This window comes from Muntiacus reevesi, chromosome X, assembly GCF_963930625.1.
Source record: "Muntiacus reevesi chromosome X, mMunRee1.1, whole genome shotgun sequence".
Lineage (NCBI taxonomy): Eukaryota > Metazoa > Chordata > Mammalia > Artiodactyla > Cervidae > Muntiacus > Muntiacus reevesi.
In genome coordinates, this window is record NC_089271.1 from 24,305,847 (window position 1) to 24,377,935 (window position 72,089).

Here is a 72,089-nt window from a genome sequence, read left to right on the forward strand (position 1 = left end):
CTGGACGTGGACAAGAAGGAGATGGCAAGAGTGACCATCGACATTTTAGAAATCAGAGAACTAACATGGATGGGAAAGGGCGAGTTTGACTGAGATGACCATTACTTCTATGGGCAAAAATTCCTTAGAAGAAACGGACTAGCCTCATAGTCAATAAAAGACTGTGAAATGCAGTACTATGGTGCAGTGTCCACAAGGACAGAATGATCTTGGTTCGATTCTAAGGCAAAACATTCAGCATCACAGTAATAAAAGTCTTATGCTCCAATCCCTGATGCCAGAGAAGGTAAAGTCAAATAATTCTATGAAATCCTACAACACCTTCTAAAGGTAACAGCCCCAAAAAGTGTTCTTTCCATCGTAGGGGATTGGAATGCAAAAGCAGGTACTCAAGGGATAATTTGTTGCAGAAGATGGATAAGCTCTACACAGTCAGCAAAAACAAGACCTGGAGCTGAATCTGGCTCAGATCATAAGCTCCTTATTGCAAAATTCAGGCTAAAATTCACAAAATAAGGATAAAACACTAGGCCATTCAGATATGACCCAAACCAAGTCTCATGATTATACAGTGGAGGTGTGGAATAGTTTCAAGGGGTTAGATCTGGAAGACAGAGTGCCTGAAGAACTAAAGATGGAGGATCAGAACGAGGTACAGGTGGTGGTGACCAAAACCTACCCCAAGGAAAACAAATGCAACAAGGCAAAATGGTTGCTTGAGAAGGCTATACAAAAACATGAGAAAAGAAGAGTAGTGAAAGGCAAAGAAGAAAAGGAAAGATATACGAATCTGAATGCAGATTTCCAAAGAACAGCAAGGAGAAATATGAAAGTGTTCTTAAGTGAACAATGCAAAGAAATAGAGGGGAAAAAAAAGAATGGGAAAGACTCAAGTTCTCTTCAAAAATTAAAGACAACAAGGGATTGCTTCATGCCAAAATGGGTACAATAAAGGACAGAAACACTAGGGATTGAACAGAAGCAAAAGATATTAAGAGGAGGTGGCAAGGATACACAGAATTGTACCAACATGGTCTTAAAGACCCAGATAACAAAGACGGTGTGATCACTGACCAAGTGCCAGGCGTCCTGTAGTGTGAAGTCAAGCGGGGCTTAGGAAGCATCTTTATGAACAAAGTTAGGGGAGGTGATGTTATTCCAGCTGAGGCATTTCAAACCCTAAAAGATGATGCTGTGAAACTGCTGCACTCAATATGCCCTCACATTTGGAAAACTCAGCAGTGGGCACAGGATTGGAAATGGTCAGCTTTCATTCCAACCTCAAAGAAGTGCAATGCCAAGGAATGTTCAAACTATCATATAATTTCACTCATTTCACAAGGGAAATGCTAGGAAGGGAATGCCCAAAATCCTTCATGCTATGCTTCAACAGAATCTGAACCAAACACTTCAATCTGTACAAGCTGGATTAAGAAAAGGCAGAGGACCAGATTACATTGCCAACGCCCGTTGGAAAAAACAAGGGAATTCTAGAAAAACGTCTAATGGTTTCACTATGCTAAAGTCTTTACCTGCGTGGATCAGAGCAAAGTGTGGAAAATTCTTAAAGACAAGGGAATACCAGACCAACTTACCTGCCTTATGAGAGGACTGCATACAGGGTAAGAAGCAACAGTTAGAAGTGGACAAAGAGCAACAGACTAGTTCCAAATTGGGAAAGGAGTAAGTCAAGGTGGTATATGGTCACCCCGCTTATTAAAGCTATCTGTAGAGTACAGCATGCACATTTATGGGCTGGATGAAACACAAGCTGAAATCAAATTGCTGGGAGAAATCTCAACACCCTCAGATATGCATAAGATACCACCCCTATGGCAGAAAGTCAAGTGGAACTAAAGAGACTCTTGATGAGGGTGAAAGGGGAGAGTGAAAAAGCTGGCTTAAAACTCAACATTCAAGAAACTAAGATCATGGCATCTGGTCCCAACACGTCATGGCAAACAGATGGGGAAAAAGTAGAAACAATGTAAGATTTAATTGTCTTCTCTGATATCACTGTGGAGGGTGAATGCAGCCATGACGGTGGTGGTGGTGGTTTAGTCACTAAGTCTTGTCTGACTCTTGCGACCCCATGGGCTGTAGCCTGCCAGGCTCCTCTGTCCACGGGATTGTCTAGGCATGAATACCGAAGTGGGTTGCCATTTCCTTCAGGGGATCTTCCTGACCCAGGAATTGACCCCGGATCTCCTGCACTGCAGGCAGATTCTTTACCAACTGAGCTACGAGGGAAGCCCCAAATTAAAAGACACCATGAAGTTAAAAGACGCTTATTCCTTGCAAGAGAAGCTATGACAAACCTAGATCAAGTAATAAAAAGCAGAGAGATCACATTGCAAAAGAGATGTGTCTAGTCAAAGCTATGTTTTTCCCAGTGGTCATGTGTGGATGTGAGCACTAGCCCGTAAAGAAGGCTGAGCGAGGAAAAATTGATGCTTTTGAATTGTGGTGCTGGAGAAGATTCTTGAGAGTGCCCTGGACAGAAAAGAGATCAAACCAGTTACTGCTAAAGGAAATCAACCCTGAATATTCATGGGAATATCTGATGCTGAAGTTGAACTCCAATATTTTGGCAAACTGATGGGAAGAGCCAACTCATTGGTAAAGACACTGATGTTGGGAAAGCTTGAAGGGAAAAGGAAATGGAGGCAGCAGAGGATGAGATGGCTGGATGGCATCACTGACTGGATGTACATGAATTTGAGCCAAGTCCAGGACATGGTGAAAGATAGGGAGCTTGGCGTGCTATGATGGGGTCACAGTCAGAGATGACAGATTAATGGGACAAAAACAACACAGAACTACAAAACAAGAAAAGTAAAATAAATTGTAAAAAATGGACAACAGTAAACAACACCATATTGATATTAGTTGCTCAGTTTTAACAAATGAACTTGTATCAGTTGAACCAATCCAAGATGTTAATAACAGAAAATGCTAAGAGGAGGAAGAGACTGGCTCTATAGGAACTCTGTACACTATCTGCTTAAATTTCTGTAGTACTAAATCTGTTCTTTAAAAATAATACAGAGGCTCACAACAAGATGCTCACCACTCGTTATGAAAGAAATGCAAAGCAAAGCTACAATGATGTATCACGTCATACTTGCCAGAAAGGCAATCTAGAAGCTGTAAGTGATGAAGTGGCGTGGAGAAAAGAGAACCCTTTTGAACTTTGAGGGGGAATGGAAATTGATACAGCCACTGTGCAGAACAGTATGGAGATTCCTTTAACAACTAGAAAAAAAAACTACTTTATGATTCAGCAATCCCAATACTGGGCATACATACTGAGAAAGCAATACTTGAAAAGATTCATGGACCACACTGTTTCTTCCAGCACTGTTTACAACAGCTAGGATGTGGAAGCAACCACCTCAACTTCCACTGACCAATGAATAGTTACAGAAGTTGTGCTCGATATATACTATGGAATATTACTCAATCATAAAAAGTAAGAGATTTAAGTCAGTTGTAGTGAGGTGGATGCATATAGAGACTGCTATAAAGAGTGAAGTAAGTCAGAAAGAGAACAATAAATATTAGATATTAACACATTTATATGGAATCTACAAAATGGTACTTAGGAATGTATTTGAAGGGTAGGAATAGAGAAACATGTAGAGAAAAGACATGGACACAGCAAAGAAGGAGAGAGAGGGACAAATTGAGAGCGACAATGATATATATGCACGACCACGTGTACGAGAGATAGCTAGTGGCGAGATGCTGTATAAGAGAGGGAGCTCAGACTGCTGTTCTGTGACAACCTAGAGGACTGAGGTGGGGGTGGCATGAGGATACTCATGGTGGGGAGATATATGTATACTTATATCTGCTTCCTACTCTTGTACAAGGGAAAATAACACATTATAAAGCAATTATCCTCCAATTAAAACTTTTCATAAATGCACTACTGATTTAAAATGTAAAAAAATCTGGTCAAGAACAGACAGCCAGTACAGACTTATATACAACAATGTCAAATGAATATGAGACAGGAACAATGAAAGGCAAAAGATAACATAAGAATTTATCCTCGAATTAAAAATCTTAGGAAACAAGCACACAAAATATTCAAATAATTAAATAACTTCAGCTATTCGGTATAAAATAGATCACCATAGCAAAATCAACATTCTGGCCTGGAAGAATCAACAGTTTCTAAGATCACGTAATAGAAAATACACCATAAACAAAAGAAACCATACAAACAATGTGCCTACAATGAAATCTCAAAACAATGTATACATTGCACATGGAGGCAACAAGAATTTCCTGACAGCCTTAGAAGAAAGAAGTTACAAACGGAATAGTATGTTATGTGCATTCATGAGGAGCAGATATTGTAAGACTGTTGATATTCCTAGGCTCCTTTCCAGATCTACTATGGACAGACCAGCTGAGACCACAATCAAACAATGGCTGCTGTTTCCTGTACCCAGAATAAACCATGGAAAACTTATACAAGGGATAAAGACAACCAGTAACAGAAGCAAAAACAAAAAACTAAATAATCCCTGATGGAAAATAAGTCTCCAGTGAACTTAACCCTCTGGTGCCAAAGTGATGGAGTACTCGGAGACTGACAAGGGGTGTGCAGCCTACAAGGGAAGCAGACAACAGGAGCAGCTGCAAAAGGCTTTAAAGTTCAGCCCTTGATTCTTCCACTGTGCCCTGGGGTCATGAACCTCTACAGCCTCTACAGGTAGCACCTCAGAGCTCCCATGCCAAGACCATGGGGCACAAAAGTTTGGGTTGGATGTGGCAGTATGGCCCAGAGGTCACGAAATAACCAGCACAAACTTTCTTAGTGGATGACATCCCTTTTAAGTGATCAGCTTAATAGACTATCACATGGGGACTAAAAGAGAAAACTTCGTACCACAGAAATTGTACCAAAGGACAGAAATTCAACTCAGAACTTTCGAGTAATGCCCCTGCAGTCGACTAAGAGCCCACAGTGAGAACTGTCGGGCTTAGGAGCCCCTTCACGTACTCTGCTGGGATTGTGTGGGGCATGGTTGGGGACAGGGTTGGATTCACACCAGAAAGGGAAGGATTTCCAGACCCTGCTAGCAGTCAGTATGAACATCCTGAGTGAGATGTGAGGGGTTCCACACCACAGAAGGCAGTCTCCCATACTTCCCTCTCAGCTCATCTTACCTGCAGCAGCCATTTCCTGGAAGCCTCAGGCAGAAGTGTCCAGAGGAGATGTGGGTTCACTTCTCACCAGGAGTCTTGGGGCTTGACGTCTCCGATGTGAGGCCTTGTCCTCAGGTCAGCAGATGGGACATAGCCCACCACTTACACGGGCCAAGGGAAGACACGGAGAGTGGATGGAGCATCACTCAGCACAGAAGACAGGGCCTGAAAGTGCCCTTCCGTTCATTCTCAGGAGTTCCAGGAAGCTTTTTCGGCCAGGCCACAAACAATTCCTGCCTGGATGCTTATGGAAGCTAGAACCTGAGACGGAGACTTGTAGACTCAGCTCAGTAGAGGGAAAGGATCCCCTAAGATTCAAGGAACGGGACACATGCCCATTCTGCAGGAAGTTCCACCGGAACCCCGCCCACCTTGCTCCCGCCTCTGCTGTCCGCCTGGAACACAGAAGCACATGGCCGGAAGTGACGACATGCGCACTTACGCTGGGGCTGCGAAGCCATCTTTGACAGCTGCTGCCATCTTTGGCAGCTGCTGCCATCTTTGACAACTGCCGTGTAGGGGGCGCAGACGGAGGACTCCCAGGTCTCATCAGGTGCCCAAGTGTGAGGTGACGTGAGTTACAAATGTGGGGACACACATACGGCACGGTCAAGCCTTTCCCTCTGAAAAGATGGGGCCGGACAACTCCCGGCCACCCTACCCTTGCTCTCACCCAGAAGATTCGGGCTTGCATCTTAGGCCCCAAGTTCATCCGCTTCACCCAGGTGGTCTCTGAGAGGAAGGCTTCGGTCCGGGGCTTGTGGACCCCAATTCTGCACAGTAGAGGGAAAGCCCTGAGCCCTGTAGCTAAAGGAGGGACCCTCGGGAGGCACTGTGAGGGTCTCCACACCCCAGAACGGCGGCCACGCGAGGCCCCCCACCCCCTGCGACTTGGCCTCGGAGCATCCGGGCAGGATCCGGGCAGCTCTAATGTTTGCGGGGAACCCTCACTGCGATCTCGGATGCGGGACACTGAGGGAGGAGGGGACCTCGGTCGGAGGGGTTGGTAGCTGGTCAGAACAGGGAGGATGTCAGAGCTCAGAAGTCGCCAGGGTGAGGACTTTCCTCCCCGACACATGCGCGAATCAGCACCCACCCCTGTGGTCAGCGCATCCTCCCGGCACAAGGGGAAGGGAGGCTTTGCTCTGAGTGGGGAGGTTAGAGATTTTTGCAGAAGGGCGAGTCCTGGAACCCTTCGGTGGGAGGCTGAGTGCTCCCTCCTCTCCTTCTCCAGAGTCACAGGGAAGGTGGCAGCATCACCTGCAGAGCAGAAGAGGGAACCGGGCGGAGGCTAGAGGGTCTTTCCCCATTTCTCATCCTAACTCTGAATGTGAACTGAAGGGACAGGCCTCCCCTGCCAGCCCCCACAGGCCCCCCTCTAATGCCCAGGCAGGGCTGTCTGGCTGCGCCCCAGGGCTCACTCTCACTTCCTCCTCAGGGGTCTCTGGGCACAGGCTCCCCAGGGAACATTAGATTTGTGGGTCTTAGAACAGTGGACTCAAGGCCCCCTAAGAAGCAGACTTGGTTTAAGCCGGGAATGAGTCTCCCTGATGAAGGCGCTCACAGCATTTCTTTGTCCTTCCTTAAGGTGCCCTCCTTGCCTGCCTTCCTAACTGCACGCCGCCTGAGGTCCCTGACCTGTGTCACCATGCCTCGGAAGCACAAAAACAAGTCTCATGCCCACGGGAAACGCCACCAGGTCCAGGGGGAAGCTCAGGAGCCCCAGGCCAGTGCTGCTGCAGCCCCAGGAGAGGAGCGCCCCTCCTCCCCCTCTTCTGTCCCTCAGGGTTCTCCCCCAAGCTCCCCTGCTTCTGGCGATCCCCAGGAGCTTCAGGGAGCCATGGCCCCTAGCTGTCCTGATGCAGGGCCTTCCTGCGCAGGATCTGATGAAGGTGCCCAGGGCCCAGAGGAGGAAAGTGAAGATGCCGCCCAGTCAGCCCTGGTCGTTCGGAGCTTTCGCAGAGATCCTCTGAACAGGAAGGCCAGCATGCTGGTGGAGTTCCTGCTGGAGAAGTACAACAAGAAGGAGCCCATCACGCAGAACGCCCTGAAGAAGGTCATCAGCAGCAAGTACAAGGAGCACTTCCCTGAGATCCTGAGGAGAGCCTCAGAGCGCGTGGAGCTGGTGTTTGGCCTGGAGCTGAAGGAAGTCGACTGCAGCAGGAACATCTACGCCCTCATCAACAAGTTCAGTCTCGGGGCTGAGGAAGGTTCATGTGGTGAGCGGGGGATGCCCAAGTCTGGTCTCCTCATGGCGCTCCTGGGCATCATCTTTATGAAGGGTAACCGTGCCACCGAGGAGGAGGTCTGGGATTTCCTCAGTGTCTTGGGGATCTATGATGGGAGGAACCACTCCATCTTTGGGGAGCCCAGAAAGCTCATCACCAAAGATCTAGTGGAGAAGGGGTACCTAATCTACCGCCGGGTGTCCAGACGTGATCCTCCGAGCTACGAGTTCCTGTGGGGCCCGAGAGCTTATGCTGAGACCAGTAAGATGAAGGTGTTGGAAGTTCTGGCCAAGATCCAGGATACGGTCCCGAGTTCCTTCCCAGACCTCTTTCACGAGGCTCTGAGAGATCAGGTGCAGAGGGCAGGGCTGAGAGGCGCTGCCATTCCTCCCCCTATGGCTAAGGCCAGTGCCCCTTCCAGGGCCAAGTCCTGCAGCTCCTCCCACATCTAGGGAGGGGGCAGGGCACTTTGTTCCCTTTGTGTCGGAAGAGAACGGTCCACCTCTATATAGCGTAGGGTAGTATGGGTGGAGGGAACAAAACCCATATGTTCTTCACAGTTCTAAGTAGTATGGGCGTTTAGGTGCAGTTTCAACAAAATGTGTATGTTTTCCTTTTATCCATATGAATTATATCTAGTCAAAAACAGATGATCTAGGTAGGTAGGTAGAGGTGTTTTATATTTTTAAATGTTACTACTCTTCATAACTTTTATTGTGCTACAGAATCTAGGTTTATTAATGTCATGGATGTCATGTTTACTGCTGTTAGGTTTATGATTAGGAGTTTGTTATTTGTAAACAAGTTGAAAAGACTTCAGTATCTTCCTAGTGGTCCAGAATGAGGTAACATAGTGTTGGAGTAGAATTTTACTTGGAAATGTGTAAAAATCCTAGAGATAAATATTTGGGATCACAAAACTTTCAGAGTAAATACTGGTTTACTCTTCGTTTGTCTTATCTGTCCTCTTTCCTAGTAAAAGTTAATAACTTGGACTAAGATTTTCTTAGCTTATTCAAACTGTATGACACTTAAATGATAATAAAATAGAGGCTTTGCTCATCATTTCCTTTTTCTTCCAAATTAATTGATCATCTTCTGTTTAGAAGGCTTTCTTATAGTACTGGGTTGGTAAGAAAATGACCAAGTCCCTACCCATGGAATTTTGAGTCTAGCAGCAGGTACCATATAAGGAAGGTGGTGAGATAAGTCTAAAGAATAACCAAATCATAAATTAAAAGGGGGGAGGTGTGGAAGAGGAGGCTCCAGATGAGAGCAAGCAAGTCTAAGTTACCTGATTAAGGCGGCATTGGTTCTTGGGAAACATCTAGTTCTCGGTGGGAGGTAATTTTCAGTCCAGATGCATGGTGGGCTAGATGAAGCTGTGGCAGTGATGCCAGACACTCATATGATGGTTCTCAGAGGTGAGGCTGTAAACCTGGAATCTATCTAAACCATATATTCACCATTCTTTGGGGTTATCAGGAAACCATAGGGAATGGAAGGGGCCCTGTTTGCTTGAGCCAGTGCAAGTGAACACTCAAACTACATGTTTTCATCAAAAGCTGTCCAGAGAGTTTCTGAGAAATAAGACTGATACCCATTGAAGTGAGATGGCAAGATGTCACTGGACTGTCTCTCTTTTTCGGGGATGGGAGCATCAGAGCTTGCTCTGTTCAACGGGAAGTTTAATTAGGTTATCTTGAGTGTAATTTGGCAAACTTTCAGGGAGGGCTCAATTGTTAGTGGCAATAGTTATTAAATTAGGGGTGGTTTGGATAAAAGGGATCTGAGAGGGAAATTGCTGGTCCTTGAGACAAATGAACTTTTATTTGCATCCATGTGGAGAAGATAATTTCATATCCATATTAAAACAGAAGCTCCAATAGGGAAAAACTGCTTAGTTTTACTTGCTTGGGAGCATTAGTGCCAATGTGGATTTGATTATTATTTAAGGTTGCATATTCTCTAATATACACCGGAAATAAAATTATGTGATGGACGTTTGCAATCATTTGGGGTAAAAATCATCTTCATAATTACTGCCATTCATTGAAAGTACCAAAGTTTGTCTCATACTGTGCCAGGTGATTTATATACATCACACGTGTCTGTGGTCCCACACTATAGATTTTTCAAGCACAATTGGCAGATAAAAGGAGCTGGAATAAAGAAGCTCAAATTCAAAGCTCATAAATGACAGGAGCTGGACTGAACCCCAGCACCGTATTCCTCTAGAGCCCATACTGTGCCACTCCTCCAGGATGAGGCCAACTTGGGTCGCTTCCTCTTTCTGAACACTAGTCCAAAAGGTATTTCACACGTTAAATAGCAGAATTTCCCAAGAAGGCTTTCAGAGAAGAGACAGGAGTCAATGTAAAGATACATGAATGAAGGCCGAGGGGACAAAAAACACATCATAACTGAAGTCACAGAGAGACTGGCCTGTGTCTGCTCTCAGAAGGCCAAGTCAGGGCTGCCAGGCTGAGGATTCCCTCCCTTCATTTCAGGGCTTGGAAGGACATGATCTTTGTTCTACATGGGTCACTGTAGTGTTAAAAATAGGAAATTCAGAATCCCCCAGGAGTCAAGGTGAAGAACCTGAGTGAGGGCATTACCCCAACGCTGAACAGAGTGGGCCCCAAGAAGCCTGAATCCTGATGTCATCCCTGAAGGGGCACAGGTAGGAGTAGCATCATTTGCAATTCCCAGACTTTCCCTGTCTGGCACCACAGGACTGAGGACCTTAGTCTGAGGAGAGCTCCCTTACGTAAACAAAGAAAGGAGCCCCAAACCCTGCCAGGAGTCAAGCTTTGGACTTGTGAATGTGAACCCCCCTGACCTCAGAACTCAGGAAACCCCACAGAACCCTGCCCTGCCCTTCCTGGCATCCCTGGGATACCTCCTGATTGTTGACATGACATGCCCATTTCCTTCTGTGATGTCACAAGGGGATTTGGGACATGGCCCAAGGGGTATAGCCTAGGGCCAGCAGTGGGATTAATTCCAGATTTTCCAGAAACCAACTGAATACCCTGAAGTCAAACGGACCCACACACCTCAAAACCATACGATTCTTCTCATCCTCTGCATCTCAGAAGACCAAGGACAGGTATGGAGGGATGAGGAGAATCTTACTTCCTCCTAGGGGTCTCATGGAGATGCTTGCCCTACTATAAGAACGTACAGTAGTATAAGGGGTGGGCCTAAGGGGAAGGGAGATAGAATTTCAGGCCACAAAAGAGGTCAAAGCAAGGACTGAGGGATCATCTACCAATAAAAAGAAGTGATAACGAATACAGCCCTGTTCCTTGTAGCCCTTGAAGAACCAGGGCAGAGTGATCAAGCTGAAGTTCCACCAACATTTATTTATTTCAGGTGTGTAGGAGGTGAAACCCTTAGTATGAAGGTGCAAATACCATTCCAAGAAAGGGGTGGGGACACCAGGCCCTATGGGGAACCAAATGAAGTACTCTTAATGAGTATTGAGGACTCCAGAGGCCAGGACACAGCTTCCCACTGAGCACTCAGTACTGGGTGATAACTTCTGAATGGGGTGATAAGCTGAGGATCCCTTCACTTCTCAGAAATCCCACGGAGGTTTGTGATGCCAACTACAGAACAGCAGAGGGAATGGGTCTGATGACTGGCCACCAGTTCGGTCGTGGTCTTGAATGTGAAATAACAGAGGCCTCTGTGTAGGAGAATACCAGCCCCTTCTGTCAGCCCAGCATTCCCGAGGCAGGGGTAGCAGGAAACAGCCTAGAGATCACTCTAATTTCCTTCAAGAGGTTTCTCAAAGGACAGGCTCATTAGGAGAATAGGAACCCTGGGGGTTTTCAGAACAGTGCCCTCAAGAAAACCACAAATGTAGCCTTCCTTATAACCAAGGTGGTATTTCCCTGCTGCGGCTGCACACTCAATATTCGTCATCCTGCGGGCGCTTGTCACCTGCCCTCCTACTCACACTATCCCCCAGGGCAGTCGTTATACCTTGGGGTCAGAATCATAAGCTCTGCATCCGTGAGAAATGCCACCAAGCCCAAGATGAGGCCCAGAGTCACAAGGGAGTTGAGCCCGCTAGAGTAATGGAACGGCTTCCCTCTACCTCTTTTCTTTTAGAAGATAATTCACAGAGCTCATCAGCTACTGGGTCAAATAGCAGTTCCCAGGGGTCTTCGGAAGCCTCATCTACTACCAGCACTTTTTCAAGTACTTCTGACGTATCTGATGAGGAAGATAACCAGTCAAGATGAGGAAGATTCATGTTCCTCCCATGTCTCAACTTCTACTGAGAAGACCTACAGTGATACTCTGAACACCATGACAAGTTTGTTGGAGCAGTTCCTTCCGTATAAGTAAAAAATTAAGCAGCCCATTATGAAGGAAGACATGCTGAAGATTATCCACCCAAGATACCATGACCGATTTGCCGAGATTCTCGAGAGCTTCTGGACACATTGAGGCTCTCTTTGCAGTTGACTTGAAGGAAGTTGACTCAACCATCCACTCCTATGACCTTGTCAGAAAACTGAACCTGCCCAACAATGGCAGGGTGTGGGATGGTAGGTGCTTACCTAAAACCGGTCTCTTGATGACAGTTCTGGGTGTGATTTTCCTGAAGGGCAACTGTGCCACTGAGGAAGACATCTGGAGATTCTTGAATATAATGCTAGTATATGCTGGGAGAAAACACTTCTTCTTCGGAGAGCCCAGGAAGATCATCACCAAAGACTTAGTGATGATGAAGTACCTGGAGTACCACCAGGTTGCCAGCAGCGATCCTCCACATTACAAGTTCCTGTGGGGCCCAAGAGCCCATGCTGAAACCAGCAAAATGAAAGTCTTGGAATTTTTGGCAAAAGTCAATGATAGAGTTCCCAGTGCCTTCTCAACACAATATGAAGAAGCTTTGCGAGATGAGGAGGAGAGAGCTCGAGCCACAGACAGGTCTGGTATGACTGTCACTTCCAGGCACGTTCCATGGCCATGTCCAGCAGCTTCTCCCACATCTACTTAAAATCAAGACTTTTAAAAAACCATCCAGATAAGAACATTTGATATCAAAACAGGGACTTTTGTTGAAATGGGAAGCAATCTCACAGTAAAACTGCTGGGAGAATGGAATGAAAAAATAAAATGAAAAAATTTCAAAACATGATCAACCTTGATTTTTCTCCATCTTTTTTGTCTTCTCTTTTGTAAAATTAAATAATTAATACCTTGATATGCTTATTAAAAAATGCAGGAGGTATTAAACCTTAACAAGTTAGACCTCTTACTGTATTCATTTATTTTTTGAGCATCTGCTCTTTGAAAGGCTCTATGCTAGTTTTGGTGAGGATAAGATCAAGACCTAGCCTATGCCCATACAACTTTAGAAACGGTCGCTGCAATTACATAAGGAAGATGTTGAGATTGCCTTTATGAATGACAGGAAAGTAAAAAGACTATCCAGGAAGAAATCTCTACCTGGGGTAACGTCCTGATTTGTTAGGCTTTCCACAACAAAATCCCACAGAATGGGTGGCTGAAACAACTGAAATTCTCAGAGTTCTAGAGGCTGCAAGTCCAAGATGAGGGCTGGTTTACCCTAAGGCCTCTCCCCTTGGCGGCCATGTGGCTGCCCTCTTCACTTGGCATTTCTTGTGAGTGCATATATCCCTGGTGCCTCCTTTTGTGTCCCAATCTCTTCTTGTCACACTGGGTTATGGCCCACCCTAATGACTTCATTTTAACTCAATCATCTCTGTAAAGACCTTATCTCTAACTACAGTTGCATTCTGAAGTACTCTGAGTTATGCCTTCAATATGCATTTTTGGAGGGGACACAATTTGGCCCCTAACAGACAGAAATGGAAGGTGTCTCTGCTCTAATCTCAACGCAGGAGATTCCAGTGCACAGACTGGTATTCTACACACATCATTTCCAGGGAGTTTCTGAGATGTAAGGGTGAACTCCCTTCAGGTGTGCAGGGAAGGAGGAAATTCTTCCCTTTACCCCTTTTGAGTTCTTGTGGTTAGACTACTAATAAAGCTGACACAAGACAGTGTAACAGGAGAAAAAGAGACAAATAGCAATTCATGTGCATAGTAGTGTCATAGAAATGGGACCTAAGAAGTCGGCAAAGTCGTATCCATTGAGTAGGTGATGCTGTCCAACAATTTCATGCTGTGTCATCACCTCCTCTTCCTGCCAATCTTTCCCAGCATTGGGATCTTTTCCAAGGAGTCAGTTCTTCACATCAGGTCGCCACAGTATTGGAGTTTCAGCTTCAGCATCATTCCTTCCAATGAATGTTCAGGACTGATATCCTTTAGAATTGACTGGATAGATCTCCTTGCAGTCAAAGGGACTCTCACGCATCTTCCCCAGGAGGAACAAGATGGCAAGAGGAGTTGATGAACGTGGAATACATCTCTCTCCACGGATACATCAGGAATACACCTTCAGACACAGAAGTGCATGCAGAATACCAACTGAGAGTGGACAGGAGTACATGACCAGCAGAAAAGAATATATAGACCCACACAAAACTCAAGATAAAGCCCTGAGCCTTTAGAGTGGGTCACTGGCCCCAAGATCCTAGACTACCGGAGAACTAACCCTAGGGATATCAAATAGTGAGAATTCACACAAAAGAAACCACTGTAATACAAGACCTGCCATCACCAAACCACATAGCACCTTGTGCAGAACGCCTCATCTAAACAGCAAAGAAAACAAAAATACAAATCCCATCATCAGCAGACAGGATGACCACCTTACGCAGCCTTGCCCATCAGAGGAAAAAACAAACAAACAAAAACTCAGCACAAATCTCACCCTATAAGCAGCTTACACAAACCACTGGACCAACCTTAGAGCGCAGAAACAAAAAGCAAGAAATAATTCAACCTCGAAGCCTGGGAAGAGGAGACCTCAAATATGATTATTAAAATAATAATAATAATGAAAAAGATAGAGAAATACTACACCAATGAAAGAACAAACCAGAAACACAGAAGTCCAAATAAATGAAGAGGAAATAGGCAAACTACCTGATCAAGAATTCATTGCTAAAGGGAATGCAGGGATACAGATACTTTGGAAACTGTCTGGCAATTTCTTTTAAGTTAAATACCGTCTTATCATATGAGCTAGCAAATGAAAGTTAAGGTATTTGCTGAAAAGAGCCAAAGGCTTAAGCCCATCCAAAAACATTCACCCAAATTTTAATAGCAGAATAAGTCATAGCTTCCAAGAAGCGAAATCACCAAAGATGACTTTCAGTAGATGAGTGAGTAAACAAGCTATGGTAAGCTACATGGAACGCTATTCTGTCCTGGAAGAAAACATTTCAAACCATAAAAAGATATAGAGAAAATCCAATGTATATGAATTAGCAGAAGGAGCCAGTATAAAAAGCCTACATACTGTATGATTCCATCAATGTTACATTCAGGAAAATGCAAATCTTTGAAAAAGTAAAACGATCAGTAGTTGTCTGGGGTTCCAAGTGAGGTGTTGAGGGATGAACAGATGGAGCATGGGAGATACATAGGGCATTCAAACTCCTCTGTAGGACACAATGCTGACTGAGTTGATAAGAGCATACATTTGTCAAACACTAAAGAAGAAGAGAGTTCCAGAATAACATCTATTTCTGCTTTATTGTCTATGCCAAAGCCTTCGACTGTGTGGATCACAATAAACTGTGGAAAATTCTGAATGAGATGGGGATACCAGACCACCTGACCTGCCTCTTGAGAAAGCTGTATGCAGGTCAGGAAGCAACAGTTAGAACTGGACATGGAACAACAGACTGGTTTCAAAAAGGTGGGAATGGAAATTGATACAGCCACTATGGAGAACAGTAGGGAGAGTCCTTTAAAAACTAGGATTAAAACTACCATATGACCCAGCAATAGAAATACTGGGCATAAACACTGAGAAAAGAATAATTGCAAAGACATCTGTATCATATCCAATGTTCATTGCAATACTACTTAAAATAGACAGGACATGGAAGCAAAGTAGACTTCAACTGACAGATGACTGGATAAAGAAGTTGTGGTAGCCACATACAACGGAATAGTAGCCATAAAAAGGAACGCATGTAAGTCACCTGCAGTGAGGTGGATGCACCTAGAGCCTGTTATACAGAGCAAAGTAAGTTACAAACAGAAAAATAATGTACATTAACACATATACATGGAAAGTAGAAAATGGTTCTTAAGAACCTATTTGAAAGGCAGGAAGAGTGACCCAGATGTAGAGAATGGACATGTGGACACAACAACAGAAGGAGTGGGTGGGATGAATTGAGAGAGTGGCACTGACAAATATAGAGTACCATGTGTACAAAAGATAACAGGTGGGAAATTGCTACATAATACAGGGAGCTCAGCCTGGTGCAGTGTGACAGCCTAGAGAGGTGAGATGAGGGGGTGGGAGGAAGTCTCATCAGCCAGGAGGAATATGTATACTTAGAACTGATTCATCCTGGTGTATAGCAGAAACAACACAACATTATAAAGCAACTATCTGTCGATTAAAACAACTTTTTAAAAGTTGACTAATGTAAAAACTAGAAAAAAATATGGATAAGAACACATAGCCAGTACAGAGTTATAGGCACCAATGCAAAATGAATAAAAGTCAGCAATAATGAAAAGCAAAATATCATGATAAGGATTTGATCCTCGAATTAAAATTCTTAGGTAACAGGCACAGAAGATGTTGACACATGTAACAAACTTCAGAAATCTGGCATAAAAAAGATCAACAGAGCAAAATCAAGAGACTGGTCTAGAACAATCTACAATACTCAGACCATGTAACAGAAAACACACCATAAACAAAAGCAGCAATATAAATAATGTAGCTACAAAGAAACCTTAGAAAAATGCATGCAGTCTACAAAGGCAACAAGAAGAATTTCCTGAGTGCCATTGGAAAACAAGTCTCAAACAGAATAGTATGCTATGTGTATTCATGAGGACATAGTGTAAGACTGTTGACTTTCCTTAAATTCTTTACAGATTTAGTTCCACATTCAGAGTAGCTGAGACCACAATCAAACGTGGGCAGTTGTTTCCTGTACCCAGAACAAACCATGGAAAGCTTATACAAGGAATAAAGACAACTACTAACAAAAGCAAGAACACAAAACTAAATAATCTCTGAGGAACAATAAGTCTCCATTGAACTGGACCCTATGACTGCCCAGGTCGGGGAGTACTTTGAGGCTGACACAGGTGTGCAGGCCACAAAGGAAACAGACAACAGGATCAGCTGGAAAAGGCTTTGAACTGGAGCAGATGATTCTTCCACCGGGCCGTGGGACCATGAATCTCTACCGCGTCACTGAAGGAACCTGAGGCAGCATCCCAGAGCCCCATGCCAGGATCACGGGGCACCAAAGTTTGGGGTGGACATGGCAGTATGGCCCAGAGGTCATGAAATAACCAGCACAAACTTTGTTAGTGGTTGACAACTGGCACTTTTAAATGATCAGCTTAAGAGACTGCCACACATGGACTAAAAGAAAAAATCTTGTATCGCAGTAAGTGTACAAAAGGACAGAAATTCATCTCAGGACTTTCGAGCAATGCCCCTGCAATCGACGAAGAGCCCACAGCGAAAACTGCCAGGCTAAGGAGCCCCTTCACTTTCTCTGCTGGGATTGTGTGGGGCATGGTTGGGGACAGGCGTGGATTTATACCATAAAGGGAAGGATTGATTGTCAACATGAAGATCCTGAGAGAGATGTGAGCAGTTCTACGCTACAGAAGGCATTCTCCCACCCTTCCCTCTTGCTTATCTTACCTGCAGCAGCCATTTCCAGGTAGTCTTAGGCAGAAGCGTCCAGATGAGATGCCGGTGCACTTCTCACCAGGACTCTGGGGATTTGACATCGTCCAGGTGATGCCTTGTCCTCAGGTCAGCAGCCGGGACGTAACGGAGCATTACGGTCAGGGCAAGACAGAGATAGAGGACAGAGAGCATCACTCAGCACACAGGAAGTGGCCCCAGAGTGCCCTCACTGTCCGTCTCAGCAGCTCCAGGAAGGCTGTCGGGCTCGGGCTCCCAGATTCTTCCTGCTTGGTTTATTGAGAAGTGCGAGGCAAGGAGTGAGGCCAGCTGAAGGAGCTCACCAGGGACAGCGCAGGACCCCCTATGAGGACAAGAAAGGACCACATCCCCATCTTGCCGGAAATTCCCCCGGAAGCCCGCCCACCCAGGCCCCGCCCCTGCTGTCCTCCTGCAGCCCAGATGCGCATGACAGGAAGTGACGGTCTGCTAACCAGGGTGGGGCTCATGACATCTTTGAGAGGGCTGCTATCTTTGAGAGCGGCTGTAGCTGTGACCAGAGGGAGGAGTCCGAGGTCTCATCAGGTGTCCAAGTTGGAGATGACATGAGTTACAAGTGCACTGCATAGTTACAAAGATACGCCCTGGCACTCCCAACACCCTTTCCATCCGAAATGAGGGGACTTCACAGCTCCCCGGAAACTCTGCACCTGCTCTCCGCCTGGAGGCTCGGGCCTGGCTCTTAGGGCAATGTCCATTGGCTTCGTACGCGGGTTCTCAGGACATAACCTGGGTCCAGGGGTGGTGGATCTGGGTGCAGGGTTGGTGGACCCTGGCTCTGTTCAGTAGAAGGAAGTCCAGGATTGTGTGGATTGAAGGAGGGACCTGTGGGGGGACTGAGGGTCTCCACACCCAAGATTGGCGGCCACGCCTAACCCCTTATGCAGCGTGACTTGGTGGGAGAGCAACTGGTCAGCACCTCAGCAGTTCTAAAGGCTGAGGGGATCCCTGACTGCGATCGCTGTCACGGGACACTCAGGGAAGCGGAGACCTCGTTCCGAAGGACCGGCAGCCAGTCAGCAGAGGGAGGATGTCCGGGACCGGGAGGAATCAGGGTAATCACCATCCTCCGCGTCACACGGCCAACTCAGGACCCTCCTCTGTGGTCAGCACTTCCTCCCACTCAAACACGGCGACGGGGGTGGCAGTCTGTCAGGGGAGGTTGGAGCTTGCTTGTGAAGGGGCACCCTTGAGACAGCAGAAGGGCGGGTGCCGGCACTCTTCATTGGGGGCCTGAGCACTCCCTACTCTCCTCCTCTGGGGTGACAGAGAAGGTGGCAGCGTCAACTTCAGAGCGAGAAAGGGAACAGGGTGGGTGGGTTTGTAGGTGGGGGTGGATATGAGGGATTCTTGCCCCAGTTTTCACCATGACTCTGGATGTGAACTGAGAGGAACTGCCCCCGTGCCAGCCCCAACAGGCCTCCCTCTAACGCCCAGGCAGGGCTGTCTGCCTGTGCCCCAGCAGTCACTCTCACTTCCTACTCAGCGGTCTCAAGGGACAGGCTCACCAGGAGAACACGAGACTTGTCGGTCCAAGAGGACTGGCCTCAAGGACCCCTCAGAGGCAGCTTTGCTTAACGCCGGGGAGGACTGTCCTCACTGAAGTTGCTCACAACATCTGCTTGTCCCTCCTTTAGGTGCCCTCCTTGCCTGCCACCCTGCCTGCACACACCTGTGACCCATAACCTGTGTCACCATGCCTCGGAGGCACAAGAACAAGTACCATGCCCGTGTGACATGCCACAGGTCCAGGGAGACGCTCACTTCCCAGGAGGCCCAGACTAGTGCTGCAGCCCCCAAAGAGGCGGCCCCTCCTTGCCCTTGTCTGTCCCTCAGGATTTTCCCTCTAGCTCCCCTGCTACTGGAGATCACCAGGTACTACAGGGAGCCATGGCCCCGAGCTCTCCTGATGCAGGGCCTTTCTGCACAGGATCTGATGAAGGTGCCCAGGGCCCAGAGGAGGAAAGTGTAGGAGCCTCCCAGGCAGCCCCAGCCACTCAGAGCACTCGCAAAGATCCTCTGACTACGAAGGCCAGAATGCTGGAGGGGTTCCTGCTGGACAAGTACCCCAAGCAGCAGCCCATCACGCAGAACACCCTGCTGAAGGTCGTCAGCAGGAAGTACAGGCAGCACTTCCCCAAGATCCTCAGGAGAGCCTCTGAGCGCATGGAGCTGGTGTTTGGCCTGGAGTTGATGGATGTCGACCGTAGCAGGAAGATCTACGCCCTCATCAGCAAGCTCAACCTCAGGGACGATGAAGGTCCGAGTGATGAAGGAGGGCTGCCCAAGTCCGGTCTCCTCATGGTGCTCCTGGGTATTATCTTCGTGAAGGGTAACCGCGCAACTGGGGAGGAGATGTGGGAATTACTCAGTGTGATGGAGGTCTATGCTGGGTGGAGGCACTGGATCTTTGGGGAGACCAGAAGGCTCATCACCAAAGATCTGGTGCAGAGGAAGCACCTGAAGTACCGACCAGCGCCCAATAGCGAACCTCCGCACTACGAGTTCCTGTGGGGCCCGAGAGCTTGTGCTGAGACCAATAAGATGAAGGTGTTGGAGGTGCTGGCCAAGATCCTCCATACGGTCGCTAGTTCCTTCCCAGACTTCTATGACGAGGCTCTGAGAGATCAGGCGGAGAGTGCAGGGCTGAGAGGAACGGCCAGGGCTCCAAGGATGGCTGAAGCCAGTTGCCCCTTCCAGGGCCAAGTCCTACAGCTCCTCCCACATCTAGGGAGGGGGACCCGTTCATTTTCTTCCTTTTTGTGTTGGAACAGAGCTGTCAGGCTCCTAACTAGTAAAGAGTAGTAGGGGTGGAGGGAACAAAACTTGTATGTTCTTTACACTTTCATGTAGTAAGGGAGTTTAGGTACAATTCATTTCAACAAAATATATATCTTGTTTCCTTTATCCATAGGAGAAATAGCTAGTGAAAGTTGATTTAAATTAGATTGGTAAGAAGATGAGGGAGGAGTTTAGTATTTTCAAATGTGAATTACTTTTCATAAGGTTTATTGTGCTTCAGAATACAAAAGTACTAATCATGTAAATCACAGTTTGTTGTTTAAAGTTTTGAAAGCCACAGTTTGGGTATTTGTAAAACACATTGAAAGTATTGAATATGTTGTTCACCATCTAAACAAGGTAAGATGACATTGGAACAGAATTTTCTCAAAGACTAGTCAAGCTTCTATATAGTGCAGGTTAGTAGGGGTCGAGCAAACCACGTCTAGATCTCTATTTTCTTCCTGTTTTAAACTGCATATTATTTTACATATTATTTTTTTCATTTTTTTCATTTTTACTTCTAACAGATTCGTTTTCTTCAGAATATTGATTTGGTAATGATATTCCTGTTTTATGCATTGCTGTTTAAGGTTTTTAAAGTTACAGTTTTGGTAGATGTAAAACAAATTCATGAACCATCTGTATTTTCTTTATGATCTGGAAGTAGGTAAAATGTTGCTGAAAGAGAGATTTTCATGGTAATCTGAAACAGGACCACAGAAAATTTTGAGAAACCAAAAACAATTAAGCAATCATAATGGAAAAAGCCTTTAGTTTGTAGTTTGCCTTATTTCCTGTGACCTTTTTTTTTTTTTTTTTGGTAAAACTGAATTCAGCTCATTTAAGAATATTTATTTCTTTTGTTCCAATGCACTGCATAGTCTCTGCTATCTACTGTCTAAAAATAACCTCAGATGGGAAGGTGGTACTTTGGAGGTTCATAATAATCATAAGTTCCATTAAATTAAAGACCAGTGTTTCTTAATCAGCATGATTCTTCTTTATATGTATTACATGCATTCCAGCATTCATGTAGGATAGGATTTAGCAGACTCCATTTATAGATGGATACCATGCAATTTTCTCAAGTTCACAAGACTGATAGACCTTCATAAGACAAGTCCCCTGATGTGCACTAGTCCAGAGTCCTTCCCTTTCTTTGCAAGGGCAAGAACTGAGGAAATCTCTTTTCACCAGTGACATATTTGGTACCATGACTAGGACTGCTGCCGCACTGAACTCCAGTGGTCTTGCCCAAAATGCTGGCTGGAGACCCCTGAATTTCGCTCTGTCTCTCCCACGAAAACTTGCTTGCTGTCACTCTCTGCTTTGTTCTCCTTCCATGACCCACAGGACAAGATCTGGGTCAGCTCACTGAGTCATGGCTCCCTTCAATTGAGAGCTGCAAGGAGTACCCCCAGGCTGCGCATACCCCCAGAACACTTGGGTGGCAGTTGACACTGTCCTTGGGGCCTGGTAGAAACAGAATTTCCAATAGTGAAGGCATCCACTGAGGCCAAGATTTTGCTCCTCTTAGTCTTTGTCACTTTCTCTATGTCTCTATCCGTTTTGAGCTGAGAAGTTTAACTGGGAAGACTGCATGACATTCAAATTAAGACCATACAAATAATCAGGGACTTGATTGGGTGAGTTTCCCCTTTGTAACTCCTTGAGCCCAATTCCCTCTCTACACGTTCTTAATCCCAGTCTGATTCTGGAACTCCAGAACTGCATCAGGGGCCAAAACTGGGGGACTCTGCATCCTTCTCTAGATTTTTGGCCCGCCTCACTGCACCCCGACCTTACACTGTGGGCGAGCCCCTCACTCCTGGGGACCTCAAGCAGACTTTATCAACCCCAGAGAAGAGGCAGAAAGCGAGCACCTTTCTCAGTAGGCTTAGGACTCTCTGCCTAGGAGACAGTCCACTTACCCCAGGACCCACAACCAGGAACTCCAACCTCCCCCACTTCATAGCTCTACACCTTCCCTCGTATCCTGGATTTTGCTTCTATCCTGCTCTCCAGACTTCTCAGACTGTCTCTTGGTCCTTGGGCCTCCTTGCTGGTTAGGTGTTGCCTCTTTTACTCTATAAAGTTATGTGGTCAGTGGCTAAGTCATGCCCAAACCTTTGTGGCCCCTTGGACTGAAGCCCCCCTGGATCCTCTGTCCACAGGATTTCCCAGGCAACAATACTTGAGTGGATTACCATTTCCTTCTTTAGTGTATCTCCCCAATCCTGTGATTGAACCCACATCTCCTGCACTGCAGGCAGATTCTTAGCAAGGAGCCACTTCAGGAGTCCAAAGAGGAGCCCTCTTCAACATCACAACAACAATAGCCTGAGGGGACATTTTGCCTAGTATTGGTATCACTGCCTTGTGCTGCTCCAGTCCTACCTTTCGGCTCTGTGTCTTTTTCTTTTACTTCAGTGATAACAGTAAACACTTTAGTTGGCTCACAGCCTAGGTCTCGGCCCTCCCTCTCTGAAGACTGTAGGCCCTTGGACGCTGACCGTTTTTCCTTCCACTGGCTTCTGTTCCTTTTCAAGACTAACCCAATGGGCCTCCTCAGGCTCACCAAACAGGTAGATTTCAGGTGCTCACAGGGAACCCACTGTTGACACTGGGGGTGCACCAGAACAAATAACTCCCATTGGTCCCTGTCTTCTGATATCCTAAACCAAAAATGGGCAGGGAGGAGGGAAGTTCCATGGATCCAAATGTTCATGACCGTATTCCAAAATCCATGCCTAAAGAACTCCTTTTAACACCCTCCTGTGAAAGTGCTCACACACCTTTGAAAGTGCCCACACATCTTTGAAAGTGCCTCTTTTTCCAACAAGAGACTGATATTTTATATGATCAGCTTCTTAGTCTACTTTCCCCAGAACCACAACCTAAACTGCTTCCTTCCCAGTTCTGAGGGGGTGGAACAGTTTGCCAGAACATCTTCCTCTAATGTACCATCTAGGCAGCTTTATACCGAAGACCCCCATATATCAACTCATGGATTTTGCCTTTGGCAAATTCAATGATAGAGAAAGGGTTGAGTAGGCAAAAAGGATTCAGGGACAACAGGAAAAAGCATGATTACACAAAGTGACAGCTCAAACCCCTCACCACCTCAGGGCTACTCTCTCTTACCAAAGCCCATGGCGTGGACAGAATCCAGGAAGCCTGGATCAGAGCCACTGTCTCATGCAAAAAGGATGGATCTACGTCCAGCCAGGAGGCTGACTGGAATGATGAATGCTCCCTGTTTGGGAAAACACTAGTACCCGACCCGATAGATACAGAAACTAGAGGGCCACCAGAATCATGACCACAGTCCTTCCAGTCCTATAGGAGACTCGAGGCTGCCAGACCAAACTGACCAAGGGAACCGAACACTCATGGAGCCCCGGAATCTCTGTGGCACCCAAAGGACACCTGGTCATTTCTCCAGAGGAGCCTCAGGTAACCCTTGATGTGGCAGGGAGGACAGTTATTTTATATGTGGGGCAGCTCTCTTGTGCTGATTTCCCTTGGCCCTTGTCATTCTAATCCTCCATGTTAATGGGAATGGAATGAAGGTCCCAAACCAAGTGACCTGCCCCTCCCATCAAGTCCTTGCTAGGAAAGTTTACCTTTGATCATCAGTTTCTGATCATGCAAGACTGTCTCCTCCTCTTGTTGGGAAGAAACTTGCTCACTAAATTCCAGACAATATTCCAAGCTGGAGACCCTCATGGAGAAGACACCCACCAAGAGAAATGACTGCTCTTGGCTGGGGGAGCCTGCTTCCATATGACAGGGATAGAATAGCATAGGATACAGGTAGCTGTCCCAGGTGACTTGGTGAAAAAGCATCCACCTGCAATGTGGGAGACGAAGGTTTAATCCCTGGCTGTGGAACATTACCTGGAGGAGGACATGGCTACCCATTCCAGCATTCCTGCCTGGAGAATCCCACGGACAGAGAGCCTGGAGTGCTACAGTTCATGGGGTTGCAACGAGTCAGACATGAATGAGGGCCTGAGTACAGACAGACAGACAGACGGGTAGCTATAGAAGTCTAGTAGGGGCCTAGAGATAGAGATAACTAGCAACCTTTGGGAGACAAATATAAGTTACTGATTACTCAAGAAATGTATCAGAAAATCGTGAAAGGAAGAAGGCTTGCTTAAATATGAAGCCGTGAATAAAACATGAGGTATGCTCCAGTCCCATAGGGAAAAGAAGAATGTCACCACCCTTTACTGATTTGACGATGTACTATGATAATCCGAGCTTGACCTCATAGGGTCAGATACTCTCCTGCCCCAAACGAAGTAGGAGTGAGTGATGTAGGCCTGAGTTCTACTCAGAGAAGTCAGTCTTTTTCTGTCCTTCACTTTCCTTTGACTACAAAATGCAGTCCACTTAATCCTCAGGGCAGAGCTCCATCACCTGCCTGCTTGCATCTCTTACAAGCATCCTATATTAATAATTCTATTTCCTGTCTTACATTTTGCCTTTCCGAATTCCTTCCGTGCTGAGACACAAAGAAGCTGAGCCTCAGTAAGTCCAGGCACTAGGTGAGTGATTCTGGTTAAAAGACCATGGTTCAAGTCCCAAACAGGATTGTGGCTGGATTCAAGTCCCAGCCAGGTGGGTTTCAGTCCCAGCCATGTGGGCTCAAGTCCCAACCTGAGGTGAATATTTTCAAATAGAGGAGGTCTCCATGCCACTCTGTCCAAATCTTTCAACTTTGGGCTATTAAATTTCTTCACAGTGCTAGAACTAGAGTTACTTTCTTCTGCAGTTCTCTGCACCTAGACTCCCAATATCTTTCCCTTTGTGTGTACAAATCCAGACACTGTAAGCCATGAATGCCTCCACTTTGTGTGCTTATAAAATTCAAACCAACAGTGCCTGCAGGGTTGCAATGGACCAAGAAAGAAAGAAAGAACATGGTCTAAAAATTATCTGGCTACCTTTAGAAAGGGGGGCTTCCCTGGTGGCTCAGAGGGTAAGGAATCTGCCTGCAATGCAGGAAACCCAGGATCGATCCCTGGGTTGGGAAGTGCCCCTGCAGAAGGGAAAGACAACCCATTCTAGTATTCTTGCCTCAGAAATCCTATGAACAGTGGTGCCTGGCAGGCTACAGTCAATGTTGCTGCAAAGAATCAGACAGGACTCAACAACAAGCTCCTCACAACTCTTCTCCTTCACCACTTTTTCTTGTATTTGTCCCACTTTCCCACATTTTGGGAGAGGTCTTGTTGATGTCTGACAGAAGAGAATCCTTCGTGCCCTACAGCTTCTAAAGATTTTCCACATTGTGTAGAATCTAGATTCCACATTTCCCTTATTTAGAGATGGAGAATTTGCATCCCGTTACATGACTATGGAGAAAGGACACACAAACTACCTCTTTGTTATTGTAATAACTCTGACGGATTTGAAAACATTTTTTAAATTGTTACATATCAGCCATTCCCACTGTCTTCTCATGATCTTTAGAGTAAAACATAAATCACCTTTCACTGTCTGAGATGTTACTGTTGAAGGAAAAGATGTCTGTGTTACTAAGAATGTTGCATCCATTGCTGGCAAATGCCAACAGGGTAAGATGACTAAACCACAAAGATCGCCAGCAGTTTCAATTATCCCCTGTATTCCTTTTGTTGCTGAAGTTAATATGCTCCCCTTTTAGTAGATATAATCTCTATCTTTTTTAGCCTGTTCAACTTCTTGTAACTCAGAGATTATCTCTTGACTCTCTTTCTCTGTTTACATAAGCATTTCCTCATATCCTAGTATCTTTGTAAAGCTCAGCCTTCTAGTTTAAATCACTGCCTCTATCAGAAGCATATTTTAATCAGGTGACTCAGTCAATCGCAACAGGCTTAGGAAGACTGTTCTATAAGGAGAGAAAACCTGGACACTATCAACTGAACCACGAGTTGCAGCCTCCCTGTTTATTTCAAACCCTTTATTTTCAAATAACAGATCCATAAATTGTAAAAACAATTATGGGAAAGATTGAAGGCGGGAGGAGAAGGGGGCGACAGAGTTTTAGATTTGTTGAATGGCATCATGGACTCGATGGACATGAGTTTGAGTAAGCTCCAGGACTTGGTGATGGACAGGGAAGCCTGGCATGCTACAGTCCATGGGGTCGCAAAGAGTTGGACATGAATGAGAGACTGAAATGAATTGAGTGATGGTGAGCAACTTTTCATGGACCCATTGGCCTTTTCTATGTCTTCTTTGGAGAAATATCTATTCAGCTCTTTTATTTCTAATCAATAGATATGTCAAGCTGATAGGTGCCACTCCTATGGTTACATTACAGTACCTGGTGGCATTCCTGTGATCACTGACATTATTTTATGAGACATTATTTTGCTAGCAGTTATGTTCTTACTTCCCTACCTACCTTGAATAAGAAACCTGTCAGAGGAGGAGCTAAGATGGTGGAGGAATAGGACGGGAATCCACTTTCTCCCCCACAAATTAATCAAAAGATCATTTGAACGCTGAGCAAACTTCACAAAACAACTTTTGATCGCTAGCAGAGGATATCATGCACCCAGAAAAGCAGCCCATTGTCTTCGGAAGGAGGTAGGACAAAATATAAAAGATAAAAAGAGAGGCAATACAGTTAGGGATGGAGATCCGTCCCAGGAAGGGAGTCTTAATAGAGGAAGTTTCCAAATACCAGGAAACCCTCTCACCAGTGGGTCTGGGGGAAGGTTTCCAATCTCAGAAGGGAATCTAACTGGGAGGAAAAATAAATCCACAGATTACATGCCTAAAAGCAACTCCCAGCAGAAAAGTACCCCAGACGCTCACATCTGACACCAGCAAGTGGGGGCTGAACGTAGAGGAGCAGGCGGCATTGCTAAATGTAAAGATCGAGCCTGAAATCCCTGAGGGCAATCCCTGAGGGCAATCAGAGGGTGCTAAGGCGAGATAGCAACTTAAACTGTGGGATATAAGAGAGAGAGAATTAACCTGTGAAAAGCCCTAAATCTAGGCACTACCCACCTGTTACCAGAACAAAGGACTGAGCGAATACCAGAGAAGACCTAGCCGGCTGAGGACCGGCCCATTCCCCACTGGAGGCAGGAGACGGGGGGAGGGGCAAGGGGCAAACTCAGCCCCAGAGAGGGCATCCCCTACCAAACTGCAAACAGGCTTCCAGTCTCTAACCAAAGACTTCCTGAGATTTTGGATGGTTGACATCCTCTGGGAGGGTTGCATCCAGAGATCAGGTCCCCAGAAGAGACACAAGGCGCACCCGAACAGCACGCCCGGAAATTGAGGCTGGGACCGTGGAGGGGAGAAGGCACACTGCACCCGGGGAGAGTGCGCCCGTCAAGCTCCTGGGTGCCTGAGCTGCTGGGGCTTGGGAAGGCACAAAAGCAGCCCAACCGAGCCTGTGCCTTTCTGGAGTACCCAAAAACTTGAACCTGAGCGGCTTGGGCCTGGGAAGTACACGCAAATCAGGACCCGCTCCCTGTAGAGCAGCCTGGAGCTGGAACAGTGTAGACTGAGAAAGCACACGGGCCATGAGAGGGGCAAACCCAGTGTTGCCGGCACACTCCGAATGCTCCCCACACACGCCAGTGACATTTGTCTGCAGCGCCCCCCTCCCCACAGCACGACTGAACAAGCGAACCTAAACAAGAGACCACCTCCGCCCACTTGTGTCAGAGCAGAAATTAGACACTGTAGAGACCTGCAAACAGAAGCCAAATAAACAAAGGGAACCGCCTCAGAAGGGACAGGTGCAACAGATTAAAATCCCCGTAGTTAACACCAACTACACAAGACGGGGCCTAGAGATATTGAGAAGTGTAAGCTGGAACAAGGAGCTATCTGAAACTGTGTGGACAGCCCGCAAAAGCTCCAGAAAAATTCCTAGATATATTTTTACTATTATTATTATTTTTTAACTAAAATGATGTTTTTCTCTTTCTTTCCTTTTAAAGTCCTCTATTACTCCTCTATTACTCCTTAAATTTCATTTTCATAACCCACTATAACCTGGCAAAAAAAAGGACACTATTTTTAAAGTGAACTTCATATATATTTCTTTAAATTTTTGTTTTTGTTTATTTTTAAATTAGAATTTTTAAGAGTCTAACCTCTACTCTAGATTTTTAATCTTTGTTTTTCAGTATTTGATATCAATTTTGGACATTTAAGAATCCAACCTTCAGTACCCAGTTTTACTCAGGAGTGTCGTTATTGGTTTGATTATTTTCTCCCCCTTTTGACTCTCCTTTTTCTCCCCCAGATCACCTCTACTTCCTCCCTCCCCCTTCTCTTCTCAATGCAATTCTCTGAATCTCTGTGGGTGTCAGGGCTACAGAGAACACTTTGGGAAGAGAGAACTGCCTAGATCTGTCTCTCTCCTCTTGAGTCCCCCTTTTCCTCCTCTTATTCACCTCTATCTCCTTCCCCCCTCTCCTCTTCTTCATGTAACTCTGTGAACCTCTCTGGGTGTCCCCCACTGTGGAGAATCCTTTCACCATTAACCTAGAGGTTTTATTATCAGTGCTGTATGGATGGATAAGTCTTGAGGCTACGGGAAGAATAAGACTGAAATCCAGAGGCAAGAGGCTTAAGCCCAGAGCCTGAGAACATCACAGAACTCCTGACTGCACGGAACATTAATTAATAAGAGATCATCCAAAAGCCTCCATACCTACACTGAAAACAGCCACCACCCAAGAGCCAATAAGTTACAGAGCAAGACATACCATGCAGTTTCTCCAGCAACGCAGAAACATAGCCCTGAGCGTCAATATACATGCTGCCCAAAGTCACACCAAACACATAGACCCATCTCAAAACTCACTACTAGACACTCCATTGCACTCCAGAGAGAAGAAATCCAGCTCCACTCACCAGAACACCGACACAAGCTTCCCTAACCAAGAAACCCTGACAAGCCAATCGTCCAACCCCACCCACTGGGAGAAATCTCCATAATAAAAAGGAACCACAGACTCCCAGAATACAGAGAGGCCACCCCAAACACAGCAATCTAAACAAGATGAAAAGGTAGAGAAATACCCAGCAGGTAAAGGAACATGAAAAATGCCCACCAAGCCAAACAAAAGAGGAGGAGATAGGGAATCTACCTGAAAAAGAATTTAGAATAATGATAATAAAAATGATCCAAAATCTTGAAAACAAATGGAGTTACAGATAAATAACCTGGAGGCAAGGATTGAGAAGATGCAAGAAATGTTTAACAAGGACCTAGAAGAAATAAAAAAGAGTCAATTAAAAATGAATAATAAAATAAATGAGATCAAAAACACTCTAGAGAGAGCCAACAGTAGAATAACGGAGGCCGAAGATAGGATAAGTGTGGTAGAAGACAAAATGGTGGAAATAAATGAACCAGAGAGGAAAAAAGAATCAAAAGAAAGGAGGACAATCTCAGGGACCTCTGGGACAACGTGAAACAACATTTGAATCATAGGAGTCCCAGAAGAAGAAGATAAAAAGACAGGCCATGAGAAAATACTCGAGGAAATAATAGCTGAAAACTTCCCTAAACTGGGGAAGGAAACAGGGACACAGGTCCAAGAAACCCAGAGAGTCTCAAACAGGGTAAACCCAAGGCGAAACACCACAAGACACATATTAGTCAAATTAACAAAGATCAAACGCAAAGAACAAATATTAACAGCAGCAAGGTGGAAACAACATATAACACACAAGGGGGTTCCCAAAAGGATAACAGCTGATTTTTCAATAGAAACTCTTCAGGCCAGAAGGGAATGGCAGGACATCCTTAAAGTAATGAAAGAATAACCTACAACCCGGATTATTGTACCAAGCAAGGATCTCATTCAGATAGGGAGGAGAATTCAAAAGCCTTACAGACAAGCAAAAGCTGAGAGAATTCAGCACCACCAAACCAACTCTTCAACAAATGCTAAAAGATCTTCTCTAGACAGGAAACACAGAAAGGCTGTATGAACATGAACCCAAAACAAAGCAAATGGCAATGGGACCATACCTATCAATAATTATCCTTAATGTAAATGGGTTGAATGCCCCAACCAAAAGACAAAGACTGGCTGAATGGATACAAAAGCAAGGCCTCATACATGCTGTCTACAAGAGACCCACCTCAAAACAAGGGACACATACAGACTGAAAGTGAAGGGCTGGAAAAAAATATTTCACGCAAACGGAGACCAAAAGAAAGCAGGAGTCGCAATACTCATATCAGAAAAAATAGACTTTAAAATAAAGGCTGTGAAACGAGACAAAGAAGGACACTACAAAATGATCAGAAGATCAAACCCAGAAGAAGATATAACAATTATAAATATATATGCACCCAACATAGGAGCACTGCAATATGTAAGGCAAATGCTAACATGAATGAATGGGGAAAGTAACAATAACACAATCATAGTGGGAAACTTTAATACCCCACTCACACCTATAGATAGATCAACTAAACAGAAAATTATCAAGGAAACACAAACTTTAAATGACACAATGGTCCAGCTAGACCTAATTGATATCTATAGGTCATTTCAACCCCAAACAAACAATTTCACCTTTTTCTCAAGTGCACATGGAACCTTCTCCAGAATAGATCACATCCTGGGCCATAAATCTAGCCTTGGTAAATTTAAAAAAATGAAATCATTCCAGTCACCTTTTCTGACCACAATGCATTAAGATTAGATCTCAATTACAGGAAAAAAAAATATTAAAAATTCAAACATATGGAGGCTAAATAACATGCTTCTGAATAACCAACAAACCACAGAAGAAATAAAAAAAAGAAATCAAAATATGCATAGAAACGAATGAAAATGAAAAGACAACAACCCCAAACCTATGGGACACGGTAAAAGCAGTGCTAAAGGGAAGGCTCATAGAAATACAGGCTTACCTCAAGAAACAAGAAATATGTCAAATAAGTAACCTAACTGTACACCTAAAGCAACTAGAGAAGGAAGAAATGAAGAACCCCAGGGGTAGTAGAAGGAAAGAAATCTTAAAAATTAGGGCAGAAATAAATGCAAAAGAAACTAAAGAGACCACAGAAAAATCAACAAAGCTAAAAGCTGGTTTTTGAAAAGGTAAATGAAATTGACAAATCATTAGCCAGACTCATCAAGAAACAAAGGGAGAAGAACTAACTCAAAAAAATTAGAAATGAAAATGGAGAGATCACAACAGACAACTCTGAAATTCAAAGGATCATAAGAGACTACTACCAGCAGCTCTATGCCAATAAAATGGACAACTTGGAAGAAATGGACAAATTCTTAGAAAAGTATAACTTTCCAAAACTGAACCAGGAAGAAATAGAAGATCTTAACAGACACATCACAAGCACGGAAATTGAAACTGTAATCAGAAATCTTCCAGGAAACCAAAGCCCTGGACCAGACGACTTCACAGCTGAATTCTACCAAAAATTTAGAGAAGAGTTAACACCTATCTTACTCAAACTCTTCCAGAAAATTGCAGAAAAAGGCAAACTTCCAAACTCATTCTATGAGGCCACCATCACCCTAATACCAAAACCAGACAAACATGCCACAAATAAAGAAAACTACAGGCCAATATCACTGATGAATAGAGATGCAAAAATCCTCAACAAAATTCTAGCAAACAGAATCCAACAACATATTAAAAAGATCATACATCATCATCAAGTTGAATTTTTCCCAGGAATGCAAGGATTCTGTAATATCCACAAATCAATCAATGTAATATACCACATTAACAAACTGAAAGATAAAAATCATATGATTATCTCAGTAAATGCAGAAAAAGCCTTTAACAAAATTCAACATCCATTTATGATAAAAACTCTCCAGAAAGCAGGTATAGACAGAACATACTTCAACATAATAAAAGCTATATATATATATATGACAAACCCACTGCAAACATTATCCTCAATAGTGAGAAATTGAAAGCATTTCCCTTATAGTCAGGAACAAGACAAGGGTGCCCAGTCTCACCACTACTATTCAACATAGTTTTGGAAGTGTTGGCCACAGCTATCAGAGCAGAAAAAGAAATAAAAGGAATCCAAATAGGAAAAGGAGAAGTAAAACTCTCACTGTTTGCAGATGACATGATCCTCTACATAGAAAACCCTAAAGAATCTATCAGAAAATTACTAGAGCTAATCAATGAATACAGTAAAGTTGCAGGATATAAAATTAACACACAGAAATCCCTTGCAATCCTATACACTAACAATTTGAAAACAGAAAGAGAAATTACGGAAACAATACCATTCCCCATTGCAATGAAAAGAATAAAATACTTAGGAGTATATCTACCTAAAGAAACAAAAGACCTATATATAGAAAACTGTAAAACACTGATGAAAGAAATCAAAGAGGACACAAATTGATGGAGAAATATACCATGTTCATGGAATGGAAGAATAAATATTGTCAAAATGACTATACTACTCAAAGCAATCTATAGATTCAATGCAATCCCTATCAAGCTACCAATGGTATTCTTCACAGAACTAGAACAAATAAATTCACAATTTGTATGGAAATACAAAAAACCTCAAATAGCCAAAGTGATCTTGAGAAAGAAGAATGGAACTGGAGGAATCAACCTGCCTGACTTCAGACTCTACTACAAAGCCACAGGCATCAAGACAGTATGGTATTGGCACAAAGAGAGAAAGAGAGATCAATGGAGCAAAATAGAAAGCCCAGACATAAATCCCGAGATAACACGGGGGCAAAACTTGAGTTTGGAAATGAGATTTTAGGCACAACACCAAAAGTACAATCCATGAAAGAAAATAATAAGCTGAACTTCATTAATATCAAAAATGTCTATCTGCACAATATACTATGAAGAGAATAAAAAAGAAAGGCCACAAACTGGGAAAAATAATTCTAAGACATTTCTCATGATAAACATGTGGCAAAAATATACAATCAACTCTTAAAACTTGACAATAAGAAAACAAGACAATCTAAAAGTGGTTAAAAGAGCTGAACAGACATCTCACCGAAGAATACGCACAGATGGCAACCAGCCTATGACAAGATGGTCTACATCACATGTCTTCAGGGAATTTCAGATTAATACAACAATGACATACCTATTAACAAGGATAACACAAAAACAAACACCTGACAGTAGCAAATCCTGGCAAGGGCTGGGAACAATAGGAAGTCTAACTCAGCACTGAAAGGAATGCAGTGATACAGACATACTGGAAACTGTCTGGCAATTTCTTTTAAGTTAAACATAATCTTATATGATCTAGAAGATTTCACTTAGTTATTTACTCAGAAGAGCTGAAAATTTATCTCCATCCAAAAACCTTCAAAAATATTAACAGCAGGCTAATTCATAGCTGCCAAAAACTGAAATCAAACAAGATGACCTTCAGTACATGAATGGGTAAACAAACCTGGTAGTTTACATGATGGAATGCTATTCAGCCTTCAAAGGAAAAATTTCAAACCATAAAAACATACAGAGAAACAAATGCATATTGATTAGTAGAAGGAGCCAGTACAAAAAGCCTACATCTTGTATCATTCTATTAATATTATACTCTGGGAAAGGCCAATTGTTAGAAAGAAGAAAACTTTCAGTAGTTGTCAGGGGCTCAAAGTGATGTTCTGGGGGATGTGCAGGCGGATCATGGGAATTTTATAGTGCACTGAAACTCCCCTGCATGACACTATGTTTGCTGAGCAGGCAATGTCATGCATTTGTGAAGCACTACAGAACTGTGAGACACAAAACGTAAAAAAGATTATAAACAATGGAGAATAGTTAAAAATAACATATTGATATCAGTTGATAAATTTTAAGACATGAACTTCTATCCATTCAAACAATACAAGATGTTAATATAGTAAGTAGAGGAAGACACTGGCTGTATGGGAGCTCTATATAATCTGCTTAATTTTCTGTAATCCTATTTTGGCTATATAGGAAAAAAAAAAAAAAACCAGAAGGTCCAAAATAACATGAGAAAAGACAACATCGTTCATTATGAGGGAAATGCAAATCTAACTACATAGGATATCACCTCACACCAGTCAGAAAAGCCATCATAAAAAAAATCTACCAATAAGAAATGAAGGAGAGGATGTGACTAATAGGGAACTCTCTTGCACTCTGAGGGGGAATGTAAATTGATATAGCCACTAAGGAAGGCAGTATGGAGATTCCTTTAAAATATAGAAAGAAAATTGCCGTATGATGCAGCAATACCACTACTGGCCATATACACTGATTAGTGTATTTATAAGTTAGGTAAGCAAAACATACATGTATCACACTGATCATTGCAACACTATTTACAACAGCCAGGACATGGAAAGTAACCTCAATTTCCACTGACAGATGAGTGGATAAAGACCTTGTGGTGGATATAGACAATGGAATATCACTCATTTATACAAAAGAACAAATTTAAGTCAGTTGTAGTGAATTGGATGCACCTAGAGCCTGTTATACAGAGTGAAATAAGTTAGAAAGAGAAAACCATTGTATGTTAACACATCCATATATGGAATCTAGAAATGGTAGTTATCCACCTATTTGCAGGGCAAGAATGGAGACACAGACGCAGAGAACAGACATGTGGACACATCGGGGGAAGCAGACAGAGACGAACTGAGAGAGTGGCATGGACAAACACACACTACCATGTGGACAACAGGCATCTGGGGGAGTCAGCTCTGTGACACAACGAGTCAGCTCTGTGACGACATAGAAGGGTGAGGTCAGGGGTGGGAGGGAGGTGCATGAGGGAGGGGACATATGGATATTTACAGCTGCTTCATACAAGAGAACCTGACAAAACAGTTAATGATCTTCCCATTAAAAATAATTGTGAAAAGTCTATGAATTAAAAAACTAGAAAAAAAATCTGGAGAAGTACACATAGCCACTAGAGTTACATACAACAATGCCAAATGAATAAAAGTCAGAAGTAATGAAAAGCAAAAGATCACAGTAACAATTTGATTCTCGAATTAAACATCTTAGAAAACAGGAGAGGAAACACTCAAACATATAAGGAATTTCAAAAATCTTCTATAAACAAAAAGATCAGCACAGCAAAATCAAGAGATTGGTTCGGAAGAATGAACAATTACTTACCGCAAGTAACAGAAAATACACCATAAACAAAAGCAACCATACAAAAATTTACCTAGAAAGAAATTTTAGAAAAATGTCTATAGTCTTCATGGAGGCAACAAGAAGAATTTCCTGAGAGTCTTAGGAAAAAGAGGGCTCAAACAGAATAGTATGTTGTGTATATTCATGACGAACAGATATTGTAAGACTGTCAATTTTCCCTAACTCCTTTATAGAGTTAGTACTACATTCAGAGTCGCTGAGACCACAATGAAACTCGGTCCACTGTTTCTTCTACCCAGAAGCAACCAAGGAAATGTTAGGAAGGAATAAAGAAAACTATTAACAAAAGTAAAAACATAAAATTAAATACTCCCTGATGGACAATAAGTCTCCACTGAACTTGACCCTATGCGTGCCAAGGTGGGGCAGTACTCAGAGACTGGCACACATGTGCAGCTGGCAAGGAAAGCAGACACCAGGATCAGCTGGAAAAGGCTTTAAAAGGCTCAATCTAGGCTTGAGCACTGGATTCTTCCACTCGGCCCTGGGATCATGAATTTCCACTGCTTCACTGGAGGAATCTGAGACAGCATCTCCGAGGCCCCATGCCAGGACCATGTGGCACCAAAGTTTGGGTTGAATGTGGTAGGATGGGCCAGATCATGAAACAACCAGCACAAAGTTCGTTTTGTGTGTGCTTAGTCACTCAGTTGTGTCCGACTCTTTGCAACCCCATGGACTGTAGCCCACCAGGCTCCTTTGTCCAAGGGTGATACTCCAGACAAGAATACTAGAGGGGTTTGCCATGCCCTCCTCCAGGGGATCTTCCCAACCACGGGTTGAACCCAAGTCTCCCGCACTGCAAGCAGATTCTTTACTGGCTGAGCACCAGGGAATGTTAGTGGATGAGAACTGGCCCTTTTAAATGATCACCTTAAAAGACTATCACACAGGGACTAAAAGAAAAAAGTTAGTACCCAGTAATTGCACAAAACGACAGAACTTCATCTCAGAACTTTTGAGCAATGACCCTGCAGTCGACTGAGAGCCCACAGTGAGAACTGGCAGGCTAAGGAGCCCCTTCACTTATCCTTCTGGAAATGTATGAGCATAGTTGGGGAGAGGGGTGGACTTAAACCAGAAAGGGAAGGATGTCCAGTCCCTGTCAGCACTCAATATGAATGAAGATTCTGAGTGACATGTGAGGGGTTCCACACCACAGAAGACCGTCTCCCATCCTTCCCTCTCAGCTTATTTTACCTGTAGCAGCCATTTCCAGGAAGCCTCAGGTAGAAATGGCGAGATGAGATGTATGTGCACTTCATACCAGGAGACTCGGGGGTTCACATCTTTGATGGGAGGCCTTGGCCTCAGGTCAGCAGATGGGACGTAGCCCAGCACCTACAGGGGTTAAGGGAAGGCATGGAGAACGACAGAGCATCGCTTACTACAGAAGAGGGAGCCCAAGAGAGCCCTCGCAGGCGGTCTCATGGTCTCCAGGAAGGCTGCTCGGTTTGCGCTCCCCAATTCTTCCAGTTGGGGGTGCTGACACAAGTGAGAGGCATGCAGTGAGCCAGCTGACAGTTCAGGACAGGGACGGCCCAGGACCCCTTAAGAGTCAAGGGAACGTCCACGTGCCAATCCTGTGAGAAGCTCCCCCGGAACTCCGCCTGTCCAAGTCCCGCCCCTACCTTCCTCCTCGAGCCCAGATGCGCATGACAGGAAGTGACGTCCTCCTAAGCACGCTGGGGGTGTGACGCCATCCTTGACTGTGCCGCCATCTCTGACAGCTGCCATTGACAGTGGCCTGAGGGAGTCGTCCCAAGCCTCATTGGGTGTCAAGATCAGAGGTGACGTGAGTTACGAGTGCAGGATACATCTGTCTCAGCACCGAAAAACCCTTTTCCCTCCAAACAGAGGGGGCCGCAAAACCTCCGGCCGCTCTACCGCTACACTCAGAACAGAGGGTCCAGCCTAGCTCTTAGGCCCCAAGACCATCCACTAGGGGGTGTCGCGAAAGAATGTCTCGGTCAGGCTCTGCTGGACCCCAGCTCCGCTCAGCAGAGGGAGAGCCATGGGCCCTGGGGACTGAAGGAGGGACCCTCGGGGCAACTGAGAATCTCCATACACCAGAACGGCAGCCATGTGTAACCCCCCACTCACCGCGATTTGGCCGCGGATCATCTGGGCAGCAGCCGGGCAGCTCTAAAGGCTGAGGGGCTCCCTCACTGCAACCTCGTCTGCAGGACACTCAGGGAAGAGGGGACCTTGGTCTGAGGGGCTGGAAGCCGGTCAGTAGAGCGAGGATGTCAGGGTTTGGGAAGAGTCAGGATGAGGACCATCCTCCCTGACAAACGGGCAACTCAGGATCCTCCCCTGTGGTCAGCGCTTCCTCCTGGCAAAACATCGGGAAGAGGGGTGGCGGTCGGAGAGGGGAGCTTGGAGCCTGGTCGTGAAGGGGAAGCCACGAGACAGCTGAAGGGAAGGTCCTGGGACCCTTCAGTGGGGGGCTGAGTACGCCCTCCTCTCCTCATCTGGGGTGACTGGGAAGCTGGCAGAGTCAATTTCAGATAGGAGAGGGATCGGGCTGTGTGCTGGAGAGGGGGCGTTGGATATGGGCAGTCTCGCACCAATTTTCATCCTGACTCTGAATGTCAGCTGAGAGGACTTGCCTCCCCTGCCAGCCCCCACTGGCTACCCCTCTAACGCCCAGGCAGGACTGTCTGCTGCACCCCAGGGCTCACTCTCACTTGCTACTCAGCGACCTCAGGGGCCCGGATGAGCAGGAGAACAGGAGCCCTGTGGGTCCTAGAGCACTGGCCTCAAGGACCCCTCAGAGGCGGCTTCCATTCAAGCCAGGGAGGACTCTCCTTGCTGAAGGTGCTCAGTGTCTCCTTCTCCCTCTTCCAGGTGCCCTCCTTGCCAGCCTTCCTGCCCGCACTCCCACCTGCGGACCCTGACCTGTGTCACCATGCCTCGGAGGCACAAGAACAAGTACCATGCCCACGGGAAACGCCACCAGGTCTGGGGGGCTACTAAGGAGGCCCAGGCCAGTGCTGCTGCAGCCCCAGGAGAGGAGTGCCCCTCCTCCCCCTCTTCTGTCCCTCAGGGTTCTCCCCCGAGCACCCCTGATACTGGCGATCCCCAGGAGCTTCAGGGAGCCACGGCCCCTAGCTGTCCTGATGCAGGGCCTGCCTGCGTAGGATCTGATGAAGGTGCCCAGGGCCCAGAGGAAAGTGCAGGTGCTTCCCAGGCGGCGCCTGCCATGGAGAGCACTGTCAAAGATCCTCTGGCCAGGAAGGCCAAGATGCTGGTGGAGTTCCTGCTGGAGAAATACACCAAGAAGGAGCCCATCACGCAGAAGGCCCTGATGAATGTCGTCAGCAGGAAGTACAGGCAGCACTTCCCTGAAATCCTCAGGATAGCCTCTGAGCGCGTGGAGCTGGTGTTTGGCCTGGAGCTGAAGGAAGTCGACCGCAGCAAGAACATCTACGCCCTCATCAGCAAGCTCAGCCTCGGGGGCGACGAAGGTCCAAATGATGAGGGTGGGGTTCCCAAGTCCGGTCTCCTCATGTTGCTCCTGGGGGTCATCTTCATGAATGGTAACCGGGCCACCGAGGAGGAGGTCTGGGAATTCCTCAGTATCTTGGGAATCTATGCTGGGAGGAGGCACTGGATCTTTGGGGAGCCTAGGAGGCTCATCACCAAAGATCTGGTGCAGAAGGAATACCTGAACTACCGCCAGGTGCCCAATAGTGATCCTCCACGCTATGAGTTCCTGTGGGGCCCGAGAGCTTGTGCTGAGACCAGTAAGATGAAGGTACTGGAGGTTCTGGCCAAGATCCTCCATTCGGTCCCTAGTTCCTTCCCAGACCTCTATGAGGAGGCTCTGAGAGATCAGGCGGAGAGAGCAGGGCCGAGAGGCGCGGCCAGGACTCCAACCATGGCCGAGGCCAGTGCCCCTTCCAGGGCCAAGCCCTGCAGCTCCTCCCACATCTAGGGAGGCGGGCAGGGCACTTTGTTCCCTTTGTGTTGGAAGAGAGCAGTCAAGCTCCTAAATAGTGCAGGGTAGTAGGGTGTAGGAAACAAAACCCATATGTTCTTACAGTTGTAAACGGTAAGCGAGTTTAGGTGCAGCTTGTTTTAACAAAATATATATCTGTTTTCTTTTATCCATATGAGAAATACCTAATGAAAGATGATTTAAAGTAGATAGGTAAAGAGATGAAGGAGGTGTTTAGTGTTTTCAAATGTGATTACTTTTGACAATGTGTATTGTACTTATGAATTCAAATGTATGAATCATAAGTCATAGTTTCTTGCTGTTTTAATGTTTTCAAAGTGTGGGGATTTGTAAAGCACACTGAAAGTATTGAATATGTTGTTCACAGTCTAAACAAGATAACATGACACCAGAAGAGAATTTTTCTTGAAGAGTAGTCAAGCTTCTAGAGTGCATGATTGTAGGGGTGGAGTAATAAAATTTAGATCTCATTGATCTTTCTGTTGCACACAAATAAATTCTACATATAATTGTTTCATTTATTTCAAATATTTTTACTTCTAAGAGTTTGTTTTTCTTCAGAGTATTAATTTGGTAATGGTACTGCTGTTATATTTATTGCTGTTATAAAAGTTTTAAAGGTACACTTTTGGTAGAATTAAAGATGTTCATGAACCATCCATATTGTCTTTATGATCTGGAAATAGGTAACATAGCACTGAAGACATTTTCATGGAAATGTGAAAGACAACCCCAGAAAACATTGAAAAACACAAAGGAAATAGAGAAAAAAAAATAGAGTAAAAAGTCTTTTAAGTTGTGGTTTGCCTCATTTCTTTTAAACTTTCTTTTAGTAAAAATAAGAAATAGTTTGACTCATTGAGCTCATTTAAGAATATTTGTTTCTTTTGTACTAATTTACTGCCTATTCTTTGTTCCCTTGTGGATTAAAAATAATTCCAGATGGGAAGGTGGTATTTGAGGGGTTCATAGAAATCATAACTTTCATTTATTACAAAACAATACTTCTTCATCAGTATGCCACTGCTTTATATGTAGTACATGCATTGCAGCATTCATGCAGGATCAGATTTAGCAGACTCCGTTTATGGAGTTACGTGCAAATTTCTCAAGCTCACAAACTGATGAAGTGACGTTCCCAGGACTAATGCCCTGATCTGGATTGGTGCAGAGCCCACAAAGTGCCACTTCTCCCAGCCTAAGCCAGACATCATGTCTTTTCATTCATTTTTCCTCTAAACACTCCAAAAAATGTATGCCTGTTTTAAATCTCTCAGGAGTCACTGTCTTTCCTAGTCACATGTCCATCCTATGAAAAATGGTTGTCATAAGTATATTGCCATTGTGCTGGGTTGTTTTGTTAGATGTTTCAGGCAAGCCACTGAATCTGGTCTCTGTGATTCCATCTTTGCCTGATGTGGCAGTATAATACAGATTTAAAAACAAAATTAGCACAGCATGCAAGTGCCCTAAAATGGAATCCAACATTTCAAACACATTTATTTAAAACTCAGACGAAAAGTTTGTGGGACACACAGACACATTTACACAAGTAACATACATGTATATTTGCTATATGTGTGAACGTATACATATATATGTATATATATATATATATATATATATCTCGATAGATACATATATCTGTTCATACAGATATAGTCAAACAGAAACAGGAAAGTATGAGCCTGTAAAGCAAAATATAATCAAGGTTCCTTTCCTAAGAGTGTAAAATTACAGGATTTGAAAATCATATTTATGTTTCATGTTTTCTAACACTGCTGAAACACATACAAAATACTATTAAACTGTAAGATAATAGAAATATTCCAAATGAGAGAGATCAAAGATAAATGTATAACCTCTAGAGGTTTTATTTCCCCCCAATATTGATTAACTTTTGGCCTCATTCTATTCAGCCTCTGATTTACTCACTCTTATTCTAAATAGGGAAATGTATTACTAGTAGTAGGATCTGTGTACTGAACCAACTGAAGAGCTTCCCTCCAGGAGAATTAGTAACTTATATTTTAAAAGAGCAAATCATGTCAATATCGAAAACATTTTCCTTGACATGAGTGGACTCATTATTCACATGAAGACCTCTATGTAGGTGATCTTGGCAGCAATAAATAACATTGATCACATTCTGTATTGTAAATGCTATATCTATATATATATATATGAAGAAATTGTGCTATTTAAATGCTCAGCAAGATCTTTTTTCACCCACCTCCTAGAATAATGAAAATAAAGACAAAAATAAATGGGAACTAATCTAACGTAAAATCTTTTACACAACAAAAGAAACATTAAACAAGACAAAGACAACTGTGAGAATGGGAGAATATTTTTCCAAATGAAGCAATGGACAAAGGATTAATCTGTGAAATACACAAGCACTTCATGCAGCTCAATATAAAAAAAAAACCCAATTAAAAGATTGGCAAATGATCTACATAGACATTTCTCCAAAGAAAACACACACATATTCAACAAATACGGGAAAAGATGACCCCCACCACTAATTATTAGGGAAATAGAAATATAAACTATAATGAGGTATCACTTCACACCGGGCAGAAGGGTCACCATCAAAAATCTTCAAAAATAAAGGCTGGAGAGGGTAGGAGAAAAGGGAATGCACTTACAGAGTTGGTGGGAATGTAAACTGGTACAACCACTATGCAAAACAATACGGAGGTTCCTTACAAAATAAAAAAGAACTACTGTATGACACAGCAATCTCCTTCTTGGGAATATATCCAGAGAAAACTGCAATTCAAAAAGATACATGCACTGTAGAATTCACCGCAGGACTGTTTACAATAACCATGACATGGAAGCAACCTACACGTCCATTAACAGACGCAAGAATAAAGAAGCTGTGGTATGTATGTGCAATGGAATATTGTTCTTGCTATCTTGTTGCCAAGTTGTGTCTCACTCTATTGCAACTCCAAGGACTGCAGCTACCCAGAAACCTCTGTCCATGGGATTTCCCAGGTAAGAATACTGGGGTGTATTGCCACTTCCTTCTTTGGGGTACCTTCCTGACCCAGAGATTGAACCCAGGCTCTTGCAATGGCAGGTGGATTTTGTCCCCCTGACCCACCAGGGAAACCTGGTGGAATATTACTCAGCCATAAAAAGGAACATAATTGGGTCACTGGTAGAGACATGGATGGACCTAGACAGTGCCATACAGAGAGAAAGAAATCAAAACAGAAAAACAAATATTGAATATTAATGTATATATGTGGGATTGGGGAAAATGGTATAGATGATCCTATTTACAAAGCAGAAATGGAGACACAGATATAGAGAACAAATGTATGGATACCAAGGGGGAAAGGGTTAGGGTGGGAGGAATTGGAATACTGGGATTGACACATACACACTATAGATACTCCGTATAAAATAGACAACCATTGGGAATAGACTCTATAGCACAGGGAATTCTACTTAATTCACTGGAGTGTCCTCAATGTGAGGGAAATCCCGAGTGAGAGGATATACGCATAGGAATGTCTGATTGCTTTTACTATGAAACAGAAGCTAACAAACCATTTTAAAGCAACATACTGCAAAAAAATTAGTAAAAAAATAATAACGTAAAACAAATACATTCTTTTCTCTTTGTTGCCCATAATTCTAAATAGTGACTGAAAATGTACCTTTATTTAGACATTCCTTGATTTGCCAAAGAAAAAAGCAAAGTAAATCAAATTTTTCCTTCAGAGTGAGAGAGTCAATTCCTAAGTAGGCTGATAAGAAGTCCAGGGATCTAGAGAAGGTGGAGGAGGAGGAGAAAGGGGTCTGGAGCCTTGGACAAGGAGAAAGGGGTGTGGAGCTCTCAAGGAGAAAGTTCTTTTCTACATTGCTTTACCTTAGTCAATATAACAATGTATCTCGCCGGAGGACATGGTTCCCCTTAAGCAGTGCTTCTATTTCCATAGATAGGAGAACATAACCATGACAAAAACTCACTTTCATGTCACTGGCCCCTGAGGCAGGCAGCCAAGAGTGACCTCTAGCCTGAGATGTTCCTGGAGCTAGAGTTTCGCCTCTCTCCCAAAAGTGCTGTTAGAAGCTTTCTAGAGAGGCTTGCCTAGTCTAGCAAGACTAACCGCTTCCATACACGTGGTCTAAGTAAAAGTACACAATAACTGCATGGATCACAAGTCCCTTGAAAGTCTGTCAGCTGACAGATTAGGTTATTACTTCTAATTCCCCATGCATTTTTGAAATGTTCAACGAGACTAGGCAAAGCTGACCAAGGAAAACGTTCGGTCGACATGCTTCGCCCATTTCTGGCTGCTCCGCTCGCAGGGATGTTGGGTGTCTCTTGGCATTGGCAGGTCAGTTAACACCCCCGACAAGACTCCTGTTTGGGGGGCTGCCTTCAGTCATTACCAGGCACCGTGAAACCCCAGGGCAGGGCTCATCACTCACTTCACCCAGGGCATAACATTCATTCACACAAGCACATCGAAGAGTTAGTAAAGTAAAGCAGGACACATGTATCCTGAGAAAGCAGAGAGGCTAGAGCTCTGAGTGTTCTTACCTTGTCCTGAAGATCCCGGACGAGCTCCCAAGATGATAGCTTACAGTGAACAATATTAGCTTAGGAACCAGAGACCAGGCTTGATCACTGGAGAGCTTTTGTGTAGCAGAGTTCTACTAAAGTAAGAAAAGGGACAGAGAAAACTTCTGACATAGACATCAGAAGGGGGATGGAGAATGCCCCCTAGCTAGACTTATCAAGGACTTATATACTTTTTTCAGACCCATTCCCACAACCAGCATCTTAAATTAACAAGATTAGAATGAACAATAGGAAGATCTTCCTAGACCCATTCCCATAATGTACATTTTAAGATGACAGGTTTAGTCAGAAGTCTCTTGTGACCATGAGGTGTTTGACGACACAGATGAGAAAGTGCAGGATCTGGTCAGATTGGAAAAGAAATGGGCTTCTTCCTTTTGTAGTGCTAGCTCTTAGCAGACCACAGAAGGCTCTCTGATGTATGCTGTCTCAACTCCTTAGATAGTTCTTTTGTGGAAGCTGTGGAAATGAACTGGAAGGATTGGCCCTAGTAGCTTGAGGACAAAAATCACACTTCCCTCACTGGCTAACCCTCCACAACCTCTTTTACTATCACTTATAGTGGCGTGGTTACACTCAGAACGGACATCTTGGTTGTTGTTCTTCCCTTTATGACTCACCGCTTCTACTGTGGTCAGGACTGTACTCAGGAATGTGCATAAGGATGTGAAAGATGGAGGCCTCCCCTAGGAGTCCTCGATTGGGAAACATTCTGGGAAAACTACTCTGGTCCAACCCAGGTGGCATCAGAGAAAAGGGCAAATCTCTCAAACAAAGGCCTTGGTGGTAAGGAACTAGAAATCGATTTGGGTTGCCGTCAGGTCTACCCCTGGTGCATCTCCACCCCACCTCGGTGGTAAAACTGGGAGGGACAATCAAGATGCCTGCATCGGTGAAGGACAGACTACATCTGACCAGGAAAGGAAAGCTTTGGTGGAGAGTCTGTCTGCATCCCCATCTAGAGCAGGGAAGGATGCTTCCGGTGGAAAAAAGCCACGGCTTTGGATGCCGCTTTTTTCTCTCTTACAGATGGGAGCTAGCAGTTTCAAAACCACTCCTTTAAAATGTATTTAAAAATAAAGATGCTGGGACAAGTGTGATCCCCCAGAGTTTAGAAAGATAGGCCTGATCATCTTCTGTGATACATAATGGCCACACTATCCTTTGGAAGACGAGGAATGCTGACCTGTTGAAGGTTCTCAATCATTACTGTTTTACAACTAGACCGGTTCTGTAGAAAATAAGGGAAATGGGTTCCTTATGTGTTGTTCTTTATCTCTCTGTGAGACATGCCTGACTTATGTTCTAAGGGTACAGATTTGAGTGTGAAACCTTCAGCTCCCTCCTGTTCTCTTACTTGGCCCCTTTATCTGGGGCTCCCAATTGAACAGGCTAAGAATCAGGCCACCCTTCTAGGAGGGGTTGCCTCAGTCTTGGTCTTTCAAACAGTCCCATTTGAAGTTGAGACTATTCAGAGGATGCAAAATGTACACAGAAGACTTTACAGGACTAACTTTACTTTATGACCTTACTTGGCGAGATGTAATGTATGTCTAGGGACAAACACCTACTCCTGACTCGCCAACTTGAGTTTTGGTGGAAGCTAGCAACGCTGGGCGGAGGAAGCACAAGCTGGTATCAAGATTGCCGGGAGAAATTTCAATAACCTCAGATATGCAGATGACACCACCCTTATGGTAGAAAGTGAAAAAGAATTAAAGAGCCTCTTGATGAAATTGAAAGAAGAGAGTTAAAATGTTGGGATAAAGCTCAACATTCAGAAAACTTAAGATTATGGCATCCGGTCCCATCACTTCATGGAAAATAGCTGGGGAAACAGAGGAAACAGTGGCTGACTTTAACTTTTGGGGCTCCAAGATCACTGCAAGTGGTGATTGCAGCCATGGAATTAAAAGACGCTCACTCGTTGAAAGGAAAGTTATGACCAACATAGACAGCATATTAAAAAGGAGAGATATTACTTTGCCAACAAAGGTCCACCTAGTCAAGGCTGTGGTTTTTCTAGTGGTCACGTATGAATGTGAGCATTGGACTGTGAAGAAATCTGAGTCCTGAAGAATGATGCTTTGGAACTGTGGTGTGGAGAAGACTCTTGACCGTCCCTTGGACTGCAAGGAGACCGAATCAGTCTATCCTAAAGGGGATCAGTCCTGGGTGTTCATTGCAAGGACTGATGTCGAAGCTGAAGCTCCAGTACTTTGGCCACCTGATGCAAAGAGCTGACTCATTAGAAAAGACCCTGACGCTGGGAAAGATTGAGGACAGGAGGAGAAGGGGAAGACAGAGGATGAGATGTTTGGATGGCATCACCAACTCAAAGGACATGGGTTTGGGTGGTCTCCGGGAGTTGGTCATGGACAGGGAGGCTGTGGTTCATGGGGTCGCAAAGAGTTGGACATGACTGAGAGACTAAACTGAACTGCTTTAGGAGATGAATGTCTTTACATGAGACAAGCGGAAAGAGGGAACACAAAATAGCCCTCCTTCCTACTGCGAGCCAAGAGGTTCCAATAACAGAGCTGAGCAAGCCCACGCTGAGAATTTAGACTATGCTAAGTTGACCGACATAGAACAGGGAGAGAAGGAAAATCCTGGAAAATTCCTAGATAAACTATGGGAGGCTCTCTACAAGTTTACTGATGTTGAGCTCGAAAGTGCAGAAGGAGGAATGATCTTAAAGGATAAATTTCTCACTCAGTCAGCTCCAGATAGGTGCTGTAAGTTACAAAAACAGGCATTTGTACCAAATCAGTCTTTAGAAAAACTGCTACTTCTGGCTCAGTTGCTATATTATAGAAGAGAATATAAAGAGGAAAATAAGAGGCAAAAAAGAACGAGACAAAGTTTGAAGCCCCAACAGTGGCTGTTAGATCTGCTCTGAAACAGCCTGAGGAAAAATGCCCAGAGGAACCCAATGAAAATGGATGGATTTGCTATTACTGTGGAAAGGAGAGGCATCTCCAGTGGGACTGCGCTCAGGTATCTAAGCCACCCCCGGCTCCAGTCTGGTTTGCAAAAGCCCATAGTGGACAAGAGACTGCCCTCCAAGATGTAGGCCCCAGGGGTCAGACTCGCAAGCCAATCTGGACTGAAGGTGCCCGGGAGGCCCCACACAAGCTCCCGTCCTAATTACATCTGAAGCAACCCGGGTATTAATAACTGTGAGGGGTCAATCAGTTGACTTCTCCTGGACACTGAGGCAACTTTATCTGTGCTCCCTGAAGCCCCTGGCCTGCTTTCCTCCTGATCCACTACCATAATGGACTATGACCAGAGATATCCGCAAAGATTATGGGCAAGGTATGGTGGGGAAATCTTGGCAGGGCCTAGAGATGAGAGTCCACTCTGTGGCCTGGGGTCTCTGTCTGGCGCAGCAATCATTTGCTTAACAACATTTGTTTTTCCATCTCTGTGAGAATTGCTTTCCTATCCTTTCAAGTCCCCAACCACCACCGTTAACATCTTCTTTTGCTTTCACACAGGGCTTTGGCCATGTTGGTGAGTTATTCCATTTTCCTGGGTGCTTTCATGCATATGTGTTATTAAACTTTTATGTTATCCTAATAAACTGTCTCATGTCAAATTAATTCTTAGACCACACACAAAAACCTAGACGGGCAGAGGGAAATTTCATCCGCCCCCACATTAGGTACGTCTCACATATTTCTTTCTAAGTTCAAAATCCCTCTTAATGAGCTTTTCAATTACAAACTGGACAGCTAAGAATGTCATTAATGAGTTTACTCGTATTGATATAATTACATATTTCATTATGCCACAGATATTTGTATTTATTTATTTATTTTTGGAGCAGTTATGAATACTCGTTTTATTTATCTAACTTTAGTGTTATATTTTTTTTGACTACCGAAAACATTTTGTATTAGGGTATAGCCGAATAACAACATTGTGATAGTTTCAGGTGAACACTGAAGGGACTCAGCCACACATATACATGTGCAATCATTTTTATATCTTTATTTTTTGAACCATGCTCTCTTTGCAAAATTTAATCCCTGGACATTCTGCAAATCTTTTTGATCTAAAGGTAATTCTGCAAATTTTTCATGAGAGTTGTTTACAATATCTCTTTGCAGTGTAATTATCCTATAATATTTATATCTGTCCTTTTCAAAGTATGGGTTTATATACTCTAAAACAGATTTTAAATATAGTTAATAAATCCAGTAGTTTTCCAAATATTGCCTTGCACTTGAACTGGCATTTCATTCTTGGAAATAGGACTTTTCATATTTTGACACATTATTATCTTGTTTCTATAATATGCTGCTGTAAAGATCTGAATAACTGACTGACTCTTACATACTTTTTGAGCGAGTATACAGCAGTGCTGGATTGAAAGGCAGTTAACCCTACTATGCTTTATCATGTATTCTGTCACCTTTGCCCATTTGGCAACTCCTACATTAGATATTCAAGGCTGAATGCGAACAGGTTCATATACTTTTATCTTATCAAAAACCATTTCTGCTCCACATTCTGCATCTTTAATTTGTCAGAGTGTCAGCACATTAACAAGAAAAATCGCAAACTTTTTTGCATTTCATGCTAGTTTGAATGTCAAGGTATGGCACTCCTCATGTTATTTAAAAATACACAACTCTCAAGCCATCTGTACCCTGTGTTCTTGAAAAATGCACAGACTGGACATGGTTCCAGCCAATTTGCCACCCTGCCTTAAGGTTCTCCTGCTCTGCTGAGCTTTTGAATAGATTCTCCTAACCTCCTAATATCACAATTAGCTACTGAACAACAACTGACAAGAGGATGTTGGAGCCCACCAAAAAGTGATACCTCACATCCAAGGAAAAAGGAGAAGCTATAAGGAGACAGTAGGATGGGTGTGATCACTTTGAAATTGAATCCTTTACCAGCCGGGTAGGTGACCCGCAAATGGGAGAACAAAAATACAAAAGAAGTTCTCATACTGTGGTTAAAATTCTAGGCCCCAGATTAGATGTCCCAACATGGGGATCCAACAAACAGAATGGGAATCCCCAGGGAATTTTACTTTGAAGGACAGTAGGATTTGATTACAGAACTCCCAGAGGATTGGGAGGAAAAGAGACTCTTGGAGGGCAAAAAGAAAAGCTTGATTGCACCTGGATCCAGGGAAAATGAGCAGTGACATCACAAGAGACTGAGCCAAACCTGCCTGTGAGTACCTGAGGGTCTCCTGCAGAGCTGAAGGGTCACAGTGGCCTGCTGCGAGGACAGGCGAACTGCTAGCAGCATTCCTGGGAGGCATGTGTTGTCATGAGTCACTGTGGAGGTCACCTTTAGTCCTACCATAGAATCTGTAGACTCCAGGACTGAGAAGAGTCAGGAAATACAAGTAAAAGGGAAGGAGCACAGCTGCACTCATCACCAGAAAATTGGATTAAAGATTTACTAAGCATTACCATGCCCACCAGAGCAAGAGTCAGGTTTCCCTACAGCCAGACCCTCCCATCAGCAAGCTTCCACAAGCCTCTTAAACTCATTTTGCAGAGGGCAGACAGAAGAAGCAGGAACTACAATCCCCAACTCTAGAACAAAAACCACAATCACACCAAGCTAACCTAAATGATCTCATGGATCACACCCTTGATCTAATTCAAGAACCTATGGGCCAGGGCGTTCAGGGAAAATGTGGACAGGTCATGGTGGAGAGTTCTAAGAAAACGTGGTCCACTGGAGAAGAGAATAGCAAAACACTTCCACATCCTTGCCTGGAGAACCCCATGAACAGTATGAAAAGGCAAAAAGATATGGTACCAAAAGATAAGCCCACACAAGTAGATAGGTGTCGATTATAATATTGGGGAAGAGCCCAGAAATAGCTTCAGAAAAATGAAGAGACTGGCCCAAAGTCAAAATGATGTTCAGTTGTGGTTGTGTCTGGTGGTAAAAGTAACGCTCCATGCTGTAAAGAACATTACTGCATAGGAACCTGGGACATTAGGTGAATCGATGGAAACTGGACGTGGACAAGAAGGACATGGCAAGAGTGACCATCGACATTTTAGAAATCAGAGAACTAACATGGATGGGAAAGGGCAAGTTTAACTGAGATGACCACTACATCTGTGGACAAAGATCCCTTAGAAGACAGGGGTAGCCTCATAGTCAAAAAAAGAAAAAAAAGCCTGTGAAATGCAGTACTGGGTTGCGGTGTCCATAAGGACAGAATTATCTTGGTTCATTTCTAAGGCAAAACATTCAGCATCACAGTAATCCAAGCCTATGCTCCAACCACTGATGCCAAAGAAGCTAAAGTCAAATGATTCTATGAAATCCTACAACACCTTCTAGAGCTAACAACCCCAAAATGTGTTATTTACATCATAGGGGTTGGAATGCAAAAGCAGATCCTCAAGGGATAATGTGCTGCAGAAGATAGAAAAGCTCTACACAGTCAGCAAAAACAAGACCTGGAGCTGAATCTGGCTCAGATCATAAGCTCCTTATTGCAAAATTCAGAAATTGAAGAAAGAAGGATAAATCACTCAGCCATTCATATATGACCGAAACCATGGCTCATGATTATACAGTGGAGGTGTGGAATAGTTTCAAAGGGTTAGATCTGGAAGACAGAGTGCCTGAAGAACTAAAGATGGAGGATCAGAATGAGGTACAGGTGGTGGTGACCAAAACCTTCCCCAAGAAAAATAAATGCAACAAGGCAAAATGGTTGTCTGAGAAAGCTATACAAATACATGAGAAAAGAAGAGAAGTGAAAGGCAAAGAAGAAAAGGAAAGATATACGAATCTGAATGCAGATTTCCAAAGAACAGCAAGGAGAAATATGAAAGTATTCTTAAATGAACAATGCGAAGAAATAGAGGGGGAAAAAATAAGACTCGAGTTCTCTTTAAGAAAACTGAAGACACCAAGGGAACCTTTCATGCAAAGACGGGCACAATAAAGGACAGAAACACTAGGGATTGAACAGAAGCAAAAGATATTAAGATGAGGTGGCAAGGATACACAAAACTGCACAAACATGGTCTTAAATACCCAGATAACAATGACGGTGTGGTCACTCACCGAGAGCCTGCAGTGTGAAGTCAAGCGGGGCTTAGGAAGCACCTTTATGAACAAAGTTAGTAGAGCTGATGCAATAACCAGCTGAGGTATTTCAAACCCTAAAAGATGATGCTGTGAAACTGCTGCACTCAATATGCCCTCAAATTTGGAAAACCCAGCAGTGGGCACAGGATTGGAAATGGTCAGCTTTCATTCCAACCTCAAAGAAGTGCAATGTCAAGGAATGTTCAAACTATCATATAATTTCACTCATTTCACAAGGGAAATGCTAGGAAGGGAATGCTCAAAATCCTTCATGCTATGCTTCAACAGAATCTGAACCAAACACTTCAATCTGTACAAGCTGGATTAAGAAAAGGCAGAGGACCAGATTACATTGCCAACGCCCGTTGGAAAAAACAAGGGAATTCCAGAAAAACATCTACCGGTTTCACTATGCTAACGTCTTTGCCTGTGTAGATCAGAGCAAAGTGTGGAAAATTCTTAAAGACAAGGGAATACCAGACCAACTTACCTGCCTTATGAGAGGCCTGCATACAGGGTAAGAAGCAACAGTTAGAAGTGGACAAAGAACAACAGACTGGTTTCAAATTGGGCAAGGAGTAAGTCAAGGTGGTATATGGTCACCCCGCTTATTAAAGCTATCTGTAGAGTACAGCATGCACATTTATGGGCTGGATGAAACACAAGCTGAAATCAAATTGCTGGGAGAAATCTCAACACCCTCAGATATGCATAGGATACCACCCTTATGGCAGAAAGTCAAGTGGAACTAAAGAGACTCTTGATGAGGGTGAAAGGGGAGAGTGAAAAAGCTGGCTTAAAACTCAACATTCAAGAGACTAAGATCATGGCATCTGGTCCCAACACGTCATGGCAAACAGATGGGGAAAAAGTAGAAACAATGTAAGATTTAATTGTCTTCTCTGATATCACTGTGGAGGGTGAATGCAGCCATGACGGTGGTGGTGGTGGTTTAGTCACTAAGTCTTGTCTGACTCTTGCGACCCCATGGGCTGTAGCCTGCCAGGCTCCTCTGTCCACGGGATTGTCTAGGCATGAATACCGAAGTGGGTTTCCATTTCCTTCTCTAGGGGATCTTCCTGACCCAGGAATTGACCCCAGATCTCCTGCACTGCAGGCAGATTCTTTACCAACTGAGCTACTGAGCCCCAAATTAAAAGACACCATGAAGTTAAAAGACGCTTAGTCCTTGCAAGAGAAGCTATGACAAACCTAGATCACGTAATAAAAAGCAGAGAGATCACATAGCCAAAAGAGGTGTGTCTAGTCAAAGCTATGTTTTTCCCAGTGGTCATGTGTGGATGTGAGCACTAGACCGTAAAGAAGGCTGAGCGAGGAAAAATTGATGCTTTTGAATTGTGGTGCTGGAGAAGACTCTTGAGAGTGCCCTGGACAGAAAAGAGATCAAACCAGTCATTGCTAAAGGGAATCAATCCTGAATATTCATGGGAATATCTGATGCTGAAGTTGAAACTAAAACTTTTGGCCACCTGATGGGAAGAGCCGACTCATTGGGAAAGATGCTGATGTCAGGAAAGATTGAAGGGAAAAAGAAAAGGAGGCAGCAGAGGATGAGATGCTTGGATGGCATCACTGACTGGATGGACATTAGTTTGAACCAAGTCCAGGACATGGTGAAAGATAGGGAGCTTGGCGTGCTACGGATCATGGGGTCACAGTCAGAGATGACTGAGCAACTGAACAAAAACAACACAGAACTGCAAAAGAAAAGTAAAACAAACTGTAAACAATGGACAATTGGACAATTGTTAATAATACCATATTGATATTAGTTGCTCAGTTTTAACAAATGAACTTGTATCAGTTGAGACAATCCAAGATGTTAAAAACAAATGATGCTAAGTGGAGGAAGAGACTGGCTCTATAGGAACTCTGTACACTATCTGCTTAAATTTCTGTAGTCCTAAATCTGCTCTTTAAAAATAATACAAAAAAATAATAATAATACAGATACTCATAAGACAAGATGCTCACCATTCATTATGAAAGAAATGCAAAGCAAAGCTACAATGTTGTATCACCTCACACTTGCCAGAAAGTCTATCATAAAAAAATCTAGAAACAATAAATGATGAAGCAGCGTGGAGAAAAGAGAACCCTCTTGCACTTTGAGGGGGAATGTAAACTGATAAAGCCACTATGGACAACAGTATGGAGGTTCCTTTAACAACTAGAAATAAAACTACCTTATGACTCAGCAATCCCATTACTGGGCATACACACTGAGTAAGCCATCCTTGAAAAGACTCATGGACCGCACTGTTTCTTCTAGCACTATTTACAATAGTTAGGGCATGGAAGCAACCACCTCAACTTCCACTGACAGATGAATATTTACAGAAGTTGTGCTCGATATATACAATGAAATATTACTCAACCATAAAAAGTAACAGATTTAAGTCAGTTGTAGTGAGGTGGATGCACCTAGAGTCTGTTATACAGAGTGAAGTCAGTCAGAAAGAGAACAAAATATATTGCGTATTCATGCATTTATATGGAATCTACAAAATGCCACTTAGGAATCTATTTGCAGGGTAGGAATAGAAGCACACATAGAGAAAAGACGTGGACACAGCAAGGGAAGGAGAGAGAGGGACAAATTGAGAGTGGCAATGACATATATGCACGACCATGTGTACAAGAGATAGCTAGTGGCGAGATGCTGTATAAGAGAGGGAGCTCAGACTGCTGTTCATTGACAACCTAGAGGACTGAGATGGGGGTGGCGTAAGTGATACTCACGGGGAGGGGATATATGTATACATATAGCTGCTTCGTACTGTTGTACAACAGAAACTAACACATTATAAAGCAATTATCCTCCAATTAAAATTTTTCATAAATGATTTATTTACTGATTTAAAATGTAGAAAAAATCTGGACAAGAACAGATAGCCAGTACATACAACAATGCCAGATGAATATGAGACAGGAACAATGAAAGGCAAAAGAGAATGTAAGAATTTATCCTCGAATTAAAAATCTAAGGAAACATGCACATAAAATAATCAAATAATTAAATAACTTGAGCTATCTGGTATAAAAGAGTTCACCATAGCAAAATCAAGAGTCTGGCCTGGAAGAATCAACAATTACTTAGATCAGACAAAAGAAAATACACGATAAACAAAAGCAACCATACAAAAAACGTACCTACAACGAAACCTCAGAACAATGTATACATTCCACATGGAGGCAACAAGAGTGTCCTGACAACCTTAGGAGAAAGAAATTGCAAACAGAATAGTATGTTATGTGTATTCATGAGGAGCAGATATTGTAAGACTGTTGATGTTCCTTACCTCCTTTACAGATCTACTACTGTCAGACTAGCTGAGACCACAATCAAACATGGGCTGCTGATTCCTGTACCCAGAATAAACCAAGGAAAACTTATACAAGCGATAAAGACAACCAGTAACAGAAGCAAAAACACAAAACTAAATAATCCCTGAGGGAAAATAAGTCTCCAATGAACTTAACCCTGTGAGTGCCAAGGTGAGGGAGTACGTGGAGACTGACAAGGGGTGTGCAGCCTACAAGGGAAGCAGACAACAAGATCACCTGCAAAAGGTGTTAAAGTTCAGCCCTCGATTCTTCCACTGTGCCCTGGGGCCTTGACTCTCTACAGTCTCACTGAAGGAATCAGAGGTAGCATCTCAGAGGTCCCATGACAAGACCATGGGCACAAAAGTTTGGGTTGGATGTGGCAGTATGACCCAGAGGTCATGAAATAGCCAGCACAAACTTTCTTAGTGGATGAAAAGTGGCCCTTTAGAGTGATCACCTTAATAGACTATCAAACGGGGACTAAAGGAGAAAACTTAGTACCACAGAAATTGTACCAAAGGGCAGAAATTCAACTCAGAACTTTCTAGCAATGCCCCTGCAGTCGACTAAGAGCCCACAGTGAGAACTGTCGGGCTTAGGAGCCCCTTCACTTACTCTGCTGGGATTGTGTGGGGCATGGTTGTGGACAGGGTTGGACTCATACCCGAAAGAGAAGGATTTCCAGGTCCTGCTAGCAGTCAGTATGAACATCCTGAGTGAGATGTGAGGGGTTCCACACCACAGAAGGCAGTCTCCCATCCTTCCCTCTCAGCTCATCTTACCTGCAGCAGCTATTTCCTGGAAGCCTCAGGCAGAAGTATCCAGAGGTCACTTCTCACCAGGAGTCTCGGGGCTTGACGTCTTTGATGTGAGGCCTTGTCCTCAGGTCAGCAGATGGGACATAGCCCACCACTTATAGGGGCCAAGGGAAGACACGGAGAGTGGATGGAGCATCACTCAGCATAGAAGACGGGGCCCAAAAGTGCCCTTCCTGTTATTCTCAGGAGTTCCAGGAAGCCTGTTCGGCCAGGCCACAAACAATTCCTGCCGGGATGCTTATGGAAGCTAGAACCTGAGATGGAGACTTGTAGACTCAGCTTAGTAGAGGGAAAGGATCCCCTAAGATTCAAGGAACTGGGCACATGCCCATCCTGCGGGACGCGCTCCCGGAACCCTGACCACCCTGGCCCCGACTCTGCTGTCCGCCTGGAACACAGAAGCACACGGCCGGAAGTGACGACACGCGCACTCACGCTGGGGCTGCGAAGCCATCTTTGACAGCTGCTGCCATCTTTGACAACTGCCGTGTAGGGGGCCCCCACAGAGGACTCCCAGGTCTCATCAGGTGCCCAAGTGTGAGGTGACGTGAGTTACAAATGTGGGGACACACGTCCGGCACGGTCAAGCCTTTCCCTCTGAAAAGAGGGGGCCGGAGAACCCCCGGCCACCTGCCCCTGCTCTCACCCGGATGATTCGGGCCTGCATCTTAAGCCCCAAATTCATCCGCTTCACCCAGGTGGTCTCTGAGAGGACGGCTTCAGTCTGGGGCTGTGGACTCCAATTCTACACAGTAGAGGGAAAGCCCTGAGCCCTGTAGCTAAAGAAGGGACCCTCGGTGGGGACTGTAGGGTCTCCACACCCCAGAACGGCGGCCACGCGAAACACCCACTCCCTGCGACTTGGCCTCGGAGCATCCGGGCAGGATCCGGGCAGCTCTAATGTTTGCGGGACACCCTCACTGCAATCTCGGATGCGGGACACTGAGGGAGGAGGGGACCTCGGCCGGAGGGGTTGGTAGCTGGTCAGAACAGGGAGGATGTCAGAGCTCAGAAGTCGCCAGGGTGAGGACTTTCCTCCCCGACACATGCGCGAATCAGCACCCACCCCTGTGGTCAGCGCATCCTCCCGGCACAAGGGGAAGGGAGGCTTTGCTCTGAGTGGGGAGGTTAGAGATTTTTGCAGAAGGGCGAGTCCTGGAACCCTTCGGTGGGAGGCTGAGTGCTCCCTCCTCTCCTTCTCCAGAGTCACAGGGAAGGTGGCAGCATCACCTGCAGAGCAGAAGAGGGAACCGGGCGGAGGCTAGAGGGTCTTTCCCCATTTCTCATCCTAACTCTGAATGTGAACTGAAGGGACAGGCCTCCCCTGCCAGCCCCCACAGGCCCCCCTCTAATGCCCAGGCAGGGCTGTCTGGCTGCGCCCCAGGGCTCACTCTCACTTCCTCCTCAGGGGTCTCTGGGCACAGGCTCCCCAGGGAACATTAGATTTGTGGGTCTTAGAACAGTGGACTCAAGGCCCCCTAAGAAGCAGACTTGGTTTAAGCCGGGAATGAGTCTCCCTGATGAAGGTGCTCACAGCATTTCTTTGTCCTTCCTTAAGGTGCCCTCCTTGCCTGCCTTCCTAACTGCACGCCGCCTGAGGTCCCTGACCTCTGTCACCATGCCTCGGAAGCACAAAAACAAGTCTCATGCCCACGGGAAACGCCACCAGGTCCAGGGGGAAGCTCAGGAGCCCCAGGCCAGTGCTGCTGCAGCCCCAGGAGAGGAGCGCCCCTCCTCCCCCTCTTCTGTCCCTCAGGGTTCTCCCCCAAGCTCCCCTGCTTCTGGCGATCCCCAGGAGCTTCAGGGAGCCATGGCCCCTAGCTGTCCTGATGCAGGGCCTTCCTGCGCAGGATCTGATGAAGGTGCCCAGGGCCCAGAGGAGGAAAGTGAAGATGCCGCCCAGTCAGCCCTGGTCGTTCGGAGCTTTCGCAGAGATCCTCTGAACAGGAAGGCCAGCATGCTGGTGGAGTTCCTGCTGGAGAAGTACAACAAGAAGGAGCCCATCACGCAGAACGCCCTGAAGAAGGTCATCAGCAGCAAGTACAAGGAGCACTTCCCTGAGATCCTGAGGAGAGCCTCAGAGCGCGTGGAGCTGGTGTTTGGCCTGGAGCTGAAGGAAGTCGACTGCAGCAGGAACATCTACGCCCTCATCAACAAGTTCAGTCTCGGGGCTGAGGAAGGTTCACGTGGTGAGCGGGGGATGCCCAAGTCTGGTCTCCTCATGGCGCTCCTGGGCATCATCTTTATGAAGGGTAACCGTGCCACCGAGGAGGAGGTCTGGGATTTCCTCAGTGTCTTGGGGATCTATGATGGGAGGAACCACTCCATCTTTGGGGAGCCCAGAAAGCTCATCACCAAAGATCTAGTGGAGAAGGGGTACCTAATCTACCGCCGGGTGTCCAGACGTGATCCTCCGAGCTACGAGTTCCTGTGGGGCCCGAGAGCTTATGCTGAGACCAGTAAGATGAAGGTGTTGGAAGTTCTGGCCAAGATCCAGGATACGGTCCCGAGTTCCTTCCCAGACCTCTTTCACGAGGCTCTGAGAGATCAGGTGCAGAGGGCAGGGCTGAGAGGCGCTGCCATTCCTCCCCCTATGGCTAAGGCCAGTGCCCCTTCCAGGGCCAAGTCCTGCAGCTCCTCCCACATCTAGGGAGGGGGCAGGGCACTTTGTTCCCTTTGTGTCGGAAGAGAACGGTCCACCTCTATATAGCGTAGGGTAGTATGGGTGGAGGGAACAAAACCCATATGTTCTTCACAGTTCTAAGTAGTATGGGCGTTTAGGTGCAGTTTCAACAAAATGTGTATGTTTTCCTTTTATCCATATGAATTATACCTAGTCAAAAAAATGATCTAGGTAGGTAGGTAGTAGTGTTTTATATTTTTAAATGTTACTACTCTTCATAATGTTTATTGTGCTACAGAATCTAGGTTTATTAATGTCATGGATGTCATGTTTACTGCTGTTAGGTTTATGATTAGGAGTTTTTATTTGTAAACAAGTTGAAAAAACTTCAGTATTTTCTTGGTGGCCCAGAACGAGGTAACATGGCGTTGGAATAGAATTTTACTTGGAAATGTGTAAGAATCCTAGAGATAAATATTTGGAATCACAAAGCTTTCAGAGTAAATGCTGGTTTACTCTTCGTTTGTCTTATCTGTCCTCTTTCCTAGTAAAAGTTAATAACTTGGACTAAGATTTGCTTAGCTTACTCAAACTGTATGACACTTAAATGATAATAAAGTAGAGTCTTTTCTCATCATTTCCTTTTTTCCAAATTAATTGATCATCTTCTGTTTAGAAGGCTTTTTTATAGTACTGGGTTGGTAAAAAAAAATGACTAAGTCCCTGCCCATGGAATTTTGAGTCTAGCAGCAGGTACCATATAAGGAAGGTGGTGAGATAAGTCTAAAGAATAAACAAATCATAAATTAAAAGGGGGGAGGTGTGGAAGAGGAGGCTCCAGATGAGAGCAAGCAAGTCTAAGTTACCTGATTAAGGCGGCATTGGTTCTTGGGAAACATCTAGTTCTCGGTGGGAGGTAATTTTCAGTCCAGATGCATGGTGGGCTAGATGAAGCTGTGGCAGTGATGCCAGACACTCATATGATGGTTCTCAGAGGTGAGGCTGTAAACCTGGAATCTATCTAAACCATATATTCACCATTCTTTCGGGTTATCAGGAAACCATAGGGAATGGAAGGGGCCCTGTTCGCTTGAGCCAGTGCAAGTGAACCCTCAAACTACATGTTTTCATCAAAAGCTGTCCAGAGAGTTTCTGAGAAATAAGGCTGATACCTATTGAAGTGAGATGGCAAGATGTCACTGGACTGTCTCTCTTTTTTGGGGATGGGAGCATCAGAGCTTGCTCTGTTCAATGGGAAGTTTAATTAGGTTATCTTGAGTGTAATTTGGCAAACTTTCAGAGAGGGCTCAATTTTTAGTGGCAATGGTTATTAAATTAGGGGTGGTTTGGATAAAAGGGATCTGAGAGGGAAATTGCTGGTCCTTGAGACAAATGAACTTGTACTTGCATCCATGTGGAGAAGATAACTTCACATCCATATTAAAACAGAAGCTCCAATAGGGAAAAACGGCTTAATTTTACTTGCTTAGGAGCATTAGTGCCAATGTGGATTTGATTATTGTTTGAGGTTGAATATTCTCTAATATAGACTGGAAATAAAATTATGTGATGGACGTTTGCTATCATTTGGGGTAAAAATCATCTTTGTAATTACTGCCATTCATTGAAATTACCAACGTTTGTCTCATACTCTGCCAGGTGATTTACATACATCACACGTGTCTGTGGTCCCACACTAAAGACTCTCAAGCACACTTTGCAGATAAAGAAGCTGGAATAAAGAAGCTCAAATTCAAAGCTCATGAATGACAGGAGCTGGACTGATCCGCGGCACCGAAATCCTCTAGAGCCCATACCATGCCACTCCTCCGGGAGTGACCAACCTTGGGTCACTTCCTCATTCTGAACACTAGTCCAAAAGGTATTTCACACGTTAAATAGCAGAATTTCCCAAGAAGGCTTTCAGAGAAGAGACAGGAGTCAATGAAAAGATAGATGAATGAAGGCTGAGGAGACAAAAAACACATCATAACTGAAGTCACAGAGAGACTGGCCTGTGTCTGCTCTCAGATGTCCAAGACAGGGCTGCCAGGCTGAGGATTCCCTCCCTTCATTTCAGGGCTTGGAAGGACATGATCTTTGTTCTACAAGGGTCACTGTAGTGTTAAAAATAGGAAATTCAGAGTCCCCCAGGAGTCATGGTGAGGAACCTGAGTGAGGGCATTACCCCAACGCTGAACAGAGTGGGCCCCAAGAAGCCTGAATCCTGATGTCATCCCTGAAGGGGCACAGGTAGGAGTAGCCTCGAGTGGCATTCCCAGACTTTCCCTCTCTGGCACCACAGGACTGAGGACCTTAGTCTGAGGAGAGCTCCCTTACGTAAACAAAGAAAGGAGCCCCAAACCCTGCCAGGAGTCAAGCTTTGGACTTGTGAAACCCCCTGACCTCAGAACTCAGGAAACCCCACAGAACCCTGCCCTGCCCTTCCTGGCATCCCTGGGATACCTCCTGATTGTTGACATGACATGCCCATTTCCTTCTGTGATGTCACAAGGGGATTTGGGACATGGTCCAAGAGGTATAGCCTAGGGCCAGCAGTGGGATTATTTCCAGGTTTTCCAGAAACCAGCTGAATACCCTGAAGTCAAAGGGACCCACACACCCCAAGACCATATGATTCATCTCATCCTCTGCACCTCAGAAGATCAAGGACAGGTATGGAGGGATGAGGAGAATCTTACTTCCTCCTAGGGGTCTCATGGAGATGCTTGCCCTACTATAAGAAAGTACAGTAGTATAAGGGGTGGGCCTAAGCGGAAGGGAGATAGAATTTCAGGCCACAAAAGAGGTCAAAGCAAGGACTAAGGGATCATCTACCAATAAAAAGAAGTGATAAAGAATCCAGCCCTGTTCTTATAGCCCTTGAAGAACCAGGGCAGAGTGATCAAGCTGAAGTACCACCAACATTTATTTATTTCAGGTGTGTAGAAGGTGAAACCCTTAGTATGAAGTTGCAGATACCATTCCAAGAAAGGGGTGGGGACACCAGGCCCTATGGGGAACCAAATGAAGTACTCTTAATGAGTATTGAGGACTCCAGAGGCCAGGACACAACTTCCCACTGAGCACTCAGTACCGGGTGATAACTACTGAATGGGGTGATAAGCTGAGGATCCCTTCACTCCTCAGAAATCCCACGGAGGTTTGTGATGCCAACTATCGAACACCAGAGGGAAAGGTTCCGATGACTGGCCACCAGTTGGGTGGTGGTCTTGAATGTGAAATAACAGAGGCCTCTGTGTAGGAGAATACCAGCCCCTTCTGTCAGCCCAGCATACCCGAGGCAGGGGTAGCAGGAAACAGCCTAGAGATCACTCTAATTTCCTTCAAGATGTTTCTCAAAGGACAGGCTCATTAGGAGAATAGGAACCCTGGGGGTTTTCAGAACAGTGCCTCAAGAAAACCACAAATGTAGCCTTCCTTATAACCAAGGTGGTATTTCCCTGCTGCAGCTACACATTCAACATTCATCATCCTGCGGGCGCTTGTCACCTACCCTCCTACTCACACTTATAATCCCTATCTCCTAGCACAGTCATCATGCCTCGGGGTCAGAATCATAAGCTCTGCATCCAAGAGAAACCCCACCAGGCCCAAGATGAGCCCCAGAGTCACAAGGGAGTTGAGCCCGCTGCAGTAATGGAAGAGCTTCCCTCTACCTCTTTTCTTTTAGAAGATAATTCACAGAGCTCATCAGCTACTGGGTCAAATAGCACTTCCCAGGGGTCTTCCGAGCCCTATCTACTACCAGCACCTTTTCAAGTACTTCTGACGTATCTGATGAGGAAGATACCAGTCAAGATGAGGAAGATTCACGTTCCTCCCATGGCTCATCTTCTACCGAGAACACCTACAGTGATACTCTTAACACCATGACAAGTTTGTTGGAGCAGTTCCTCCTGTATAAGTAAAAAATAAAGTAGCCCATTATTAAGGAAGACATGCTGAAGATTATCCACCCAAGACACCATGACCGATTTGCCGAGATTCTCAAGAGAGCTTCTGAACACATCGAGGCTCTCTTTGTAGTTGACTTGAAGGAAGTTGACTCAACCATCCACTCCTATGACCTTGTCAGAAAACTGAACCTGCCCAACAATGGCAGGGAGTGGGATGGTAGGGGCTTACCTAAGACCAGTTTCTTGATGATAGTTCTGGGTGTCATATTCGTGAAGGGTGACTGTGCCGCTGAGGAAGACATCTGGAGATTCTTGAATATGATGCGAGTATATGCTGGGAGAAAATACTTCATCTACACTTCATCTACGGAGAGCCCAGGAAGATCATCACCAAAGACTTAGTGATAATGAAGTACCTGGAGTACCACCAGGTTGCCAGTAGTGATCCTGCATGTTACGAGTTCCTGTGGGACCCAAGAGCCCATGCTGAAACCAGCAAAATGAAAGTCTTGGAATTTTTGGCAAAAGTGAATGATACGGTCTCCAGTGCCTTCTCATCACTATATCAAGAAGCTTTGCGAGATGAGGAGAGAGCTCGAGCCACAGCCAGGCCTGGAACAACTGTCACTTCCAGGCACATTCCATGGCCACGTCCAGCAATTTCTCCCACCTTTACTGAAGACCAAGACTTTTAAAAAATCATCCAGATAAGAACATTTGATATCAAAATGGGGACTTTTGTTGAAATGGGATAAAATTGCTGGGAGAATGGAATGAAAAAATAAAATGAAAAAAATTTCAAAACATGATCAACCTTGATTTTTCTCCATCTTTTTTGTCTTCTGTTTTGTAAAATTAAATAATTTATACCTCAATAGGCTTATTAAAAAATGCAGGAGGTATTAAACCTTAACAAGTTAGACCTCTCACTGTATTCACTTATTTCTTGAACATCTGCTCTTTGAAAGGCTCTATGCTAGTTCTGGTGAGGCTAATATCAAGACCAAGCCTATGCCCATACAACTTTAGAAACAGGAGCTGCAATCACATAAGGAAGATGTTGAGATTGCCTTTATGAACGACAGGAAAGTAAAAAGACTATCCAGGAAGAAATCTCTACCTGGGGTAACATCCTGATTTGCTAGGCTTTCCACAACAAAATCCCACAGGATGCGTGGCTGAAAGAACTGAAATTCTCAGAGTTCTAGAGGCTGCAAGTCCAAGTTGAGGGCTGGTTTACCCTAAGGCCTCTCCCCTTGGTGGCCATGTGGCCGCCCTCTTCACTTGGAATTCCTTTTGAGTGCATATATCCCTGGTGCCTCCTTTTGTGTCCCAATCACTTCTTTTGTCACACTGGGTTATGGCTCACCCTAATGACTTCATTTTAACTCACCATTTCTTTAAAGACCTTATCTCTTACTACAGTTGCATTCTGAAGTACTCTGAGTTATGCCTTCAATATGCATTTTTGGAGGGGACACAATTTGGCCCCTAACAGACAGAAATCGAAGGTGTCTCTGCTCTAATCTCAACGCAGGAGATTCCAGTGCGCAGACTGCTATTCTTCAAACATCGTCTCCAGGGAGTTTCTGAGATGTAACGGTGAACTCCCTTCAGGTGTGCAGGGAAGGAGGAAATTCTTCCCTTTACCCCTTTTGAGTTCTTGTGGTTAGACTACTAATAAAGCTGACACAAGACAGTGTAACAGGAGAAAAAGAGACAAATAGCAATTCATGTGCATAGTAGTGTCATAGAAATGGGACCTAAGAGGTCGGCAAAGTCATATCCATTGAGTAGGTGATGCTGTCCAACCATTTAATGCTGTGTCTTCCCCTCCTCTTCCTGCCTTCAATCTTTCCCAGCATCTCAACCTTTTCCAATGAGACAGTTCTTCACATCAGGTCGCCAAATGTTGGAGTTTCAGCTTCAACATCATTCCTTCCAATGAATGTTCAGGACTGATATCTCTTAGAATTGACTGGTTAGATGTCCTTGCAGTCCAAGGGACACTCACTCATCTTCCCCAAGAGGAGCAAGATGGCAAGAGGAGTTGATGAACGTGGAATACATCTCTCTCCACGGATACATCAGGAATACACCTTCAGACACAGAAGTGCATGCAGAATGACAGCTGAGAGTGGACAGGAGTACATGACCAGCAGAAAAGAATATATAGACCCACCGAAACATCAAGATCAGGCCCTGAGCCTTTAGAGTGGGTCCACTGGCCCCAAGATCCTAGACTACCAGAGAACTAACCCTAGGGATATCAAATAGTGAGAATTCACACAAAGGAAACCACTGTAATACAAGACTTGCCATCACCAAATCAGATAGCACACTCTGCACGATGCTTCATCCAAACAGCAAAGCAAACAAAAATACAAATCCCATCATCAGCAGACAGGATGACCAACTTACTCAGCCTTGCCCATCAGAGGAAAAAACAAACAAACAAAAACTCAGCACAAATCTCACCCTATAAGCAGCTTACACAAACCACTGGACCAACCTTAGAGCGCAGAAACAAAAAGGAAGAAACAATTCAACCTTGAAGCCTGGGAAGAGGAGACCTCAAATATGATAAGTAAAATAATAATAATAATGAAAAAGTTAGAGAAATACTACACCAATGAAAGAACAAACCAGAAACACAGAAGTCCAAATAAATGAAGAGGAAATAGGCAAACTACCTGATCAAGAATTCATTGCTAAAGGGAATGCAGTGATACAGATACTTTGGAAACTGTCTGGCAATTTCTTTTAAGTTAAATACAGTCTTATCATATGATCTAGCAAATGAAAGTTAAGGTATTTGCTGAAAAGAGCCAAAGGCTTAAGCCCATCCAAAAACATTCACCCAAATTTTAATAGCAGAATAAGTCATAGCTTCCAAGAAGCGAAATCACCAAAGATGACTTTCAGTAGATGAGTGAGTAAACAAGCTATGGTAAGCTACATGGAACGCTATTCTGTCCTGGAAGAAAACATTTCAAACCATAAAAAGGTATAGAGAAAATCCAATGTATATGGATTAGCAGAAGGAGCCAGTATAAAAAGCCTACATACTGTATGATTCCATCAATGTTACATTCAGGAAAATGCAAATCTTTGAAAAAGTAAAACGATCAGTAGTTGTCTGGGGTTCCAAGTGAGGTGTTGAGGGATGAACAGATGGAGCATGGGAGATACATAGGGCATTCAAACTCCTCTGTAGGACACAATGTTGACTGAGTTGATAAGATCATACATTTGTCAAACACTAAAGAAGAAGAGAGTTCCAGAATAATATCTATTTCTACTTTATTGACTACGCCAAAGCCTTCGACTGTGTGGATCACAATAAACTGTGGAAAATTCTGAATGAGATGGGGATACCAGACCACCTGACCTGCCTCTTGAGAAACCTGTATCCAGGTCAGGAAGCAACAGTTAGAACTGGACATGGAACAACAGACTGGTTCCTAAAAGGTGGGAATGGAAATTGATACAGCCACTATGGAGAACAGTAGGGAGAGTCCTTTAAAAACTAGGATTAAAACTACCATATGACCCAGCAATAGAAATACTGGGCATAAACACTGAGAAAAGAATAATTGCAAAGACATCTGTATCATATCCAATGTTCATTGCAGCACTACTTACAATAGACAGGACATGGAAGCAAGGTAGACTTCAACTGACAGATGACTGGATAAAGAAGTTGTGGTAGCCACATACAGTGGAATAGTAGCCATAAAAAAGAACGCATGTAAGTCACTTGCAGTGAGGTGGATGCACCTAGAGCCTGTTATACAGAGCAAAGTAAGTTACAAACAGAAAAATAATGTACATTAACACATATACATGGAAAGTAGAAAATGGTTCTTAAGAACCTATTTGAAACGCAGGAATAGTGACACAGATGTAGAGAATGGACATGTGGACACAACAACGGAAGGAGTGGGTAGGATGAATTGAGAGAGTGGCACTGACAAATATAGAGTACCATGTGTACAAAAGATAACTGGGGAGAAATTGCTATATAATACAGGGAGCTCAGCCTGGTGCTGTGTGACAGCCTAGAGAGGTGAGATGAGGGGGTGGGAGGAAGTCTCATCAGCCAGGAGGAATATGTATACTTAGAGCTGATTCATCCTGGTGTATAGCAGAAACAACACAACATTATAAAGCAACTATCTGTCGATTAAAACAACATTTTAAAAGTTGACTAGTGTAAAAACTAGAAAAAAAATATGGATAAGAACACGTAGCCAGTACAGAGTTATAGGCACAAATGCAAAATGAATAAAAGTCAGCAATAATGAAAAGCAAAATATCACAATAAGGATTTGATCCTCGAATTAAAATTCTTAGGTAACAGGCACAGAAGATATTGACACATGTAACGAACTTCAGAAATCTGGCATAAAAAAGATCAACAGAGCAAAATCAAGAGACTGGTCTAGAACAATCTACAATACGCAGACCATGTAACAGAAAACACACCATAAACAAAAGCAGCAATATAAATAATGTAGCTACAAAGAAACCTTAGAAAAATGCATGCAGTCTACAAAGGCAACAAGAAGAATTTCCTGAGTGCCATTGGAAAACAAGTCTCAAACAGAATAGTATGCTATGTGTATTCATGAGGACATAGTGTAAGACTGTTGACTTTCCTTAAATTCTTTACAGATTTAGTTCCACATTCAGAGTAGCTGAGACCACAATCAAACGTGGGCAGTTGTTTCCTGTACCCAGAACAAACCATGGAAAGCTTATACAAGGAATAAAGACAACTACTAACAAAAGCAAGAACACAAAACTAAATAATCTCTGAGGAACAATAAGTCTCCATTGAACTGGACCCTATGACTGCCCAGGTCGGGGAGTACTTTGAGGCTGACACAGGTGTGCAGGCCACAAAGGAAACAGACAACAGGATCAGCTGGAAAAGGCTTTGAACTGGAGCAGATGATTCTTCCACCGGGCCGTGGGACCATGAATCTCTACCGCGTCACTGAAGGAACCTGAGGCAGCATCCCAGAGCCCCATGCCAGGATCACGGGGCACCAAAGTTTGGGGTGGACATGGCAGTATGGCCCAGAGGTCATGAAATAACCAGCACAAACTTTGTTAGTGGTTGACAACTGGCACTTTTAAATGATCAGCTTAAGAGACTGCCACACATGGACTAAAAGAAAAAATCTTGTATCGCAGTAAGTGTACAAAAGGACAGAAATTCATCTCAGGACTTTCGAGCAATGCCCCTGCAATCGACGAAGAGCCCACAGCGAAAACTGCCAGGCTAAGGAGCCCCTTCACTTTCTCTGCTGGGATTGTGTGGGGCATGGTTGGGGACAGGCGTGGATTTATACCATAAAGGGAAGGATTGATTGTCAACATGAAGATCCTGAGAGAGATGTGAGCAGTTCTACGCTACAGAAGGCATTCTCCCACCCTTCCCTCTTGCTTATCTTACCTGCAGCAGCCATTTCCAGGTAGTCTTAGGCAGAAGCGTCCAGATGAGATGCCGGTGCACTTCTCACCAGGACTCTGGGGATTTGACATCGTCCAGGTGATGCCTTGTCCTCAGGTCAGCAGCCGGGACGTAACGGAGCATTACGGTCAGGGCAAGACAGGGATAGAGGACAGAGAGCATCACTCAGCACACAGGAAGTGGCCCCAGAGTGCCCTCACTGTCCGTCTCAGCAGCTCCAGGAAGGCTGTCGGGCTCGGGCTCCCAGATTCTTCCTGCTTGGTTTATTGAGAAGTGCGAGGCAAGGAGTGAGGCCAGCTGAAGGAGCTCACCAGGGACAGCGCAGGACCCCCTATGAGGACAAGAAAGGACCACATCCCCATCTTGCCGGAAATTCCCCCGGAAGCCCGCCCACCCAGGCCCCGCCCCTGCTGTCCTCCTGCAGCCCAGATGCGCATGACAGGAAGTGACGGTCTGCTAACCAGGGTGGGGCTCATGCCATCTTTGAGAGGGCTGCTATCTTTGAGAGCGGCTGTAGCTGTGACCAGAGGGAGGAGTCCGAGGTCTCATCAGGTGTCCAAGTTGGAGATGACATGAGTTACAAGTGCACTGCATAGTTACAAAGATACGCCCTGGCACTCCCAACACCCTTTCCATCCGAAAAGAGGGGACTTCAAGCTCCCCAGAAACCCTGCACCTGCTCTCCGCCTGGAGGCTCGGGCCTGGCTCTTAGGGCAATGTCCATTGGCTTCGTACGCGGGTTCTCAGGACATAACCTGGGTCCAGGGGTGGTGGATCTGGGTGCAGGGTTGGTGGATCCTGGCTCTGTTCAGTAGAAGGAAGTCCAGGATTGTGTGGATTGAAGGAGGGACCTGTGGGGGGACTGAGGGTCTCCACACCCAAGATTGGCGGCCACGCCTAACCCCTTATGCAGCGTGACTTGGTGGGAGAGCAACTGGTCAGCACCTCAGCAGTTCTAAAGGCTGAGGGGATCCCTGACTGCGATCACTGTCACGGGACACTCAGGGAAGCGGAGACCTCGTTCCGAAGGACCGGCAGCCAGTCAGCAGAGGGAGGATGTCCGGGACCGGGAGGAATCAGGGTAATCACCATCCTCCGCGTCACACGGCCAACTCAGGACCCTCCTCTGTGGTCAGCACTTCCTCCCACTCAAACACGGCGACGGGGGTGGCAGTCTGTCAGGGGAGGTTGGAGCTTGCTTGTGAAGGGGCACCCTTGAGACAGCAGAAGGGCGGGTGCCGGCACTCTTCATTGGGGGCCTGAGCACTCCCTCCTCTCCTCCTCTGGGGTGACAGAGAAGGTGGCAGCGTCAACTTCAGAGCGAGAAAGGGAACAGGGTGGGTGGGTTTGTAGGTGGGGGTGGATATGAGGGATTCTTGCCCCAGTTTTCACCATGACTCTGGATGTGAACTGAGAGGAACTGCCCCCGTGCCAGCCCCAACAGGCCTCCCTCTAACGCCCAGGCAGGGCTGTCTGCCTGTGCCCCAGCAGTCACTCTCACTTCCTACTCAGCGGTCTCAAGGGACAGGCTCACCAGGAGAACACGAGACTTGTCGGTCCAAGAGGACTGGCCTCAAGGACCCCTCAGAGGCAGCTTTGCTTAACGCCGGGGAGGACTGTCCTCACTGAAGTTGCTCACAACATCTGCTTGTCCCTCCTTTAGGTGCCCTCCTTGCCTGCCACCCTGCCTGCACACACCTGTGACCCATAACCTGTGTCACCATGCCTCGGAGGCACAAGAACAAGTACCATGCCCGTGTGACATGCCACAGGTCCAGGGAGACGCTCACTTCCCAGGAGGCCCAGACTAGTGCTGCAGCCCCCAAAGAGGCGGCCCCTTCTTGCCCTTGTCTGTCCCTCAGGATTTTCCCTCTAGCTCCCCTGCTACTGGAGATCACCAGGTACTACAGGGAGCCATGGCCCCGAGCTCTCCTGATGCAGGGCCTTTCTGCACAGGATCTGATGAAGGTGCCCAGGGCCCAGAGGAGGAAAGTGTAGGAGCCTCCCAGGCAGCCCCAGCCACTCAGAGCACTCGCAAAGATCCTGACTACGAAGGCCAGCATGCTGGAGGGGTTCCTGCTGGACAAGTACCCCAAGCAGCAGCCCGTCACGCAGAACACCCTGCTGAAGGTCGTCAGCAGGAAGTACAGGCAGCACTTCCCCAAGATCCTCAGGAGAGCCTCTGAGCGCATGGAGCTGGTGTTTGGCCTGGAGTTGATGGATGTCGACCGTAGCAGGAAGATCTACGCCCTCATCAGCAAGCTCAACCTCAGGGACGATGAAGGTCCGAGTGATGAAGGAGGGCTGCCCAAGTTCGGTCTCCTCATGGTGCTCCTGGGTATTATCTTCGTGAAGAGTAACCGCGCAACTGGGGAGGAGATGTGGGAATTACTCAGTGTGTTGTAGGTCTATGCTGGGTGGAGGCACTGGATTTTTGGGGAGACCAAAAGGCTCATCACCAAAGATCTGGTGCAGGGGAAGTACCTGAAGTACCGACCAGTGCCCAATAGCGAACCTCCGCACTACGAGTTCCTGTGGGGCCCGAGAGCTTGTGCTGAGACCAATAAGATGAAGGTGTTGGAGGTGCTGGCCAAGATCCTCCATACGGTCGCTAGTTCCTTCCCAGACTTCTATGATGAGGCTCTGAGAGATCAGGTGGAGAGTGCAGGGCTGAGAGGAACGGCCAGGGCTCCAAGGATGGCTGAAGCCAGTTGCCCCTTCCAGGGCCAAGTCCTACAGCTCCTCCCACATCTAGGGAGGGCGACCCGGCCATTTTCTTCCCTTTTGTGTTGGAACAGAGCTGTCAGGCTCCTAACTAGTAAAGAGTAGTAGGGGTGGAGGGAACAAAACTTGTATGTTCTTTACACTTTCATGTAGTAAGGGAGTTTAGGTACAATTCATTTCAACAAAATATATATCTTGTTTCCTTTATCCATAGGAGAAATAGCTAGTGAAAGTTGATTTAAATTAGATTGGTAAGGAGATGAGGGAGGAGTTTAGTATTTTCAAATGTGAATTACTTTTCATAAGGTTTATTGTGCTTCAGAATACAAATGTACTAATCATATAAATCACAGTTTGTTGTTTAAAGTTTTGAAAGCCACAGTTTGGGTATTTGTAAAACACATTGAAAGTATTGAATATGTTGTTCACCATCTAAACAAGGTAAGATGACATTGGAACAGAATTTTCTCAAAGAGTAGTCAAGCTTCTATATAGTGCAGGTTAGTAGGGATCGAGGAAACCACGTCTAGATCTCTATTTTCTTCCTGTTTTAAACTGCATATTATTCTACATATTATTTTTTTCATATTCTTCATTTTTACTTCTAACAGATTCGTTTTCTTCAGAATATTGATTTGGTAATGGTATTCCTGTTTTATCTATTGCTGTTTAAGGTTTTTAAAGTTACAGTTTTGATAGATGTAAAACAAATTCATGAACCATCTGTATTTTCTTTATGATCTGGAAGTAGGTAAGATGTTGCTGAAAGAGAGATTTTCATGGTAGTTTGAAACAGGACCACAGAAAATTTTGAGAAACCAAAAACAATTAAGCAATCATAATGGAAAAAGCCTTTAGTTTGTAGTTTGCCTTATTTCCTGTGACCTTTTTTTTATGGTAAAAATGAAATATACTTTCTCTGAATTTAGCTCATTTAAGAATATTTATTTTTTTGTTCCAATGCACTGCATAGTCTCTGCTATCTACTGGCTAAAAATAACCTCAGATAGGAAGGTGGTACTTTGGAGGTTCATAATAATCATAAGTTCCATTAAATTAAAGACCAGTGTTTCTTAATCAGCATGACTCTGCTTTGTATGTATTACATGCATTCCAGCATTCATGTAGGATAGGATTTAGCAGACTCCATTTATAGATGGATACCATGCAATTTTCTCAAGTTCACAAAACTGATAAAGTGACCTTCATAAGACATGTCCCCTGATGTACACTAGTCCGGAGTCTTTCCCTTTCTTTGCAAGGGCAAGAACTGAAGAAATCTCTTTTCACCAGTGACATATTTGGTACCGGGAATAGGATTGCTGCTGCACTGAACTCCAGTGGTCTTGCCCAAAATGCTGGCTGGAGACCCCTGACTTTCCCTCTGTCTCTCCCATGAAAACTTGCTTGCTGTCACTCTCTGCTTTGTTCTCCTTCCATGACCCACAGGACAAGATCTGGGTCAGCTCACTGAGTCATGGCTCCCTTCAATTGAGAGCTGCAAGGAGTACCCCCAGGCTGTGCATACCCCCAGAACACTTGGGTGGCAGTTGACACTGTCCTTGGGGCTTGGTAGAAACAGAATTTCCAATGGTGAAGGCATCCACTGAGGCCAAGACTTTGCTCCTCTTACTCTTTGTCACTTTCTCTATGTCTCTATCCATTTTGAGCTGAGAAGTTTAACTGGGAAGACTGCATGACATTCAAATTAAGACCATACAAATAATCAGGGACTTGATTGGGTGAGTTTCCCCTTTGTAATTCCTTGAGCCCAATTCCCTCTCTACACGTTCTTAATTCCAGTCTGATTCTGGGACTCCAGAACTGCATCAGGGGCCAAAACTGGGGGACTCTGCATCCTTCTCTAGATTTTTGGCCTGCCTCACTGCACCCCGACCTTACACTGTGGGCGAGCCCCTCACTCCTGGGGACCTCAAGCAGACTTTATCAACCCCAGAGCAGAGGCAGAAAACGATCATCTTTCTCAGTAGGCTTAGGACTCTCTGTCTAGGAGACAGTCCACTTACCCCAAGACCTATAACCAGGAACTCCAACCTCCCCCACTTCATAGCTCTACACCTTCCCTCGTATCCTGGATTTTGCTTCTGTCCTGCTCTCCAGACTTCTCACACTGTCTCTTGATCCTTGGGCCTCCTTGCTGGTTAGGTGTTGCCTCTTTCACTCTATAAAGTTATGTGGTCAGTCGCTAAGTCATACCCAACCCTTTGTGGCCCCTTGGAC

The 72,089-nt window shown here is 44.9% G+C and overlaps 2 protein-coding genes and 2 pseudogenes across 2 annotated transcripts; all 4 read left to right on the forward strand.

Moving 5' to 3' along the window:
• Positions 1 to 6,871: 6,871 nt before the first annotated feature.
• Positions 6,872 to 7,903, forward strand: LOC136154373 (melanoma-associated antigen B17-like). The gene has a single exon (XM_065916676.1). The coding sequence runs from the start codon at positions 6,872 to 6,874 to the stop codon at positions 7,901 to 7,903; it is 1,032 nt and encodes a 343-aa protein (XP_065772748.1).
• Positions 7,904 to 11,681: 3,778 nt separating this feature from the next.
• LOC136154374 (melanoma-associated antigen B5-like) lies at positions 11,682 to 19,279 on the forward strand (annotated as a pseudogene).
• A 36,866-nt stretch (positions 19,280 to 56,145) lies between these two features.
• LOC136154375 (melanoma-associated antigen B4-like) lies at positions 56,146 to 57,749 on the forward strand. Its single transcript, XM_065916677.1, has 2 exons — positions 56,146 to 56,226; positions 56,508 to 57,749. Exons 1-2 carry the CDS (start codon positions 56,146 to 56,148, stop codon positions 57,747 to 57,749), a joined length of 1,323 nt encoding a protein of 440 aa, XP_065772749.1.
• Positions 57,750 to 61,283: 3,534 nt separating this feature from the next.
• On the forward strand, positions 61,284 to 62,337 carry LOC136154377 (melanoma-associated antigen B5-like; annotated as a pseudogene).
• Positions 62,338 to 72,089: the final 9,752 nt, after the last annotated feature.

Bases quoted from the DNA above. Each gene is read 5' to 3' on its own strand.
- LOC136154375 (XM_065916677.1), top strand. From the start codon at position 56,146: ATGCGCGAATCAGCACCCACCCCTGTGGTCAGCGCATCCTCCCGGCAC. The intron at 56,227-56,507 runs GTTAGAGATTTT...CTTCCTCCTCAG, and splicing joins GCTTTGCTCTGAGTGGGGAG to GGGTCTCTGGGCACAGGCTC.
- LOC136154373 (XM_065916676.1), top strand. From the start codon at position 6,872: ATGCCTCGGAAGCACAAAAACAAGTCTCATGCCCACGGGAAACGCCAC.